This window comes from Gymnodraco acuticeps, unplaced genomic scaffold, assembly GCF_902827175.1.
Source record: "Gymnodraco acuticeps unplaced genomic scaffold, fGymAcu1.1, whole genome shotgun sequence".
Taxonomy (NCBI): domain Eukaryota; kingdom Metazoa; phylum Chordata; class Actinopteri; order Perciformes; family Bathydraconidae; genus Gymnodraco; species Gymnodraco acuticeps.
The window spans coordinates 417,516-489,604 of NW_022990702.1; the positions used below are offsets into that span (position 1 = coordinate 417,516).

General features: G+C 44.0%; 1 protein-coding gene across 1 annotated transcript; it reads left to right on the forward strand.

The window, feature by feature from the left end:
• The first annotated feature begins 10,117 nt into the window (after positions 1-10,117).
• LOC117556272 lies at positions 10,118-59,725 on the forward strand. The gene is made up of 4 exons (XM_034231575.1): positions 10,118-12,622; positions 12,657-12,987; positions 59,210-59,339; positions 59,676-59,725. The coding sequence occupies exons 1-4, from the start codon at positions 10,497-10,499 to the stop codon at positions 59,723-59,725; spliced, it is 2,637 nt and encodes an 878-aa protein (XP_034087466.1). The 5' UTR covers positions 10,118-10,496.
• The last annotated feature ends 12,364 nt before the right edge of the window (positions 59,726-72,089 follow it).

Genomic DNA, 72,089 nt, shown 5'->3' on the forward strand with positions numbered 1-72,089 from the left:
AGCTTTTCTCTGACAAATAAATGACATTTGTCATACTGATATTGTTTTTTTTTTAATTAGGATGAGCAACAGAAACCACAATGACAAAAGTTAAAGTCTACAGCCAAGCTCGAGGCTCTGTGTGGCATGAATTGGGCAGTGTGGCTCTTTGAGCTACATGCTAACATCAATAACATCAGTTGCTATGTGTCGTACTGTGCTTCAATTTGCAAGGGCTAGCTGAGGCTAATGGGAATATCATGAGCTTTTCTGACATTGAAAGTCTGTGTCTACCTGTAGCTGTTGGCACGCACACACACACACACACACACACACACACACACACACACACACACACACACACACACACACACACACACACACACACACACACACACACACACACACACACACACACACACACACACACACACACACACACACACACACACACACACACACACACACACACACACACACACACACACACACACACACACACACACACACTGCTATCATGGTGGTCACAGGATCAACAAAGTACATTGTAATTAGGAATAATCATCTGTGAGGCATGACTATCTGAACAAAATTGTGTGCCAATCCATCAAGTATATGTTGATATCTAAAATAAATTGACCAACAATAGTGCTTAAAAAAAGCCAAAGTCATTATGGATTCATCATCAGGGCACAATGGAAATCTGTGCAAAATGCCATGGCAGCTCATCCAGTAGTTGTTGAGATATTTCAGTCTGTGGACTGGTCAGCAAAATTCCTAGAGCCACACCACTATAAATAAAACACCACAACTATGAAGTCATCTTTGGGAATTGCATATGGAAAGAAAAAGAGGTATCAAAGAGAAACATTACAATATATAGACGTCAGCACATCATTCATCACCTCATTCCGAAATTAAATGTCTATTATCTTTGCCCTAAACAGTTTTACAACAAATATGTGCTCAGAAATATTTAGTGAGTAAGACACCTAATTGTTTCCTCGCTGTCTCCCAAGACATTGTCTGGAAATTTGATTTAGTTTAGTTTAATTGTAATAGCTTTGACTACAGGGACAACGCTGTGAGTCAGGGGTCTGGATGTAAAGATGGCTTCAAACCAAACTTTTTATCCTCATCTTTCTTCTCACTTCTCACACTGCTCCTCGCATGACCGAAGCACCCCAGGAATCCAGAAAAGCCTCGAGAGGACGTGTGTGTGTGTGCTCGTGTGTGTGTGTGTGTGTGTGTTCTTGTGTGTAAGCAGGGAATTAAAGACTCCTTATGTAAGTTGCGTGCACCTCATATATCAGACAGCACCTCTGTTCCCTGGAGCAAAAATGAACAGGAGACAGCTTTCCTACCTGGCTTGAACACTCCGCTCACAGAGACACGGAAACACACACACATGTGATTACAGCTGGGGCGGCGGGTACTGTAGGATAGGGAAGGCTAAGCCTTCCCAAATATTTTTGCCACTGCATCCTGGTAAAATAACAATAATGTATAATGTTTGTGTCTTTGACTAGCGCTGCTATGCAGCCACCTGTGCCCTGTACTACGAAGCCAGTTCAACATACCCTGGATATGTTTGAGTTATCTTAACTAACCCTAACAAACGAGATCTCGCAAAGCGGTCCTACGACGCTGGTTATCGACTCAGTAAATCAACCCAGGGTTTCTCTCACCAGCTGAGAGCGCGTTCAAGTGAAAGGGGCGGGGTTAGCAACATTTGACCAATCACAAACAGGGACAAGTGTACTGACAGCGCAGCGTCATACTTCATTAATGAAAAGTAAACTAATATTAGACAAATATGAACTTTACACATCCATGACTTAAACATATTATCCAGGATACAAGCCACATAGTTGCACCTGCAAGGTGAATATATAACAACTGGTTAAAAAATAAATAAACTACCGAGTGTTTGAAAGCGTACAACAGTTTTATGATATCACTGCCCCATCTAAGACACGAGTGGATCTGACTTTAATTACATTTTAGTTGAGTGTTTCGTCAACCTTAATGTGTTGCTTAAAATAATACTTCTGCATAACAGTATGTGACAATGTAAGTGTTGCACGGCCAGATACGGCTCGAGAAGCTGACTCAGATAAGGAAATATGATATAGCCTATTATGATATGATCGATGATCTGATTGATGGTGTGATATGAATGATAAGTGGCGTGCGACACGTCGGCGTCTTCTGTGCATATGGCAGTTTAAACAATATTTCCTTTATCCTGTAATATGACTTGATAGATTTAAACTCAGCACACTGAGCTCTGATTGGTCAGCATGCGGTGCTTTCACTGAGTTGATCTCTTTTCAGGCCGGGTAGCATCAGGTACAACAAGTTATTTAGCCTTCCCAAACCTGAGCCTCACGCGCCGCTTATGATTACACGGGTTAAAGGGCAGAACCTGAGAAGGAAACGCTCGCTCTTGACAGCTGCGACTGCATGTGAGGAAATGCGTTTGCCAGGGGTTGACAATAAATGTATTTGCTCCTCACTGGGTCAGAGGACAAGTGATCTAGCTGCTAATATAAAGAGAAATACATGACCACACACACCACACACACACACACACACACACACACCACACACACACAAACACACACACACACACACACACACACACACACACACACACACACACACACACACACACACACACACACAGAAGGGTGATAGGAGATGGAGACAGCAAGGTGACAGCCTGGTAGATGTGGTGGATATTGAGTGCTGAATAGACTCTAAGGTGGGGTGGTAGACAAAGAATAGGATTATTTGATATAGACGAGGGTGGGCGGTAATCACTCTTTCCAGGGACCTCTCTGAAGATGTCATGTCATCAGCATTTCCCTGGCAGCTTGCTCCAAAGTGAGAGAGGGAGGGAAGAAGGGAGTAAAGAGAGGGGGAGAGGGGGGGAGAGGGGGGAGAGGGGGAGAGGCTGAGGGCGCGCTTCTTCCGAAGGTGGCAGGCAGCCAACAACAACAGCCGACTCCAGTAGGTCGGCACAGGAAGGGGGTGGTGTGTGTGTGTGGGGGGGGGGGGGTTGTGAGTGTGTGTTTGTGTGAATGGGGCAGGGGGGGGGGGGTGTGCTGTTAAAGCCCTTATGTGTGCACCCTGTGCTCCTCAAGCGTTCCCGTTTGTTGTTCTCGAGCCAGAGGGCCTTCGGCTGGATGTCCCAGGGGAGTCGTTACACTACATTCCTTTCCCATTATTCCAGGCGTCTCTTTACGAGCAGCACCATCACTGGATTCGGCTGGCCTTTTCCTCTCACCCCTGATGTCCTGTGTTTTCATCCTCACCATTAGTTGTTGGTTATAAGCTGTCGCTGCAAATGCGGAAGACGGTGATGTGTCAAAAAGAGCAGAAGGAAGGAGGAGGAGGTTCAGAAAATTGAGGCTTCCTCTGCTAAAAAGCTTGTGTGTGTGTGTGTGTGTGTGTTTTGTAATTTCACTTATTTCCCATTTCATCTACATCCTGCAAAATTCAAACTTTTTTTAAACTTTTGGGTTAAACAAGGTCAAGTGAAACAGTTTTCCAAAATTGTGTCTCCAAAGTTGCTGACTGCATTTCAAGCAGGACATCATACTGTAACCTAGAGATTGATGACAGAGTGAGAGATAGTTTGCTAACATCTGCTGCAGAGAACAGGTGTCCCAGGATCTCCAGTGCCAAGCCGATCACTGATGACCCAGCAGGGAAACACAAGAGGAAGGGTCTCTTATCACTCGTCCTCACTTCTCCACACATCCTCTCCTTCTTTCTGTCTCTCTCTTCTGGTTCTCTCCTTGTCCCCCCCTCCCTGCCCTCATATATGTTCTCTTCTTCTTCCGTTGGGTCTCTGTGACCTGAGAGGGGAGGAATGTTCATCAGAAGTATGTCAAGACTCTTCAAGGTCTCTGATGGGAGGGGCCCGGAGCCTCAGGCCTGGGAGGGGCCTCGTGACTGACTGACAAGTACAGGTGAAAGCAGATTAGGTCGACTTTATGAGGACACACACAGGCTCCAACCAGACTATGCCTCTCTGGGAACGAGTTAAGAGGTCAACTACAGCTGTGATGGGGTTAGCTACAAGGGAAAGTGGAAGCACTCTGACCCACACATGTCCAATGACTATATTAATCTGTGATAGAGCTTACAGTCTCTCTAGTTTGCATTTATCTTTAACAACATGTTCACAGACACAAGAAGTGGAAATAAATCTTACCGAAGATGATTTCACTGAAGAAAGGATTCAAAAAAGGAGTTTAAATTAATGATTTTCTCAAAGTGTTTGCCTTGAAGTTGAGGCCACAGCTTTACTACCTTATAGAGAATTGCATTTCATTTTGTGGAATGCCAATTTAAGCAGGATGGTAGGGTCCAGAAAACGAAATGAACTGTGGCCCAGTCTACACTGTATGAGCTGGACATGCTAGTTTTTCCTTTTTTGGAAACACATTCCTTTGTTGCACCTTTGACCTTGGATAGAGGGAAGAGATCCTGCAGAAATAAATGAATAAATAAACAACAAGGAGAAAATTCAGGCTTTTCTCCAGAGGGTGTGTGTGTGTGTGTGTGTGTGTGTGTGTGTGTGTGTGTGTGTGTGTGTGTGTGTGTGTGTGTGTGTGTGTGTGTGTGTGTGTGTGTGTGTGTGTGTGTGTGTGTGTGTGTGTGTGTGTGTGTGTGTGTGTGTTGGGGTGAGTCATGCATCATTGCTTCTGATAGAACTGGATACTTTCATATGTTTCGACAATGATTTGAAGGTGCATGTTGTTACAATTGTTACTTTAACGAGAAGTCCTCCTTAATACCTCACACAACCTTGGCGCTAGGTTATTTTGTATTTCTTTTTTCAGTGAGTGATGAATGATGTATGATTTGTTTCTCAGCCTCTGTGATGACTCTTCATCAAGGAACTGAACTGCTGACACTTTGGCTCGGTTTACTTCCTGTGTCACCTTTCCTGGAATGACCTCATTCACCCAACTTCCTGCCTGCCAGGATGCAGAGCAGTGGTTGGCAGCTAAGCATGGATGTTATTTCTAGCCTCATAAGGTAACAGCTGCTTTTCAACGTCAATAAACACAATAGCCATTAAAATGTTATCACACAAAGAGTGTGTAGGCCTTTTTCACAGCAGACCTTTTGACATGATCGATGTAAGAAAAAACAAGTTATGAATAGAGGCTGACCAAGAAGATCAATTAGCACACTAATCATAAGACTTACACATAAGCAATTACTACAGCAATGTTTACATCAAATACTTAAAAGGAATAAGAAATATTTCTACAAGTATGTTGAAATCTTCATCAACAGAGCAACAGGAGTACAATAGAAGGAAAAGGAGGAAAGGGGGAAGAGTAGTGAAGAGGAGAGGAAAGGAAGGCACTGAGTGACTACAAAGTCAACAGACATATCAATCTTGCCGGTTTGATTGAGTCTAATCAGTCCTCGGGGATTGGGCTAATCAGGCAAAAATGAGAGAAAACATCTGTGTTAGGTGTACATGAACTTTTTTGAAGCAGAAGATGTGACAGAAAGAGCAGATCAAGCTGTATTAACAGGAGAGTGGAAGGGCTGTTAAGCTGTTAATGAAGCAGAGGTTAGAGGCTGCTGGAGACACAGAGATGTGTTAGTGTACTTGTTATTGTTAATAAATCTGAGGCGTTAAATCAATTTGATCTGAGAAAATAGTTTTTAGATAAACACCAAGAACGTATCTTAACGCTAGCTTTGCTGAGTAGTCTCTGAGAACTAAATATGGGCCTTAACTTGCTTAGTTGTGTTTTAGCACTGAACCTAACCATCATAGCTGTTGGCATACATGCAGGCTGTTACATCTTCGCTCTGTCTTGGTTTCCTTGTTTTGTAAATTATTTTTACATTTTGACAATGTGCTTCTGCACAATATCACTTCTGTTGATGTATATTAAGGATTTTTACAATCATCTTCTGTGCTATACACAGCCAATACTTTTTTTTTCCTTTGCTAAAACTCTGGAATGGCACTCACCCTGCTTGAAAAAAGTACTTTTTCTTAGTACACTATACCTATATTCTCTCTCACACCTACTGACATGTTCAGATCCCTGGAGATCACTGTGCTGAAGTTTGGAGTCCTCTGGTGCAACGGTCAAATAATTCCTCCCAGATGGCCTTGAAAGCCCAGACACATAAAGGATGACATACTTTATGCTTGCACTGCACATGCACATATGGTGATCTTTGACTACAGAGAGTCCATTGTAGTATATTACCTATGGAGGAATAAGGTGTATTTATGACGGGCAGTATCTGTCACAAGCCTTAAGTATCAGAAAACATGATACGCAGGCTAAACCTTTGAGCATTTTATGTGAATGTGCTGTTTGTGCATACACAAAAAAATGCTGGATTTTTGTTTTTTAAATGCTTAGGTGCTATGATCACAAGTTTGTTCAGGGAGTGTGACAAAGGTAAAGTTAATACAGAAATCAACGCTTCCAGCAATGCATCATGTGCAGCATATAATTCAAGATTCAAAATGTCCCAGAGGGGAAATTTGCTTTAAAGACAATAATCAATTACAAAAGCATACAATGCATCATTCATCTCATAAAACACATCATATGCAACACAGCACAAGATCCATATCTCCTGCAGTGTCACCATAAATCATGGAAAGAGAAGACGGAATGACATGACATCCGGAGTTATAGTTTGTTTAAAAAAACTAAAACAGATGGGAGAAAGAGCTATCTGTATCTATTAGCGCTACCTTTGAGGGGGGTCTAAACCTCCGCCCAATGGAAGCATCTGAACTCAACATGTAAAGAATGTTACATGACCCTCACTTGAAACAGGTGCTAAGAGTTATTAAAGGTAGCACCAGAAATAATACGACACAGCTCCACAACTTATTTCCAGCCTATTTTATAAGACTTAAAAGACTGCTGTGTGCCTTAGATGAAAAATAATAAGAATGTGATGCGGTGGGTTATATTTTAGAGCTGTAAAATAGAAGAGACAAGAGTAAGTACATTGCTTAATCTGCTGAGGACACTCCACTGTCCTCCAATTGTCTATGGAAATTGAAACAGACAGCCTGCAGGACATTGGGTGGGACGCCTTACTATTACACACACCTAGACCCACACACACTCACACACAGTGTAGAGTCTTTGCCCTCTTCCTGCCCCTGTCATCACCTTGTTTTAAAACTCCTTGAGGGTCTACACTACTCAACAAGAGGATTTTATTCAGATCACCCTCCCACTTTCTCCCCTCGCTAACCCCACCTCAACACACACACACACACACACACACACACACACCACACACACACACACACCACACACACACACACACACACACACACACACACACACACACACACACACACACACACACACACACACACCCACACACACACACACACACACACACACCCACACACACACACACACACACACACACATATCCCAGTCCCCCCTCAATCCCATCTCCCTTTCCACTCTCCCCAGCCTGAGGGTCTGTCAGAGCAGAGCAATTTCCATACAGAGTATGAAGAGCAATACGGTGGTCATCTCAATCACATGAGACCTACATAACGGCAGCAGGGAATGTGCACAGATCATTTTTACACACATGCACATTAAAGCATCTGCCAGGGACTGAACACAGTTTCAGAGATTAAGTCAAAATCTCCATATTCATGTGTTACGGCGTAAAGCACAAGTGTTGCATCGTGGGTCTTGAAGTGAGTATAGAAATGTAATATTTGTTGCTAGTTTTTAATTAACATGAACAGAAAAATGAACATTGTATGACCTGCCTCTAGGTACTAGGCAATGATTCTGATACCAAATATATGAACATAAGTGCATAGAGACAAAGTGTACATGACAAGTATAATGTACACCATATGAGCAGTCACAGTGTGATTTTACGGGGGCCTACATCACAGCTGATGGCCATATTATGAAGTGTGGAGGCTGTAAGAGGTCAAAGTAGCCAGTATTTCACAAAAGGTTTGAATCTGTAGATTGATGTAGACGTTTTGCGGAAAATACACATTTTATTTATTTGTTTCAACCTTATCACCTTCTGAACCTCAGACTTGCATTGCTCTTAGAGAACCACTGCACGGAGAAAGTAAGACAAATAAAAGAAGGAGAGGGGAAAATAAATATGATTATTTTTAGCTACAGCTTTCTCTAGTTTTCTTTCCCCTAATAGCATTTGCTTGCTTGCTCTCCTTCATTCTTTCTTCTGCCTGACTGTGATATGCCCACATGAGCCCCTTGCAGTCTGTCTGGTGCATATGGGGATCTCCCAAATTATGCAGTACTAAGATTGAACACCACGTGTCAGTGTTGAAACTTTTAGCCGGACATCATCAATGCTTTTTCCTATGTTTTGTGTATGTCTTTGACAGGTTCTTAGAATATGCACTATGGATATGTTAATTAGAATAACTAGTCTAAAACATATACTGTATATTTACTCCCCCTCCCCCACTTCACATTTTTTCTGTAGAAACAAGTCAGCATCACTCAGGAATATCTTTTTGTGTGATGTTTCTTGGTTGCCATGCTGAAGAGAATCTTGGGGGTGCAAGAAGTAAAAGTGAAGCTTGGCAGTGTCATTTAAAATAAACCTTTTTAAGTTCTAGGTTGGAAGGCTGAAGAGGAAATGTAATTTGTCTTCAGGGGACATATATGATGAAGAGGGTATCAGGGTGAAATGCAGAGGTATTAAGGTAGAGGTAGTCCCTGACTCTCTGACATCATTGAGTCACTCAGTAGAGGAGGCCAGGGGCCACACACAGTGGAGCGGACAGACATAAATGTTTATGCGTGTGATGACGTAAATATTTAAGGGTTGATTACTCAACTCGCTGTCTTGTCTTGGTCAAATATATTGGAGTTCGGCAATAGGAGGGAAGTAGGGTATGGGTTGTTAATATTGTATATGTGTGTATATGTGCATGGCATGAGGAGGATATCCATTGTGTTGCCAGCCTTTCTTTACATGCCTCTCTTTCTCACCTTCCTTAAAGACCCAATTCTGAACATCATAACACACAAAAACAGACCAACATGCTGCCAGATCGATTGATACATAGATACATAGATAATTGTTTCTGCTGACGTGCTGCGCTTGTCCTAAATATTAAATAAGCTGCCAAAAATGCCATTTAGTTTTCTAAGGCCAGAGAAATTCATAGGTTTCTCTCAAAAGTGGATTTCTCTTTTCAAATTGTGAAGCCCCTGGAATACTGTCTCTCCCAACCCAACGATAAAGAAGCTCCTTCAGCTCTTATTGGCCTTCTCCCTTTTCTCACAGACACTCCGTTAAGGAAAGCCTGCTCTGATGTACAGCTGGGCCCTATTATCAGACCACTTTTTAAGAGACTGACCCAAGTATTTGGTTGGATATTCAGTGCTTTTAAATGTTCTTGTATCCATTCTCTGAAGTTACTTAAAAAAAAAGAGCTTTTGATGTTTGGGAATGATATTTTGTACTCATGCCAGGAAACTGACTAAGGTTGAACTTTGACCTGTCATCAATAACATACATCAAAATACATCTGCCCGCACAAGTTATGACATGAGTTTTCAGTGTGGGTAAGTATTTACGTAATTGAATATTTTGTGTTTTTTTTCATATTTGATGAAATTACTTAACTGTTAACTCAAAACAGAGCTCTGTAGGCTTTGTAAATGTGTTGCCTGAGGGATGAATATTGGTAATATCAATATCTGTGTCTCATGTGGCTTGACACTGTGTTGCAGTGTTGCTTCTTATTTTCCTAACATGCAGAGTAAGCCCAATTAATATGCTGAAAATGACAAAACTAAAATAACCAGAAATATGTAAAACCTTTTTTTTAAAGTGTGAGAAAACTCATTAACAGTCGTCCTAAAGTGTCTAGTATTAATTGATACAGGCTAATGAGTCACAAATGTTTGCCTGCAGTTGGTAACATGCATGCTGGGAGTCTGTTTATACAATTCACGCCCCTGTTATACAGTGGAAATCCTGCACTTAGAAGAATGGGCAGCTACTGCGGGAGTGTGTGCTCATAATCTCTGTAAAATTATTACTGGGGGCTGGCAGGGGGTGGAGGTTGTCTTTGGGGTGTCGAAGCGGGTCCCATGAATCGGGGATGGCGCTCTGTACAGTGTGAGCGAGTCCGCAGCCAAAGTTTGCTGCGCGCAGGCAGAAAGTTCGCTGGAGAGGCGACCCGTGATCCCAAGTCATATAGCCTACCCTACGGATTTAAAGTGCAAACATGCGGATTACAGACTTCAATTAGCCTGGACTGTTTTTACTTTTTCGGTGGTGTCCATGAAAGACAAACAGTTTGCTGCTTTCGCTGCATGCTGTCGTTTCAATGGACTATCGTGTATCTTATCACCCAGTGAGTAACTTTGATTATGGTTTCCTAAGCTGCAGATAAGTGTTAATCATACGCATAACTTGACTGTTGACGTCTTGTCATGTAGCGTAGTCTTGGATGTTTAAAAACGATGAACTCCTCCTGTGACATCGAACTGGCAGCCTTATCTCGGAAACACCGACTCATGGCTGCAGCTATGCCCGAGGAGGACAGCCTATTGCCCGGCAACACTTCCATGACTGACCGGAATGGATTAGGGGGACTGGTTCACTGTTTTATATGTGGAAGCGGAGTTACGTCAGGGAAGGAATTGAGGCTACAAGTGACATATCAAAAGGAGAGGCTTCCGTTTTTCCCTTTCCTACAAAATCAGGAGCCAGCCCCGGGTGCGTGTGAACTGAGCCCGGATGGACATACGCTGGTTTGCGCGGTGTGCCACTTTTTTCTGTCCGAGCAGTGGAACTCTTTCGAGCGGAGCAGGACGCCCATTGAGAAGCGCATGTACTGGCTGAAACGACCCTATCAGTGCGACTCTCGCCGGGTCCCACAGGAGTGGAACCTTTCCTATGATCTGGAGAGGAGAATCAGTGGGGGCGCAGACTCTGATTTCTCTTCTTTTTCTGACAACGAGAACATGTCAGACCAGGAGATGGATTTAGTCGACAGAGCCAGTATGAGCAAAGACAAGTGCCTGAGAGCATCTGGCAAATCGCCAAGAGACAGTAACAAGAAGAACAATGTCATCAGTGTTAAAAACAGTCCAGATTCACAGCGGGCAATGCGCTACCCGGTGGGTGTTTATGGGGCGCAGGGATCGCCACAAGCGGAGAGTGTTCTGCCGGCGAGGCGCGGTGCTAAAATTATAAATAATGTCTGTCAATCATCAGAATCCCTGGCTAAATCCCAGGAGATATTCCCTCAGCGATGCTATGACAGTCCCTTCCCTGACACACCTGTGCAAGACAACGGGGTCATTATGCGCAACAGGCGATGGCTTGAGGAGGGGAATGTCAGACATGCAGAGCCGTGTCAGAATCAGCGTGTTGTCGACAGCAGCTGTGCCTCGTCCAGACATACATCCCTGCTGTACCGAGGAAGGACAGAGGATCACCCCGACACTGCTCTGTCATCAGTTGGCACCACTGCTGTCACCACTAAATGTAACATGGCTGTTCCCAGGAAGAATACCTCTGACAGCTCTGATGAAGATGAGATTAACATTACAAGTGATGATGATGTAGACATGTATGAGAGAAAGACAAGCACTACAGCAAAGTTTAGACATGTCAGAAACCTTTCAGTTAGAAAGTCGCACCCCACTGTGGACACCTGTGCAGAGGAGTGTGTGTGCTTTGTCTGTGGCACTGGGCTCAGACATGATGGCCGTTTCAAAGTCAGTGTTCAGAAACAGGAGAGGGCACAGGGCGAGCCCTTCTTCCCCTTCCTGTGGCTTCACTCCCCTCCCCGGGGTGCAGTACCCATCAGTCCAGCGGGTACAACCTTGGTGTGTGGCAGCTGTCACACTTCTCTCATGCAGCAGTGGCAGAGCTTCCAGCTGGCGGATGTGCCTGTCCTTCAACGTTTGTATGTAGTCCCCCTCAACCACGACACCAGTTCTCTCCAGCCTTCCCAACTAACTTCCTCAGAGTCCATAGAGTGTAATAATGAACCCATGGCTTCCCACGAGGCCTGTTTCCTCTGTGGTCAGGACTGTGCAGGAGATATGAGGGTGGCATATGCACAGGCTGGTGTTGGCAAATCCCGGGGTGCAATGTATTTTCCTTTCATCAACATGTTGCCTTGCCCACCTAATGCCCAGGGGGTGAGGAATGGCCGTGTGCACTGTTGCCCACAGTGCCATTTTATCCTGGAAGAGATCTGGGGGGCATATCGACTCAGCCTCAGTGAAGACCTCATCACGTCTGTCAGCTCCTTCCTAGTCAGGTACCACGCTGCCATGGCAATTGAGGGCTCTGGTCCGGCCCATTCCCAGACAGCTGTGGCTTCTCGCCCCTGCAGCTCCATGTCAGTGTGTTACCTGTGTGGAGGCGAGCTCTGCGCAGGTGGAGAGTACCAGCTCCATGTCAACCCGCCTGGGCGTTGTGGGGAGAGGGAGCCTTTCTTCCCCTTCCTCACAGTCCATCCTCCTGCACCACGGGCCAAGCCAGTTGACGCCACAGGCCTGGTGTCAGCTTGTAATCTCTGCTATCATGACCTACACTCCCAGTGGGCCCAACATGAGAGTAAGGGCCAGGGGTCCCTCCACCCCTTCTACCTCTAGTTTATCCAGTGCCAACCAGCAACCTCCGAGCTCTCCATGGGCACGCCAGTACAGCTGTGAGGCTTTTGTGTGTTTCTTCTGCAGGAAGGAGCAGCACAGGAAGGGTAGGCTGTGCGCTGTCACTGTGGCCAGGCTACCTGTCTTCCTGTACGCACCTCGCAGCACACGCACGCTCCTGGTGGATGATGGGAGGAGGTTGGTGATTGGCGCATGTGTGGAATGTAAGGCCATGGTGCAGGTGGGACAGAGCATGCAGCAGGACAGGGATAGGCTTGGACATGGATCTTCAGACGGGGAGAAGAGAGAACCAGAATCAGCCTTGCTACAGACTAGACATAAGGTAAGCACATGCTAAAAGTTTATGTTTTCCAATTGTCCTCAAATGTGTCTAAATGCAATGACAAGCTTGGTTAAAGTCTCCCATCACCTTTTAATCCCCTCTGCATTCCCACAGTGCAGCGCAGACTGTGTTTGCCCTGATATGACCTCTGAGTCACATGGCAAGGGATGAGTTTAACACTTTGCATAGTGGAATATCTGTGATAAAGAATTGAAAATCACTGTGATGCAGATGGTGCTTTTGACTGTTTTACATAAACATTTCAGCTGAATGCATTAATATCTTGAAGCTGCTTATCGTGCCATGGAGTAGCCTTTTTTTGCAGAAGAATAGGTGTGTGTGTGTGTGTGTGTGTGTGTGTGTGTGTGTGTGTGTGTGTGTGTGTGTGTGTGTGTGTGTGGTGTGTGTGTGTGGTGGTGTGTGTGTGTGTGTGTGTGTGTGTGTGTGTGTGTGTGTGTGTGTGTGTGTGTGTGTGTGTGTGTGTTGTGTGTGTGTGTGTAGTGTGTGTGGTGTGTGTGTGCTGTGTGTGTGTGTGCTGTATGTGTGCTGTGTGTGTGTGTGTGCTGTGTGGTGGTGTGTGTGTGGTGTGTGTGTGTGTGTGTGTAGTGTGTGTGTGTGTGTGGTGTGTGTGTGTGTGTGTGTGTGTGTGTGGTGTGTGTGTGTGTGTGTGTGTGTGTGTGTGTGTGTGTGTGTGTGTGTGTGTGTGTGTGTGTGTGTGTGTGTGTGTGTGTGTGTGTGTGTGTGTGTGTGTTGTGTGTGTGTGTGTGTGTGTGTGTGTGTTCTTGTTTGTGGCTTGAAAATGAAACGCTTAGTTGGGGTGGATGACACAACTTGGCTGAACAATGATGATGAGACAAACACTTTTATCAAAACGTACTTCTATAAACACCAGAGGAAAACTATGGGGATCTGACTGCCAAGGTCAGCCGTGTGTTTGCTGTGTCCATGTGTGTGTGAGTGTGTTTATTTTGGTAAGCATGACTGAGTATGTCCCACCCCGTGCTGAACAGTTTGTTTTGGTTTGAGCATGTTGAAGATCTTAAAGAATATTTTCAATGAAGTTTGTTTAAAGCAAATCTAGAGTTCCCATACAATACTTATTGTGATGACAATAATCATAACACTTGGTCATAAAATAATGGTCTGCTAATTCGTTATATTAGCATGTATACACTTAATTTCCTTCAAATACATCAGCTTTATCAAGTATTCACTATACGTTTTTATGTTTGTAATATTAATCTCAATATAATATTTTGATCTTTATCAATATAATGTTTAGAACACATGCCTATTTATCTATTGCCTTATTCATGATTCCATTGGTTTCCAAGTAAGATTTGGGAGGGAAATACCCATGATACTAAGATTAATAAGACTCCAATAAGAAACTTTCATTGCTTTCCCTTTTCATGTCAAAACATATGCTGTGGCAGTGATGTGTGTTTCAAGACTTCGTACTTTACATCCATTTGAATGGTTCTCATTCATATTCTTGAGAAAATACAACATGTCATCATTAGCACAAGTTATTCTGATGAGTAAAGATACTTGCATAGGTGGTCCGGATGGGTCAGCTCAGTGAACAGTACATTTACACACTTCCTCTGAAGAGAGATCATTCTGTCATCATTAACTTTCTTGCTTTTTTCTGTCTCCAAATGTTGGTTTCTTCTCACTCGTCTTTCAACAACACACATACAATCCCTGTCGTGCTCAACCCTTCTTTTCCTATAGTAAAAAAAAGAAGTGTTTTGGGTTATATCTGGGACAAGTGCTGGGCAAACGAGGATGATGATGTGTTGATGAAGAGATGAGGAGCATAGACAGACAATTGTCTCTGTGAACAGCTCTCTCATGCAAACAGACACTAACTGTCCAGCCATGCAGGACATCTAAAAACATCTGTGAATGCCATTCACCCTCAGTAGCAACCTCAGTCGCTGCACACTCACACCAGCTGTCTTGAGTTGTCTACCTAACGTCTTTTCTGTCTTTTGAAAGAACCATTTGAGTGGCGGATACTCTTATGGTCTCCAGACTTCAGTATTTGTTATAAAATAAGTATGTGAGGGGATACTCGTGATAAAGAGTATAATTTTGGGACCAGTTCTTTCTGCCTGTCAAGATTTACGCATTGAAGAGTGGGTGGGTGAGAGGGGAGTCTGGGCAGGCTAGGTTTCGAGTGATCATTTTGGACTGGTATGGTTGCAGGTGGCACAGCCAGTTTTGGCCTGGGTGAGACAGTGACCTCATGGCTGAGAGTGCCAGTGTGTGTTTCTGTGGGGAAGGGGAGGTGTGAAAGTGCTGCTCGGGAACAGGTGCTTTGTCCTCTAATGTCACGCTGTATACTTGAGAGGTTCTGTCATCACTGGGGTTTAGGCTGTCAAGAGGGAGGGTCCATCTGGTTCCCCAGCACTCTGTGTGCCTGGTGGAAGGGACAGTACAAAGATAAACATACACTAATTGTTCTTTCCTTTTATATTCCTTTGTATTCTATTGTTGTTTGATTGTAGTTTATCATGTTACACAAAGCTGCACATCAAGGATAGTTTTCCTTTAGAAACAATTGGTGCCGTTCCAGGTATCTTGGAAGCTTTCAATTTCCGGACAAATGAATAAACTCCGGTCAAATATCATACGTTCTTTTGAGCCTCAAAGCATTTGATACGAAGGCTTAAGAAAGATGCCGGCTGGAGCTATATCCGTGACTTCAGACTGGATCTTAGAGATTATCAGGACATTCTTTTAAAGTTGTCTTTTCCAATCCAATCCATTTTATTTCTATAGCACATTTAAAAACAAGAGAGTTGAACAAAGTGCTGTACATCAATAACTGTATAAAAACATATAATAGTCTTTTAAATGTTTTTACAACTAAAATGTATTTTTAAGTACACCTTTTCTGCAATAACTCAGTCAGAGCATAGGTTGTGTGCACACGGTTAGAGAGTTTCCAGGTCAAGAGAAAGAGCAGTGTGTTTACACTATAGGTTAGTCTGTTTGTTGATAAATAAATGCTACAACTTTTTGAGGACCCAATCTTTTGCTCAGCATCCCCCTTCCCCCAGGCAAGAGATTTTAATGCCATTTAAAATTGAAAAATACCCCAGTTCAAATACGTTTTTCTGTTTTAATATTCCAAATTCAATTCAGTCAATACCAAGACCAAAACACAGTGACAAATTAAATGTTTGAAGACTAGTATGAGATTTCCCCCCACGCACGCACGCACGCACGCACGCACGCACGCACGCACGCACGCACGCACGCACGCACGCACGCACGCACGCACGCACGCACACACACACAGAAGTGATGGGTGGTTATCGTGGTCTCTGTTCTGCTGCCTGGCTGTGTTTAATTAGTATGTTGAACATGACCTTTGACAGGCGTTTAAGTATAGATCACCAGCCGCCGTCTGGGGAGGGGCTGCTGGTCAGAAGATCTTTCACTTGCACTCTCCGTAAAACAGATGTCAGTGGCTTTGTTGTTGCTCAAACTGTTGTATTCATGTAGTTGTGTATTTAAATGAAATGGGATCAGGATAGCCTATGGGAGATATTGCATTTGTTCTTCTGAAGTGCTTTTTAAGCAACACAATGAAGGCTATATTTAAAATAAATCTCTTTGTGCCTCATTTCTGACACACTCTGCACATAAAGATGAGTGTGTTGTTTCTCAAACTGATGCAGAGCCGTGAAAGTAGTTTAACGCTGACTCATGTTGTACCATGTGTCAAAACAGTGAAGTGTGCTCCCAAAGTAACCATCTTTCAATAGGAACTCGCTTTTTATTTTACTATCCCTCTGCTGCAGCTCAATACTTTTTCTGTGAAAGTATTTTGTAATAAAAAAACTGTAAGACACTGCTCAAGTCAGACTGCTGAAGTCTTATATTCAGTTAAACTAAAGAACAATATGGGAAGGCGAAACAGCCGATAACACTTGTTAATATGCTAATAAGCATGTGTGGGTAATGTTGAAAAATGTGAACTTGTTCTTTAAGGAGGTAAAATAAATGTGATAGTTTGAAATTGTTATGGATATACTGGTTTTCACTCAATTTTAAAGTCATTTTACTGTCAGAATATTCTGCATATGAAGATAACATAATCAGCTGTGCAAGTAAAGTAAGGTTAGTTGAATTCGAATTCTTAAACCCCTTTATCAATAAATATTAATAGTAGAAAATTATCTTTCAATGTAATTGTAGAAGCAGTTAATTGTGTATGCTTTCTAGTAACAGATCAATCTTAACTGCGTATTGTGGTCTTGAACAAAAATATGGTGAAATTATGATATGGTTAATTTCTTAGGCCCCATGTAAACTGATCCAGGGCTGCATAACTGTGTTGTTGCAATTATTGGAATTGATTGCATTCCTTTGATATAGATGTGTATAATTAAGGCGTATAGCTAAATCAACAGCCTCCATAGTCATTAACAGTGTCTTCTGCTTGTACAAGAATATAAGGGACTGAAAGAGCAAATCAATTAACCATTAGTCAAGCCTTGCAAAGATAAATACTTCATAATGATACGCAGATTCGGAACACAAACATATTAAGCCTCTACTTCTCCTAAACACCCGTATGTGTGTGTGTGTGTGTGTATATCCTCACAGGGTGTTTATTTTTGTATGGTGGTCTGACTGTTTTGAGTGGATGATTATTGTTGACCTGTTAGACGAGCGGAGGCAGGTTTCTGTGACTGAGTTCAATCATTCAGTCGCTTAGTGTGTGTGTGTGTGCGTGTGTGTGTGTGTGTGTGTGTGGCCTAGCATTACTATACTTGTGGGGACCTAAATCTGTTTACACAGTCACGTGTGGGAACTCGCCTCCCTTATGGGGACATTGGAGGTCCCCATAAGGGGAATCATTAATTTTAGGGTGAAGACTTGGTTAGGGTTAGGCATGTGTTGGTTATGGTTAAGGTTAGGATAAGTCTCCAGGAAATGCATGTAAGTCAATGTAATGTCCCCTGAAGTGATGTATACATGGTGTGTGTGTGTGTGTGTGTGTGTGGGGCTTGTGTTTTTGTCTGTTGATATGCTGCTAGTTTTGTGCATGTGTGTTTGGTTTTAAAGATCGAGTGTGTTCTTACTGCACGGCTCATATCCTGTAAAGGAGGTATTTGCTGTCACAGGAAAAACATGCCGGCATCTTGACAGTGTCGCCAAGGAATAGAAGATTTATAGTGTAGTGAAAGAAGGAGTGAGGGCAACATTACACATCAAATCTGGATGTGAAGTTGAAAAGGGAGAGAAAGATTATCCTAAGTGAATTATTGGAGAAAAATAAGGAGAAAAGAAGAGTGGGAGGCTGAGAGAAGGTGAGGGGGTTAATGGGATTTAAATTGCAGCCAGAGGAAAACAGAAGAAAAAGGAGTCTCGTTTTTTTACATCAATTCATCATAGAAGATATATAACAGCATGCTGGCCACACAGCCTGGTTAAAAATGGGTTTCTATTAAAACTGTGTTAATTTGAAGCATGCAATGTGGTAAAGTCTTAACATATGGTGTGTGCTATTGTTATGCCCGTCTATGTGTATGAATGTTTGGTTAGTGAAAACTGTTTGTATTGCACGTATTCTTTAAAGTTCCTGCAGCTGGGTCTCTTCCAGCGGTGCAGTCTGATTGACAGCCGTGGGTTTCACAGGGAATCCTTTTGGTATTTAAGGAGCTTACTTTCAAAGCTGCTGGAGGCGGCTTTTGATTAAGCGCTCACAGCTTTAATCACCCTCTTCCCGCTAACATCCCTCAGCACTACATTCTTGCCCATATCTGAATAAGGAGATCCTGTATGGAGCAGATGAGTGAGATGTTCTATTCTTTTATTCTTTGTTTTCCCACTTTATGTCTAGGCCCTGCAAATGCTCTTCATAGACCACCCACAGCACTAATTGTTGTTGTTACAGTATCATATTTGGTCATTCAAACTAATTGGTCACATGGACAACTCTCCTTCATGGAAGTATTATGAACTGGATCTTACTCCATGATGGTGTCCAGCACATAAGTCAAAACAGTGATTTCACTTTCTGGATTGCCTCTTATTAGTTATCTACTCACTTGGTCTTGCATATCCTATAAGCTTTACATTGGGAGGTTGTCAGTAAAATAAAGAATAGCTCTTCTGTGTTCTGGGTATTTTTTTAAAATGTAAAACATTTATGAATTAAAAATGATGCTAAAAACATTAATGACTATTCTTATTTGCAGTTGGAGGCGACGTGACAACAGTTTTAAATACATTTTAAAAAACGTTTTATAATAGTGGTCTATGAGAGAAATCCATTTTTTTTAAATTCTGCAGTACCACCGTTGGCCACTGGGACAGACAGACAGACGGTCAGTAGTTGCAGGGTCAAATACAAGTCTGTTAACATCAATGTAATGTCGATAAGTGTACAATATGAGGTTGCAGTTTATATGTGTGTACATGTAATTGTACAATCTTACACAATATGCTGTCATGTTATAAGTGACAGCAAGAAATATTCAATCTGATTATATCAGCATCCACCAGATATAATAGTTTATCAATACTCTGTCCTCCCTCCTCGTAACACTTGGTTTGGTCCATTCCTTGTTCCCTCGTTTTTAATGCTACTAGAGAAACAACAACAACCAGCCACAGAAAAAGATAGAGTAAATACTCTTTTGTTTTCTCTCTGTAAATTGTAAGTTTGCTGTGAGTGGTGAGTAATCCAGCCCTTAAGCAATTTATGAGCTATTTGTGTACATTTGTCAAGTACAGGTTGTTGGTGCTGAATGTGTAAACACCAGCCAATTTACTTGGCTAGCTTAGCTAGTTCGCTAGCTTTTAACTGGCTTTCTCCTTTTAACCTAACAACCTTAGCAAAGACACACCGTCAGTTTTTTTCAACATTTAATCTTTACTGTAATATTTTTAAGTTATCTGCATTTAAATATAAATAATGTAATTTATGGTTGTTACAATTATTTGACGGGCAGCTTTCTTGCTTTTGACACAAGGCTGCATTTTGATGTAGTTTGATTTGATGCAGGAAATGCAGAAAGAAAGAGGAAAGTGAAAAGGCAAAGACTGAAAACCAACCCTGGCATGCAGGTGAGTTTGTTATGCAAGTTACAAATAAACTAGCAAACCTAAGGGGATGATCTTTAAAGAATATGCAGCTAATTTGTCGTCCCAGCAAATATATCTGTACTTCACCCCAACATTTTTTTTCTTCTGAGATTTGTTTTCATTGGTTGGCAGTCCAACTTGATAAATATATGACAAATAGGATCATAACAGACACTATAGTCTTAAAAGCAGGAGATTACCAAATAGGAAAGGAGAGTAATTGAATCAAGCATTGCCAGAAGTTTCCTCGCATCCTGTGTTGGTACAAATAGGAATGTCATTGAGTGCAAAGAGTGAATGACGCGGAGGCAGCTCTCTGTAGTTTTTAAGTGAATAAGATCGTAGCACCACTGCTTAAAGGTTGTTTTTAGATGCATGATGGTTGAAAAGGTAGGTGTGGTTTTGGGGCTTGTCTGGGTGCAGACTTCCATCTAGTTAGTAGCTGACAGATGAAGGCATACTGACCTTCTCACCCTGCAGAACCAAGCGGAGAGGTGAGTATTTTCTCAGCACTCAGGGATAGGGTCAGCAAAGGTCATGTGTTATATTGGTGGTATCAGCTCTAAACTGAGAAGAGATACAATCTGCCTAAATATGGCTAATTGTCTGTTATCACAACAGATCAGCTGATTGCAGGAATAGATTGTTACAGGTGCCTTTAGCTGGTTATATTACAGACTAAATTCTGTTGTATACGTTTACAAATCAGAAACAGTTGTTCCTTTTTAATGTCAGTGAAACAAAACTCTTTGATCATTAATTGTGCCTGGCAATCTTGCCTTCATTAAAACAAATGTCCAAATACACTTGAGTGGACAGGGTGAAAGAGGAACAGAGAGGGCAGTGTCCCTCTAAACCCTGCATCCATGAACCCTGCTGTGAACATTTGGCACCAAAATGTGTGTATGCAAAAGGTCAGATTGGGGACACATAGTAAACTATATGTGAACTCGATGGCTGTGCTGTGATTGGACGTGGGAGTGTTACGTTTCCAGCCACATAATTGAATTTGTATTTCACTGGGAATATGATTTAACAATACAGAGCGTGAAACTGATTTGACGTGCATATTACACTTCACAGATTTAAAAATACAACACATCACATAATACACACCAAAATGCAGAAATACACAAACATACTGTATTTAACATACTGTAATTCAACTATTTGAGAAAACAAAAGGGAGTAAGGCTCTCAAGCGAGGAGATTTTGCCTTTTTATTGTATTCAACAGTGAAGCCACCTGATAGGCTTTTTTAATCATTATTTTCAGAGCCTGATTGAATAAGGATTTGATCATTTTAATTGTCAATGCTTGAACACATACTGTGTACTTCTGTCTTCTCTATCATACATTTTACATTATTTTCTGCTTCTCTCCTTTCATTCTTAGCTTTAGTGAAGAATGGGCTGTGTGCCGCACGCTTATGGTGGTTTACTCTTCTACCCATTTCCCTTTGTTCCTCTTGTCCCTGCACTTAACATTTCTGGACTACCTAAGACAATTATAGTATGGAACAAGACCTATAGTAAATAACTACATTGAAGAGCTCTCATGGGCATAGTCATTTCACCAACATATTTTTAAAGAGATGTTTTGAAACTTGGACTTGCGTTTCCTGCCAGCTATTAGCATGCTTCAAAGATGCACCTCAGAACAAGTGCCATTAGCTGTAGGTACTGCTACTGTAAAGGTAATTGTGTAACATTTCAAGTGTTATTTGGGAGTTTTTGTAATATTTGTGTGCAATGGGATATTTAAGGAAGTCCTCTTTATGTCGACATTAGAGGGAGTTAATGCTAAGGGTTTGAGCAGTCCTTTTGGGATTCAGCATTCTTACTTTGTGATCAGGACACTGTCCTAGCTTCCTACATGGTCAAAGGACCATTCTGTCATTCTTACGCTGCTAACAATTTCTCGTTTTGTTTTGTACAAATGTGTGTGTAACTCTGCTGGGTGAAACCTTTTTATTTGAAAGCCTTTCAACTTTTTCTTTTATCAAGAAGAGAGCCAATGTACTTTTTTGTGTGAATACCATATTATTTTAGGCAGGTGCACATTCTCAAATCATGATGTTTGGCAATTTCTATACTGTACGTCTGTTTTTTAGTAATTGGTTCTTACCAGACCGGAGGCTGGCATGGCACGGCAAGAGGCCAATTCGATATAGAAGTGATGCTGTAAAGGCCGCTGTGCTTTACTGCCCTGGAGTCTGGCTTTTACCGTAGTAAACCTGGTTTGACTGTGGTAATTATAGAGGACGGAGTGTAATGCGACCATAGCTCAGCTCTCTCTGCCAGCTGCCCTCCGGCCAAACGCGCTCTCACCCACAGTCACGTATAAATGCATACATTCATAGACATGCACTTGCATCCACACATACAGTATGTAGTCGTTGACAAAATGTACATACAGAACAGCTGCATGCTTGTGTTTGTGCACGTGTGTCTGCCAGGTGGTTGGGACCACTGGCAGGTGTTTGCTCTCGCTGGAAAATGCAGCTGGATTGTGCCACAGCTGTGCGTGTGTGAAAGTGTGCATGTCTGTGTGTGTGGTTCTGCATCTGGACACGGCGGGAGTGTGTGATAACACAGTAGCTAATGGCAGACCTATTTCCTTGCCAGACATTTAACATATAACTTATGCTCTTAGCAGACTGGATATAATTCATTGCTATTAAGTGCTGCTCATTAGTCCTGCTCTTTCAGACCTCCCAAGTGCATACTTTGTTTGCTCTCGCATCCTCATGTCTTACTTTTCCCCCTCTTTTCTGCTAATACTACCAATGGGGAGAAAATAAGGAAGATTTGCTCCCACCCTGCTGACAGGCCAACTAAACATGTCTGCTGGAGCCAAAATAGCCCCCCTGTAGTGGACTAAATATACCTCACAACCTCTTGCCCTACTCTCAACCACTGGCTCTGACCAACCAGACGCCAGACAGCTTCACCCTCTTTCTGTCAGCCAACCAGAGGAGAGATAATGATAAGCATTGCTGGTGATCTTCAGGGTGCTTATTTGGCTGAGGAAGAACTTCCCTCCTTGGATTACTCCCTTCTCCCGTCAGTATCCCCAAGTCCTGGGCCGTGACTCCCCCACCACCCCACCCCCACAAATGCCGGTCCAGCCACCTGGTCTCTCACATACTCAGCTTGTCCTGCCAGCTCCGGGACAGCTGGAAGAAATGGACAGAGGCGGAGTTTTGGGACTGATCCTCCCATGAGGCTGGAGACTGATACCTCTGGAAGAATGCAGTTCACAGACTATACAGTAGCTCTAAATCATTTGGTTGTTATGTAGTGTCTGCACTCTATGCTAAAAGTAGATCTTCAGTTTTTGGTAGCCTTCAATGAGCGTTAAAGGAACTTATTTCCTTAGATATTGCCTGTTTGAAAGCTGTCTGAAGGTTGTCGTTTAGTGGGTGGTATGTGTAAATGGCATACTAAAGGTACACATTTGATAAAGTTTAGTTTGGGTTGTTAATGTGATCCAGTTAGTAATCCAAAGCACATTTCAAACAGAGAAAGATTACTCTGAGAATCCTCAACATTAGCCATCCATGAGTGGACACACCACATAAACATGAACACAGATGCATGGGCACACATACCATAGTGAGGACCTACAGGGACTTTGTAAATAGTTTCCATGGGTAAGACTCCCCCCCCCCCCCCCCCCCCCCCCCCCCCCACTGACATGACCATGCTATGAGTCAGACATAAACCGATACAGTTTCCCCATCTGTGTTACAGATAGATACCACAGATACTTCCCCAAGGCCTGTCATTATTTATTTGTTACTTTTTCCCCGCTTTCTCTTTCAAGTACGCCATTTGCACTTTTGGAATGTTATTATTTTATATTTCATGAGGCTGTTTACAGATGCTGATTATGTCCGTGACTTATTGAAAGCATGTCCTAATCCAATGCTATCGGGCTAGCAGTGCGCTAACATACGACCTGCCAACTTGGTCAGTGGTATTTGCCACACGGTCAGGAGCGGTGTGCAATGTGGACCAATGGGCTAGTCATGGTTAATGTGAAGAGCACAGCCTCAAGGCCACAGGGAGGAGTGGTAAGCCACCAGAGTAGATTTAACCGAATTTGCGAGTGATCCCCTACCTCCTTGGGGTACAGCTGCACCGTTACTGACTGTACATGACATTAGCATGGTGTTTATTGGCAATGGTAGTTTAATGTTAGATCCTTGACCAAAGAAATAACAGAGAGAAGAATGTGTTGTTAAAATGTGTTTCCTCCTTAAAGAGAGCCCCCGTTATAAAAATAAAGTGTTATGAAAGCCAACGGAGGGGTTGTAGATGTTTTTATGTTCTTCTCTTCTACGGGGGGCTATCAAAATATCACATGGCCCGAGTTAGGTGTCAGAGGTCTCTTCCCATTTTTCTCTTTTGTCCATCTCTCACCTTTTCCCCCTTGTCCCCCCATCACTTCAGCCTTCCTCTCTCTATCTCGTCACCCCCCTTCTTTCACACCTCTTCCCTCTTTTTCTCCCCCCATCCTCTTCATCTTTCCCTGTGGTATTAGCGGGGCCACATGTTGCTGGCCTCTCCTGGCGGTGTGAGCCCCATGGCAGGCCCTGGCTCCAGGCTGACGCGCAGCTCGGTGTGTGTGTGTCTGTGCGTGTGGATGAGAGAGACTTCAATGTGTGCCTGCATGCCTAAGAGAGAGCGTGTGTGTGTGTGCGTGTGTGTGTGAATGTGTGTGAGGCCACTAACACAGTAACCTGATAGTGGTGCGGCTGAGTCGTACGGAGCGGAGCAGTGCTGTGATTTATCCCGCGGGCCCAGCAGATGGCTGCAACAGGAGTTTGTTTAAGTTTGCTTCAGAGCCGGGCAAGCAGCCAGGAGCATAGAGAGGGCCTGCCAGAAAAATGTTCACTGACTCTGGATGCCTAACCACAGTGCTCCCCCTCTCCTCTCCCTTCCGCCTCCCCCTAACCCCTCACAGCCCTCTCAGTCCAACACACACACACACGGAGACACACACACATGCTCTTGCAGACTTTCTGTCGCTACTCTCCTTTTACCCCTCTCTAATTTCTTTCTTTCCTCCCATCTGCTTCACACACATGCTTACATACATATGCACGCTCGCTCACATGTGCGTACACACACACACACACACACACACACACACACACGTTGGTTTGTGCATGCTTCTCCGTTCTGTTGGCAACATCCCTGGTGCAGACATGATCTCACACCTCAGGAGGGGGCATTAAAGACTGTGGAGGTGTCCATTCTGGTGGGGGTCTTCTGAACAAAACCATATGAACAACAGTTTGCCTCTCACACTGGAAAAGAGAAGTATCTCTGCTGGATAAACACATGCAGAGGACCACATGCACAACCTTGCAAAACGTTGTGCACATAAAGCAGATGGTTTCTGGGTGTAATGTCCGTGCATTGGCTCTTTCTGTCTTGCTTTGATTCAATGTCTTGCTCTCTGCTTGCGAAGGTGACGACAAGTCTCATCACATCGCCTCAGGTCACCTAGGTGATAACTCCTGACCTCCCTCTCCACACATCTGCTCTCTCTTCGTACCTTATCTCTCTCTGGTCCTTTCCCTTTCTTTCCCTCGTCTACATATTCCTCTTCTTGACACAGTTCAGCGAGAAGAAGTCATGATCACTAAAATCTCTCTAAATCAGATGACGTAGCACACATCAAAGCAGACCGCAAGACACAGTGAAGTACATTTGAGAATGAGGGAAGAGTTATTTGAATAGCTGAATTATCTCAGAATCAGCAGTTTGACATATTGAATTTTCAGACTGCACACTCTTTATATTACGTCTTTATTAGGGTCCCCATTAGCACTAGCATGAGCATTGGCTATTCTTCCTGGGGTCCTCGCACACACAAAACATACATACAACAAAATTAAAACAAAACAGCTCATCATTTCATGCAATTTACAGTGCTGTATGAAGTGAAAACTAAAATGGTCATCCGATTATCGCCACCCATTGTGTACGTTCAGTTGGTATGCTTTGCCAACGACAAAATCAAATGCAATTGAATTCCCGCCCTCTAGTAAGTAGTTAATGCTAAATCATGTGTTTACATAATCATTTTATTTGTTGTGTTTCTAAGAATAAAATCACTTTATTCCCACATGCATTATGATGCAGGGCATGGTGTTTAAGTTTGCACATACATAGAATGTATGTAGATTATTGTGTTATAATTATGATGAGCTGATGATTTTTAAAAGATATGAATGAAAGATCAGCTATGAGGCCATGTGTTTTTAGGAATATCAGTCAGTATCCAGATGTCTATCTTTTTTCTTCCTTCTGAAATATTACTCCATGACAAACTTCAGCCAGGAACAAAAGGGTTTGTGTGTGTGTATGGATCGTGTGTGTGTGTTGTAAAGTGAAAACATTCAGTGTGTTTTATCTTTTTATGACTGTGTGCATGTGTCACAGCATGACCAATTCTTAGTCTTTCTCAACATTATTCTGAGCCTCAACACATGTTCCTTGTTCTCGTCTTTTCTCCTCTTGATTCATAAAAGCTTTATTGTTTTGGCTCTTCCGTTCTCCTAACTCTTCTCTCTGGACTTGTTTATTTAGCTGATTTATATCCTGGAGTTCTCCAATGTTTACATCTACTCACTTTCTCTCACTATCGTGTTTATTTGATTACATCACTGATGTTTCTCCGTTTCATGTTCTGTCTCCTAACCTCTGTCCAGTGTCACCAGAGACTGTTTTAGTTTGGTGACAGTGATTCGGCTGAGAACTTGGTTATACTGATAGTATCAAACGAGAGAGCATGGAGAAGGTCACTTATGTGGACTGAAGCGATGCAGGAATGAAGTCCGTATATATAGAGTGAGAGGAGATCCTTGTGTGTGTGTGTGTGTGTGTATATGTGTGTATGACTTATTGTGGAGGATGTCATGGCCATTGTACTTTGGCACAGATGCTTATTTCCTCTGAATGAACATAAGTCATTCCTACTGCCTGTTGTGCCTTCCGGTTGGAGACACATGTTATCCGTGTTGTGTAAGAGTTTGAAGAGGATAAGAGAGGTGTGTTTGAGTTCCTGGAGGAATCGGCTGCTTAGAGAACTTTCTTGAATTTGAGTTTTTTTTAATTGAATGCCACATTTGTGCTGAATTTGATATTAACAAAGGCTAGCTGTGTTTATTAATTGAAAGTGTTATCACAATCAACACGTATTATTCCTTTGATGTGTAGGGAGACCTTTCTGTGTGACATCCCCTCTCTGTTACGGCATGCTCGTCTTTTTGAAAACCACTTAAATTGCAGACAGCTACACATCAAACAGGAAGGACGGAAAGAGGAGATGGGTAAGGAAGAGAGAATTCTTTATTAGGCTTCATATCCGCTTGAAGCTCTGCTCCTAGATACCCTCAGAGGAGAGGAAGTGAGCAGGTCACAGGTCAGGTAGCTTAGCAGCCTGCTAATGAATATTTATCTGTCAAGGTTACACTCAGTTGACATAAATTGGCTTGTGCTCGACTTATTACCTTACCTAAATGTGCTTATGTCCACTCATTACCTTATGCTAGTCTATATAATGGACCTTCATACATGAAAACTGGGGCTGCGGCCAGGACATAAGAAAAGCTGAAGGTACTAGTCTCCCCGAAATACTCTCCACTTCTCACAGACTTTTGACAAGAAATTAAATCAGATCTTTAAAGATATCTGAAATAAAGTAATCATTTGGATTTTTTTGTAACAAATGTAAGTCACTTTTTTGTAATGTTGCCTACAAATTACCTTATTTTAAAATGTTCTGAAAATGGTGTTTCTAGAACTAGTCAAATTCAAAAGTCTAAAAATAAGCAACACATAGTTTATAGTATTTAATTATAGTAAATTATGAAATCCCCCTAGGTAACTCTAATAAAGTAGACATGACCTCATCATTTAACATGAAGGCAATTTCTTTATGACATCCAAGTTTTTTTTTAAAGCTCAGCGGAAGAGATTGTAAAATAAAAAAGTAATTTTTTTTAATTAAGAGGTGTCTTTCGGTGAAACCAATACACATGTTGGTTTAAAGAAAATCAATTCTCCATTAAAATCCATGAAATATAACCATGGGAACTTCCAACTCTTATTATAATACCAGTCTGAAATTGTATCCTTTAATAAGCCCATTACTTTTTGCCTGTCGTACATTTCATGACCTGTGAGATTCATCAGCAGTCAGTTTTTTTTATCATACATGTTTTTGTAACTAAAATAACCTAATGTCCTCTTTGATCTCCGATCCAATATGGCTCAAACCCAGTCCACTGCAGATCAATGAATACAATGTGACATGTGAGTCTGTGTGGATTAGTGGACCCTTTAAGGAATGCCATCCATAATGTCTTACTAACCTTGTCCTCACTGTTCTGTGCCTATGATAACACTGTGTGTTTGGTCCAGGCCAGATGGGGTTTTAGTGAGCTGATAGTTGTCCACCTGTTGGTTTGCCTCAGGAGAGCGGGAAGCCCAGCAAAGCTACAAACCAGAGCCTCAGACAGACTGACGCTGGCCGAGCAGTGATCAGATGCTGTTTGACTTCCACTAAATAAGGAACATGTGTGCTCGGTGCTGGACTGATAGCAGGCTCTGGAGGGGCTCCAACACTGCGCAGCTCCACAGGTGTCACAGTTGTTCAGGGCTGTGTGTAAAAGCCAGTGATTGTGTGAGATAGTGTTAGCTTTTATGTTTGCGTGCTCACACATGTGCGAGCATTTCGACCAGTGAAGCATCTTGAGTGTGAGTATCTGTCCATCTAGATCAAAGCTGTCTCTCCCTGTTGTTTTGTAGCTCTTGACTGAGTCGGTGTGTGTGGAGGCTTGAGCTGCTTTTATTGAGTGTTGCTGAGTCGGTCGGTGGCCTGAGCTTACATGCACGGCTGTGGTCCTGTTGGATCTCTGTGATAGGCTGTTAAAGCTGACTGACAGCCCTGCTTTACAAGCTGCTATACATCAACCCGTAGACCTGCTGCAACCGTGGGAACACAGACACATTTGTGTTTGAGTATGTGTGTGTGTGTGTGTGCGTGTGTGTGGCAGAGTCAGTGAGTAGTGGGGGTCAGCGTGGAGCAGAAACAGGGCCCGCTGCTGAACGATAAGGCCTGCTGACCCTGTAACCTCAGGCTCGCTGTGATGAGGTCATCTCAAATTACAGCTAGCCAAATGTTCCCTGTCTGCTAGCGTTAAGACAGGAAGGTCTAACCTCTGGAGCAGAAAGCTTTTCCAACCCGCTGATGGATGCAGCCGCTCAATCTGTCCAAATGTATGTCCAATAAATGGATTAATAGACTCTTACTGACACACAATTATTGGCTGGCAACCAGAGGCTAAGTCATGATATCATTCTATCGCAGTATATCATGTATTACAACACAGATTGTTTGTTTCCAGTTGGACAATATACCCAGAACTGGCCAAATACTTTTTTGTTTTGATTCTGTTTTGTCAAACACTGTTTTTATTTACTGGATTGTGTGCTTTCTGTTCTATATAGTTTAAAGAAAGCGAATCAGGGTACACCGGCATTGAATACAAATACATGAATAAGTTATTTATTATTTGGTTACTTTTGGATCTCTGACTCTCAACAACATTTTTGATCGATTAAACAAGTTTGAATGCCAGACAATGTTTGGACTAGCTTGACAATGACTTTTAGCAATTGGCTCTGTTAACAAAACTAAAAGTGCAACTCTGTCTGGATCCCTCTATCTTTACCTTAGTTTCTCCCTCCTTCATTCTCATCCTTCGCCTCCTTTGTCTCCATTTCAGTGTAGATCAAGCCAATCTTTTCTGGCGCTGATGCCATTTCTTTATTTCCCTTTGAGGAGTCAGATTTATTGGTACACCATCTAATTTTAGTTGTTCAATTCATGTGTATCAACATTAGCAAAAAGGCTTTTTCCATGTTCAATTGTAAAAGGTAGTGTGAGTGTCGTGAACTGCACAGCAGGCAAACTAGGTGCAAAGCGTGTGGTTTAACTTGTGTGTGTGTGCGTGTGCATGTTAGTGCACAACTCAAGCACAGATGGTCTCAAAGGCTCCAGTTTTGAGCCAGTGGTTCTCCCTCTCCGCTTGCAGAAAAAGGGAAGTGTCTAATAAAAGGCGGGTGTATGAGACGAAGTGAGTAATACACACACGCAGAGAAAGAGAGAGAAAGAGTCTGCCTCCCTCCATCTCTCTGAGCCTGTGAGAGAGCATGCGAGTGAGTGAGCGAGGCAGGAAGCAGGGAGGGAGGCTTTGCCAAGCTGGAGCTGAATTCCTGCCAAGAGTCTACTTGTTTGCTCGTCTGGCTGGAGCCAGAGGCTGACCTTATTAGCTGGGAGGGCAGCCGTCTTATTAAAACACATCTGGCGCTCAGGGAGCCCAAATAGTCCTCATATTGTCTTCCTGCTTGCTCCTGACCTTGCGTTACCTAGCAGGAATGCTGACAAGGGCTTCACGCATCTGTTGAGAGTTTCACCAGGGTCTTTTCTCCCCCTCTTTCCCTCCCTCCTCCCCTCTTTTCCACCTTTGCTGGCGCCTGCACGGTAGCTCTGTGGGACCTGTTTTTCTCCCCCCCCCCGTCTTTCCTTTTCCCTCCCACTCTTTTCCACAAGCCAACCCTCAACACCGCCACCACTCTTTTCAACGTAGCGTCCCGGTACCCCCCATGGAGAGACGGTTATTTTCCTGCTCCCCATGCCAGGTTGCTGTGTTGATACAATTATTCCTATGTATATATTTTATGAGGGGCTGTAACCTGGTCCTGTTTAAATAGTTATTTACTGGTTATTTTAAATGTGGATGGTGCCGCGTCCTGGGGCTTGTCTTTATTGTCTATTTGGAAAGGGGGGGCTTCTTTATGATATGTTCAGTGGAGCTTTAAGTGGAGACACAAAGACTCAAGCTTATACTGTACAGGAACAGATTTCCAGCAGTCTTCACAATGGCTGTACTTCAATAGCTTGGTGTGTGTGTGCTGTGTTGACTTTCTACACAATGCAAAGAAAGCATTGTCGGCCCACTCCCACAAGATATAGCCACAAGAAAGCATTTGTGTTGCTGTATAAGATGTTCTTTGAGAGCCCAGCCTCGCTGATCCTTGCAGTAAAGGTGAGCCGCTGCTCACTGGTCTGGAAACAGCACTATCATTACCAGACTTAACACCTGTAAGTACGTGTAAGCTGCGGCAGATGGAAGTGAAGTCTTCCACTTTACACACTGACGTTAAAGTGACTGACTCTCTTGCACACCTGTCATTCGTAACGCCACCCGTCAGTATGAATTCACTTTGACTTGTTTCATTTTCAAAGTTGCTGATAGAGTATTTTTACTTTTCAACATGCTCTCTTTGTGTCTGCTGCGCCGGTAATGGTTCCTGCTAGTGTTGGCCCTTTGACCCCTCAGCATCCTCTGGTTTGAGTGCGGATGTGTACTTCAACTTTTACCCTAGATGCCCTCATGACCCTGGCCCCTTGAGCGTACATCAGGCCCCCTAAAATCACACCAGGTATTCAGGTCCTTGTACAACTAAGTCCCTGAGCCTCTCCTCTCCTCAGAGGGGAGAGGGTGAAACAGATGGGTGTGAAAAATTAGAGAGACAAGGAGATGAGAGTAGGGTGTTGATTTCTTTTTGTGGTGATGGCTGCTTGTGAAATGTTGCCCTAAACGAGTAAACATGAGCAATATCAGCTTCCATGAGCAAACAATGTGTGTGTACAGTCTCTTAATGGCACCCTTCACAGGAAACGCTGTGCTGAACATCTGTTAGGTGATGGAGTCTGGACTCACTCATCCCACTCATAACATCACTCATTCCCTTCCTCTCTCTGTTCTCTCTCCATCCCCTGGACATCTTGCTTTTCTTTTTCATCTGTCTGGCCTTTGTGTGCACAAACTTTATACAGATTGTGTGTGGTTCTGCTCAGTCTCCACACCCAGCAGCTCTGTGTATGTCTTTACTTTCTTCAGACAGACTCTCTGTTTCCCAGTGTTACACCAAAGCTATTGATGTGTCATTTGCAAACGCACGTCGTTCATTCCCTCTGGCGATTCCCATCTCACAGTCGCTCTTTATCGTCTCTGCCTTTCTTCTCGCTCCACCTAGTGCCACTATGACTGCATTTTGATGCTGTGTGTCTTTGTCTGATCCCTGCTGGGGATCTGTGTTAATGCACACACACTCACACTCACACTCACACTCACACTCACACTCACACTCACACTCACTTTACTTTGCCTGCTCTCCATCTTGAATTCACTCATGATCTCCAAAAGCTCTGTCATCAACCGGATGCTCTGCTCTGCTGCCAACACGTTTTGTGTTACAAATACCATTGCTGAGTGAGACTCGCTCTGGTCTAGAGTTCACATGCACACGCACACGCACGCACTCACACCCACACACAAACCATCTTAGTTAAGTTAACGTGACCCTTGACAACTATAAAGGACACGCCGGACAGAACAGCACTATATTGTGTCACCATCAACATCAAGTGTAGCTGCTAAAGCAATTAGAACTCTTAACCAAGTCTGACCACCAACTCTTTCATCCCCCTATATACACACACACACACACACACACACACACACACACACACACACACACACACACACACACACACACACACAGCCAAAGGCCTCTGGTTGAAGCTTTATTTAATTTGCTCCCAGGCTGTTGGTGAACTTTATTGGCTCCAAATCTTTTTACAGTCACATTAGCTGCTGTGTTTGTTCAGTGCAGGCGTATAGCCACACATATTGTATATGCACCATGCATAGCCAACCCCTGGACATGAGAGAGTCTGCACGCGAGAGAAAGAGTTGACCGGACAGACCCTGCATCCTCTGGGGAGATTCCAGACATTCCTCTACTTCCCTGCCCACTACAAAGAGAGCCATTCCCCCAGGCTCATCACAGCTCTGCCTCGTTATACACACACACACACACATGCACACGCGCGCGCACACACACATACAGTAAGCTTGTTTCAGTGGGCACTGTTGCAGCCTAAAGATCCAATTACAAAAGTCGAAATGGCTAATCCAAACAAGCAAAGTAAGATGGATCGATGCCCTCGTGATTGTGCACTGCAGTATCTTGCTGTCGGAAGCATGTGTGCTTGTGTGTCTGTAATGGGGGGGTTGTAAAGTGGGGGTCTTCCTCCCTCTATTGATGGAATAAATAACAGAGCTTCCTCCCTCTGCTCTCTGACTCATCCTGTTGTCCCCTAGGTAGAGAGAGGAAAAGCCATGCCACTTCCATACATCTCTCTCTTTTATTTGGCTTCTTTTACCTGTCTCTTTTATTTGTTCAATTCCAAATATGTGGTGCCAAACAGCAGACGAAACCAAAACCAACAAGTAGCCAACATACAGTCAAAAAAAGTTAATAATTTATTTTTATACATTTTTTTTATTTACACACACAAAAAGTGTGTAAATAAAAAAATGAAAAAAAATGAATTATTAATTATTTTTTTTACTGTATTCATATTCATGCTGCCCGGGGTGTTTTTGGGTTCACTGCAATCTGAATATATCTGTATGGTACTGTGCTTTACAGGACATTTATGTGTGTGTGTGTGTGTGTGTGTGTGTGTGTGTGTGTGTGTGTGTGTGTGTGTGGCCGCCAGGTCCTCAGCATGGGAACAGCTGTTCAGAGCAGTGCTGGCCACACACACATGGGTCTGATTAGCACTTGGTGACTCCCTCCCTTCCTCCCCCCTGCCCTCCCTGCTCACCTCCCTCCCTTTTCAGTGGGGGCCGCGGCATGCTGGCGACACCAATAATTTGAATGCCTAGTCTGAGTCTGCCAGGAGCACAGGCATGCGAGTGCACACACACACACACACACACACACACACACACACACACACACACACACACACACATACACACACATACACACACACAGCCACAGAGTCTTGCCAAGAGAGGGAGCACAAAGCTCTCATGCTTTGATCTGCGCTTTTCCTTTTTCCTCCCCCTCCCCTCTCTCTGTTTACCCCTGACCTTCTCCTCTCCCCCCCTCCTCCTCTTCCTCCTTCTCTATATCCTTGCCGCTCCAGCACAGATGTTCTACCTCTACAAGTTCAGAGTTGACGTGTGGGGGTCTTCACATCCCATACTAGTGTACACTAATCCCCTTGTAAATGTTATATATGGCCTGTTTTTTCAACCTCTCCTTCCTTGTCTGTCTTTTGGCCGATCCTTCTATCAGCCAGTCTGTGTCTTAGTCTTAATGAAACAACTGAATGACTTCAATGATCTTAGTGGAATTGGGCTGTAGCAATAGACAACACTGTACAACTATTTATCTAGCGAAATATCCATCTGTCTATTTTCTGTCTCTTTTTTGACCTGAGCAAACATTTCTCTCCGTCCTCTTGATAGTGCAGTCCAGTAGGAAACATCTTTCTGAGGCAGATTCCACATGGAACTGATACCAGAAGAGTTGGTGTAATAACTCACAGAGGGAGGTGGGTGTGTACGAGTAAGAGAGGGGGGGGGACGTTCAGGGGGTGAACGATGGGTAGGGGAAATGCTGTGATAAAGGTTTAGGACTAGGTGCGAGAGGTGAGGAGGTGAGAGAAGATGGTAGAAGATCAGGAAAGTGAAGAAACAGACACACAGCGGGTGGACAGGAAGATCACATGCGAGGAGTGCAAATAGGAGAGAGAAGACCATGACTCATCAATGTGGCTCCACTTAGTGAATAGTCCCAGTGTTTGTGAGGGAAGACAAAGTGTGTGTTCTGTGTGTATCCATTGAACAGAAGAAAGACCTCAACATTACACTTTAATAGAGAGAGCTGAGTGGCAAATGCAGTAGCTCGGTAGCAATAATTAACATTATACACAGTATAATAAGTTCAGCCTCTATTCATACCCAATTATGCCAATTTCTGCAGCAGTATTTACATAACCACAAACAAGTACAACGTATACTGTATATTCACAATATGTATAACCTCTAAAAAGATAGATTTGAATAGATATTAAATTGGTTTTAATGTAAAATGACTGTAGGGCCCTAACACAGGGTATTGAAATTAAGGTTAAGCGCTGAATGTGACATGTGTCTATGTAGCCAATGCTTTTGTACATTTTACAGTTTAGACTCTCCTCTGTCAGTCTCGCCATCTGTGTCTCTTCCCCTGTCTCTGTGTTGTATGTAGAGCTTGAGTAACAGGAAATTCCCTCTGACAGACATATATCCATTTAGAGAATAGATTGGGACCGTGTGTCAGACTCCTGAGAGCAAAACCACAATGTGTTCCAATGTCTGCTGTCTGGACAGATTCTTCGTTTGGGTTAGGTAAGATTTCTTGTCTGTCTTTATGATTGTTCTGGACTTATCTAGTCATCTTCATTTCTGCAAGAATGAGCAGAATTTGTTTCAATCTTTTTTGTATGACATGTTATATCATTAGTGGTTATGATAGGATGTGATGGCTTTTTGGCAGTGAAAGGGCTATGTAGTGCAGAAAGTGTAATAGTATGATCAGCCACCAGATGGTGCCAGTGCTCCACTCAGGACAGGTGTTGCTACTGGACAAAATCCGATGTGGAAATCTCTAATTTTGATAATTAAAAGAAAGTAGACTAAAGTAACTACACAGGACAGGAGTGGAAGGTATGTTTACTATTTAAAGCAGGGATTATCTGGGCTTGTAAGTGCATGTGTGTGTGTGTGTTTACATGTTCATTTGTTTGTGCAAAACTGATCATTCTTGTGCGACAGTTCGAGTCATCCTGCACCTCTGGGTGGCTTGGAAAGTCTGCATAAATGTATGTTGGGGTTTTGAGGAAAAGGGATATGAAGCAGCTGTTTAAATGCTTTGTACAGTAATTGCTGTTGTGTGTGCGTGCATGTGTGTGTGAATGTATGCTTGTGTGTGGTGTATGGTGTCATCACTTGGGCTGTGTTGTGGTAGACTCTCGGCTCCACACACCAGGCAAGTCTGTAATTACTCAAGCCAACGCTCATACACACTGTTAACTTGTAGAGTCTGTGGTCCCCCCACCCCACTCTCTCTCTCCCTTTCTCCCCCGTAAAGTCTTCCTCTGTGATTCCCAGTGTGGTCCCAGCTCTGGTTTGGCCATGAGATCTGTCTCCTGTGTTTTGGAATGTGTCGGTGCTTCTAGCCAATTCACTCTCATGAGGTATCATAATGAATTCTCTGACCAACGTGACCCAGCCAAGCAGCCAATTACACATGACTCTGTTTGGATACGTTTTAAACAGGGAGCTAACACATACCAGACAGGTTTTCAAATTGTCCTGTCAGCAGTGTGTGTGTGTGTGTGTGTGCATACAGTGTGCATACAGTGTGCATGTGTAAACCAGCTGTTGGTCTGGTCCAGCCACACAGATAGCTGCCAGAAGCTTCTTTGACCTCTGATATTAACACAGATACGACACAGCCCCCCCCAGCCTCTCTTCCCACCAACACTCAATCTGAGATGTACTTTTTTAACATTTTTTTTTAATCATGCCAGTATGTGTGTGTTTGTGTCTGTTTGTGTGTGTTCCTATGTAGTAACTGCCAACAGTCGGAGGAGGACAAGAGGCTAAGCCACATCTCTAACCAGTTTGAGAGCCTCCCTATCTCTGCTAAACACAGACTGGGTTGCTGGGCACACACACACACACACACACACACACACACACACACACACACACACACACACACACACACACACACACACACAGGCGCACACACACACACAAACTGACTGAAAGTGAATAATAAACACACATGCTTATGCACACCGTTCATGTACTCCTGTCTTTCACACACACACACACACACACACACACACACACACACACACACACACACACACACACACACACACAGATTCCCTCTCCCAGTGTGGCTAAACTAGATTAGTGTGTGTAAAGGCTCATAATCCCTGCTGCCTCCCCAGCAGGCAGAGAGGAGCCTGTCCTCCAAATTAGGTTGGCCTCTCTGGGTGATGAGTGGCTGCCAGCAAGAGTCTGCTTTATTTGTGTGTGTGTATTTTAGCATTTGTGCATGAGCTGTGAAGCACACGTCTCCAGCTGCTCTGTCACTTTTCAGCACGTAGACATTCACCCAAAGAAAGGACACAGGAAGATGGCACGAGGAAGCCTGTGGCACGGTGTTTGGTATACTTAGTGTCATTATTTACGGCATGTTTATCTTGGTAGATATCACATGGCAAAAGTTGGCTGTATAAAAGATAAACAGAAGTAGTCTAAACTTAACTTATCAGGAACTGCTTATCAAAGCGTGTCAGCATATACTATCCCCTGGCTTAGTACTGTATGTCTTTAGATGACTGTCAAGCAAGAACAAACCTACTCGTTTACTCGTTAATACCTACTCAATGCAAACCCCAAACAACATTTTTAAGAAGTGAAAATAACCTTTTAACACATTCTTGTAAAACAACATTGTTTTCAAATGTGTTTCTGCATTTAAGGGCCCTTCTCACTTTCTTTTTTGGAAGAGCATGCTATCTTGGCTTACATTGTTGTATTTCCCTCTGTAGCATATTGCTGTATGAGTGTTTGGCTGGACTCTGCGTACTGTATGACACACATAGTTCACCTTCTATGAAAATGTAACTGGCAGTATTTTCAACAGTGCCTTACTTTCTTGTGGTCAATCTCGACACAATAATGTGTATGCGTGTGTGTTTGTGAGAGTGTATTCTTTGTGTCTGCTATAAGCCCATGTTGGGATGTTTGAGCCCTTTAGACAGGAAGTCATTTGAACTCCTGACCTGGGATTGATATATTACATTTTTTACATTACATTGCATTTAGCTGACGCTTTTATCCAAAGCGACTTACAATAAGTACATTCGACCAGGAAGACACAACCTTGAAGAAAACAGAATCATATAAGTACATCAGGTTTCATAGAGCCAAACATTTCAAGTGCTACTCAACTGGCTTTAGGTAAGCCAGTCCTTTATTAGTATAAAAGTGCTTCGTTAATAGTTCTAACGCTCGAAGTGGAGTCGAAAGAGATGAGTTTTCAGTCTGCGCCGGAAGATGTGCAAGCTATCTGCCGTCCTGATGTCAATGGGGAGCTCATTCCACCATCTTGGAGCCAGGACAGCAAACCCACGTGTTTTCGCCGATGGGAACTTGGGTCCCCCTCGCAGCGAGGGCGCAACGAGTCGTTTGGCTGATGCAGAGCGTAGTGCACGCGCTGGGGTGTACGGTTTAACCATGTCCTGGATGTACGAAGGGCCAGATCCATTCGCAGCATGGTAAGCAAGTACCAGTGTCTTGAAGTGGATTCTAGCAGTTACCGGAAGCCAGTGAAGGGAGCGGAGGAGCGGATGTATAATGTCACACTATAGTTGACGTGCACAATGGGATAGAACACTGTGCAACCGTACATTGTATACATAATGAACTTTTAGTCTATTTCCTGGTTCATCTCTCAGTGCCCCCCCAGCATCACGTTTGATCAGTGTCAGCAACACACATTCCTCCGGACTTGGTAAATGAAGCAAAGCTCATTCTAAAGCTCATCCATTAATGATAAGGTATGAATTATCCTGATTATTTTAATTTTGTAACTACCCTTGCGCACATACAGTATGGCTTATCCAGTCCCAGTCTTTATGATGTTGTGCATGTTGTCCTTCTGTTACCCTCTGTGGTGCTTATCATCATGATTCAGCAGGCTGAATGTTATACTAAGGCATTATGAGCTGTGGGGCAGCACTCTTTGGGGTCTTCAGTGTGCTAATAGTGAAGGGCCCATAGGGAAGCACAGTAATTGGTCTTTATTTATGCTGAGTGAAGGCTATGATTAACTAATATCACCCCTGAGTGTATCCACACGCACGCATTAATACCAGGCGGCACACGCATGCGCAGTCACGCACATACAGATCCTTTATATAGCGTGTGGGGTAGTGAGATTGAGTGGAGAATTGAGTATAGGGCTAATCCCTGGTGGCAGACTGAAATCCCTGTAAAGCTACTGACAGGCAGTTAGACAAATGCATATTGTAGTTCACTCACAGTATCAGTGTCTTTTTAGAGGAGGTTTGATGTTACCAATAAAGTGTTTCATTGAATTTGTATCAGACCACAAGTGAAGGGACAACAGTTTGTCCGATATGCATTTGTTCTTCCATGCTGTGTTTACCAGTATGTTGCTTACTTAGCCACTGCAGAATGCCATTCAACTGCCAGATCGCATGACAGGTAAAAAAAGCAAGAGTGTGTGTGTGTGTGTGTGTGTGAATGCGTGCACATGTGTTTGTGTCTTTCTCTGCCAGTGCTAATGAGCTGAGGGCAATAAGGCCAAGTTTTGTCTTTCGAGGAGACAGACGGCGAGCGGGGAAAGTGGAGCGTGTTGGGCTTCAGCCGACTAGACTTACACACATGAAGGCAGCAGCAGCTTCATTCAGGCTCTGTGTGTGTGTGTGTGTGTGTGTGTGTGTGTGTGTGTGTGTGTGTGTGTGTGTGGTGTGTGTGTGTGTGTGGTGTGTGTTGTGTGTGTGTGTGTGTGTGTGTGTGTGTGTGTGTGTGTGTGTGTGTGTGTGTGTGTGTGTGTGTGTGTGTGTGTGTGTGTGTGTGTGTGTGTGTGTGTGTGTGTGTGTGTGTGTGTGTGTGTGTGTGTGTGTGTGTGTGTGTGTGTGTGTGTGTGTGTGTGTGTGTGTGTGTGTGTGTGTGTGTGTGTGCTGTGTGTGTGTGTGTGTGTGTGTGTGTGTGTGTGTGTGTGTCCCCCCTCCCCATAGCCTCAGTGTTCTCATGTGTTTACTCCTAGTGTAGAAACTGAACACCGGGCTGTAATCAGAGCTGCAGTGAGAGGACCACAACACCAGTGCAGATCACCTTTACCTCTCGTGTGTGTGATTATGGTTCCACCCCTGGTAGCTTCACAGACAGCAGAGGTACACGTGGATGCGGGCGAAGCTATCTGTATCTTTTTGTGTGTGTGTGTGTTCTCACTATACAAAAAGCTTTGTTTATTTTTGCTCAAAGTGACTGTGTTGCTCCGAAAGGCTTGGTCACTGACATATCAAATACCAAGCCTGCCACTCACTATTTCATCCATTGGAATGTGTGTATTACAGAAACATAACCAACAAGTGGTCTATCATTTGAGCATATTCAAATGTGTGCATTCAAACGTGGGAATGAGTAAATGAAAATAGTAGCACTTTTAGGAGAGATTGAGCCGTGAGAAATGGAAAGAGAGAAATATAATCAACAAAATATTGTTCATTTACAGAAGGACTTTGAGTCTGCTGCAGCTTCCGGGTGTTCTCACATGCTCACATTAATAATGCAAACCCCATCATTCAATAATTTACTTATATTTTGTAAGAATTCTAAACCATCCAGTTTCTATCATATTCTTGAATGGAAAGTGCTGTTTAAATAAGATTGCTATGTGGTCCTCTAATTTATTTTTGAATGTGCATTGGTATTACTTCAAATGTTTACATGTGAACAAACTCAAAAAAAAAAAAAAAATGTTGGCTCCAAAGTTCAGAGAGCATCCCAGAACCCTTCTCCTGACTGAAGAGCATCCTCCCCCCAATATGCTGCTGTTCTCAGTGTGTGAGGTACACATCCGTTTCCTCTGCTCCCAACAGATTCCCATTATTGAATTAGGATAACCTGGCCCTCCTCTCCCCTCCCCCCTTCTCTTCTCATTCTCTTGGTTTTATATTATTGCATTACCTCCGCCTCCCTAACCCTCCCTCCCTGCTTTATGTGGCCCAGTAATGAGACAGTGATAGATTACCCTAAACCCTACTCTCTCTATCTCCCCCCATTTCCCCCCACTCACTCTGAGATAGCGACTTGCAGTGAGCTTCAATGTGTTAGTGCACCGTGTGGATGTGTGTTATGTATGAAGCGTGTAAGCTCAGGTGACGGGGCTGTGATGTGGTTCATGTGGTACAGATTCTGTTTCTAATCCCATGTTAGGCATTTAGTGCCAATTTGTAAGAGAGCTGGCAGGTAGAGTGAAACCAGAATTAAACACCAGTAGGCCTGGCATTAGGGTAACCCAGGATATGATACTATCACAACATTTAGTGTGGGATCATGATGCTAACGCCTTATCGTCTTGGGTAAAAGGGCCATGGTGTGCATCAGATTGTATTGGAAAGACCTAATGGGGACAATTTGCTATTTGCCCAACGCTACAGTATCACAGCATATCAAAACACATAACAGCATATATAAAGTACATTATGAACGTGCTTTACAGCCAAATTGTAAAGCACCTTGGATAAAAGCTCTATATAAATGAGGTCATTTACTATTAAAACCTCCAACTTGTTCATAAGTACAGTACTTGAATAGATGTGCGTACTTTCCACCTTCGTCTATAATACATCTCATTAACAACTGCTCAGCAACTGAAGAGGAAAATATACTCCTAAAGTGGCAATGTAATAACAGAAAACTGGGCTCCACCTTTAACTGCTCATTCACTATACATACAAAGTAATGTTCACTTTTCCTGAAAGTTTCCTTATGTCTTATTTTTCTACCCACATTTTAGTTTCACCTATCCAATTTGTCATGTTGTCCTCTCAATGTTGGAGTGTTTATGCACAGTGTGTGTGCCTACCATATGTGTAGGATAGTGTGTTGATGTGTTGGACTTTGTATATGAGAAGAGCTTCAGTAATCCTATTGACAGAGATGCAGCTTTGCTTCAGCTCAACAGCAGCTGTCTAGTTTGGAGCGGAGGGGTCCAGTTAGCTGCAGGGGGGTGGGGTCGTCTTCGTGCTGCTTCCACTCTTGTTGACCCTCGTCGCTGTCATTAAAGCCTTTTACGCATTTGTCTACCCCTCTGAGTATCTCATTTAATTCATATCTGTTTTTAAATGCTCGCATTGCAGTAAGTCATCCAATTTATTGGTTTTAAGTGTTTAATATGTGGTTAACTCACAAACACTCTCACACCCGACCCCCGGTTCTGGTCTTGCAGTGGTCTGCTCCGCCCCTGCCTCAGTGCTGTCTCCATGTCTCAGAGCACACATTCATTGCCTAATCTTCCTCTATGTTTAATTTACAGCCTTGGCTGCTGCTGCCATATGCTCCCTTTGTTTCCTAATAACATACACACACACACACACACACACACACACACACACACACACACACACACACACACACACACACACACACACACACACACACACACACACACACACTCTGTGTAGCATTGCCTACATTTTCAGCATTAGGCAAAAAAAGCCAGATAAACAAACAGGCCAAAGAAAGCCACCCCTCTTTAGCAACACTACTCAACCTCTCCACAAGTTTGTGTTGACACAGAGGTGTGTGTGTGGCCTAGCATTACTATACTTGTGGTGACCTAAATCTGTTTACACAGTCACGTGTGGGGAACTCGCCTCCCTTATGGGGACAAATTGGAGGTCCCCATGAGGGGAATCATTAATTTTAGGGTGGTTAAGGTTAGGATAAGTCTCCAGGAAATGCATGTAAGTCAATGTAATGTCCCCTGAAGTGATGTGTGTGTGTGGGTGTGTGGGTGTGTGTGTGTGGGTGTGTGTGTGTGTGTGTGTGTGTTGTCTGGCTGTTCAGGCAGCCTTGCTCTGACCAAAAAGACTAACCTGCTTGAGGTGAGAGACCTTTACACCATCTGGTATGCTTAACTTTTTCCCATTATTGCTCCATCTTTTTCTCTTTTTCTGAAGGCGCACTTTGGGTGCTATTGTTTTCTTCTTTCTCTTTTCTCAATATGTTGCACTGCACCAGCCAAACACTCTGGTGTTTGTTGTATATCTGCTGCACACAGGGTGATGCAAAGCAGTGCTTGCAGAGTGTGTGCTCAGCCAGGGGCAGCTAATGTAGTGTCACTGTGACATACAAATGGGGGGCCGGGAGCAGCGGTGCTGTAGATGATGAGCACTCCCAGGCCTTTTTATTCAGTGCTGCTGTGTGAAGAGCTCCTATCCTTATTCATTTCCATGGCTCTGCAGTCCTGCTATTGACTTAAAGTGCAGCGATGCAACCACCTACTCCTGTGCATTTGGGAAATATAATGAGCTACGGCAACAGGAATTTAAATACAGTGGAGTGGCGAGGGCAACAGATGAGAGAGGGTAACACAAGTGGAGCGAGAGAGTGTGTTTCCTGTTTGCTTTGCTCAGGATGAGAGTGAATCGCTGCGTTGTTCTCCGCTCAATTTATCCCAGCCACTGCCGTTTTCTTCCTCTATGGCCCTCTCTCTTTCACAAGCTTCCTTCCCTTGCTCTCCTGGCCAGAAACACATGCTTTGAAATGACGTATTCACACAGCGAGACACTTTCAGCGAGGGTATGTATGTGAGAGAGACACACAGAAAGAGAGTTTGTGGTCTGCAGGGCTTTCTCTCTGGCTCCAGAGGCCCTGGCCAAGTCAGCGGTGTGGTTTGGCTCACTTCTCGCACCACTGCACACACACTCTTGCACACATACAGACACACACACAGTCTGTCTTTCTTTGTGCCTTATGCCTCTCTCTCCTCCACTGACCTGTCCACATAAGTGCTCTTTTTGCTTTACATACAGTAGGCTATCCCTCTTGCCTTCCTGCCACCCAGGAAGTAGTTCACATCTTGATTTAATGTGCGCACCGTGTCCCAGGATACATCCCAAGTGGTTCTGCAGTGAGCATTGCACCTCTACAGTACCGAACTCTCCTTCTCTCTCTTAATGTATTCCCCAATGCTTCTCTTTCTCACTTAACACACACACATTCACCCGGACACAGCACAGAAACAAAAGGCAGGAAGAGTTCTTTCCAGTGCTTAACGAGACAAAGAGTCATTGATTTAGCAGGGAGTACAAGGAGTTAGGAGCGATCGATCTTGTTAAGCCTGTGGACATGCTCTGGACTGGAAGAAAGGGAAAAAGGAATGGAGTGAGGGCAAGGAGAACGCGATAAGAGAGAGAAACACAGAGAGAGGGAAGGTTGAGGTGTGTGATCAAGAGATGTAGCTTCTTAATATGGTCATTGGGCAGCTATTAATGTGTCCTTAAAACACATCTCACACCTCAACAGATCCAGATGGGGATCACTATACCAGGTGGGCTAAAATAGAGAAAGAGGAGTGAAGGGGGGGGTGATAGAGTACAGAGAGAGAGAAAGGAATGATGGGTAGGGGCGAGAGGGATTGAGATGGAGGCAGCGCAGTGATGCATGAAGCCTTGTGGAGGTTATGTATGTGTGGCTGTGTGTGGTGGGGCATTTTATGGTGAGGCTGAGGTCTGCCTCTTGGGGCTTGCATGTGAGCCAGCTGTGTGCATGTAAGTGGGTAAGAGTGTGTCTCTTTGTGTGTGCAATGTATGCATTTGTGTGCTGACTCTACTGCTAACCACGCTACCCTTTTAAGGAAAGATCTAGCAACAACTGTTACCCTTAGTAGATAGCTTAAACTCCAGTTTGAGGATCAATGTGCCCAGCTAAATGTGTTCATGCTATCTGAGCTATGTGTCTTCAGCATGCATTCAGTCTGAATACAGCACAGCTTTTAAATGGCGCTTCGTTGGTGGGGGCGTAACACATTACATAGTACAATACTGAATGTCCACTTAACAGATCTGGGAATTTGAAGACTTATCACAGTACTCAAGGACAGGCTTTTATTACTGTATCTTGATAACATAGGCAGCTATTTTACCTTGAGTTGCAATATTCTCAAGGTAAACAGTAGAGATACAGTGTGCTTTTCATGGGAATGTGCGCCGCAGAGGTATAATGTTGCATTGTGTTGCAAGTGCAGACCCCAGGTACAACCTTTGTACACCTTTGTAGATGATGACCCTGTGTTTCTTTGCTCAAGGCCTCTGCTTTGGCATCCTCTGTGCATTGGACTGATCCCACTCAAATAAATGAGCAGGCTGTGTTTTGGTCTAACCGCCTTTCAGTCTACAGGACTTTGAATTTTGGATTGAAGCTTTGAATTCCAGAGCTGCATTTTAAATTGTGAGTGAGAGGAGAACGCCTGATACCTGATACAGAAATGGCTATTTGTTTTGGGATTTTTCAACAATCTTTCTAATATACTTATTACATTTCAAAACAATGTCCGACCTAAGTTTCAAAAGCCTAACGTAAAATGAACCAATTTGAGAAGTTTAAAGTAACTTACCTTGAGTGGAAGTGCTAGAAATCAGATCATCTTTGGAAAATAGGGAAGGAATTTTCCTTATTAAATAAAAAATAGTGAATCAAAACTTGAGTAGATATCTTTTTTACATTTATTTTTTTCATACTCTACCCCCCCCCTCCCCCTCTCTCGCTCTGTTTCTCAGGCTCTCTGTTGTCATTTCCCAGTGCTGCTTGTCATCAAGTGACAGCGAGAGCACGAGCCATTGTTGAGCTGAGCCTTTAAAGGAAGCTGCTTTTTTATGGGCAGACATAAAAACACATGAAGCCGGCGCCGTTTAAAAAAACATCACATTTCCCAAGCTAGCCTGCAGAGAACACAGAGAGAAAGGAGCGAGATAAGGGTGGTGGAGGCTGAGGGTGGATGAGGATACAACAGCGTAGCACACAGAGAATCAAATAGAAACAAAGCAGATCACTTTTTTCTCTTTTCTTTCTTCTGTTATATATCCACCTTGCGTTCTTCACATAAGAGCACACAGACATCTACTGCATGCTTTGAATGTTAGGCTTAACCATGACATTCATTTCATAAATGACACTGATACCACACATGCTGCACAAACTCTATTTATGTAACTGAAGATAATGTGTGCAAATCAAGATGAAGTGTCCAATTCGGTTAATGTCCAAATCTAGTGATGTAAGGAGTTTCTGTGAGTCTTCTCCACTGACTTCTTAAACCCTCAGATGAATATCTAAAGACAGACGTAAAGGACATGGGGACATCTGGTACCAGGCCAGATGATTGCAGCAGTGTTAGTGAAATGTGTTTTCCCCTTATTGTGGCTTGGCTCTGCACTCTAGAAGCGGTTTTGACTTGGTGATTGGCTGTAGCACGATGCACCTCCATGGAGCAGAGTCTGGCAGGCAGGGGGCCCACGGAGACAGAGTTCTGCCCAGGCCAGGGGCCCTCCAGCTGGCGTGAGGTCTGGAAAGCTGCCCCTGCTCACCATGAATGACTGGTACTGGTGCTGCAGCCAATGTGGGCTTGTGTTTGTATAATCAGGGGTGCACATAACTTTCCCAGTGAGGTACTCAGATGAGTACCTGGAGTCAGTGTTTGGTACGGGGGGGGGCTAGTGGAGTACTTCGTGACCACAGAGTGTGAACGTTGTGATCAGCTGTTTTAGCACAGTTCTCCAGTGAAGGGGGGGGAGTCTCCCTCCGTAGCCGGTTGGCGTAGTTTTGGCACAATTCCGTTGTACAGACCGACGTTAACAGCAGCCATGTCTGCGCACACGGAGACCGACTCTGTCATCCGGTGATCTAACCGCCTTCTGGAAAAGCTTCACAAGTACGTCGGTACGCAAATGCGCTTTGTGACACAAGTGACGGTACGCATTTCAGATTGTTGCCGCGCATGCGTACCTGCGTACCAGTTATGTGCACCCCTGTGTATAATCATCTGCATCACGTCTATGAGACAAACACATATCCCTGTCGATAAGATGAGATGCAGGATCACATAAGATAAGATAGAACTTTATTGATCCCAATTTGGGAAAGGCATCTCTATCTATCATCTTTATTCTTTGAATCTTTGTACGACGTGTGTACCGTATGGATCTTCAATATGTCTGAGGATCCATGATAAGATATATGCTAAGAGTTTTAGCATGTTTCATATGCCAGAATCAGATACTGAATTACACATGTTCGTCTTGTTGTAGAGTTGTAAATGACTCCAAGTATGCTATACATGTAACATTGCATTCCCCCAACACTGTTGACTTATAAGGGATGTTAAAGAGTAACAAAGCTTCACAATCAGTGCTGCAGAGTCAGAGATATCATTCTTTGTAATCCTTCTTTCTTGTTTAAACCTGGAACAAACTCTTTTTAATTTCCACATTTTTAAACATGTCGTTTTGAGACACACTAAGGGTGTCCATTTTGTCTCTAAATTCTAAATCTTAGAAATTAGAAGGACGGTTCAAATGAATTTCGAAAGATGATTTTGTTATTACATATTAAATGAAGCATTGATATGTTGGCATGTGATTAGAGGGTTGCATTCATCTTGATACCATGTAGCCTATCTGTCAAAGATGAATTTGACCGTTGTAAGAGCAGAACACCAAATGTACAAGATTCAAGTCAGTCTAAAATGCAATATCCATTCTACATTTACATTCGCTCATACTGTCAACCTTCAAATATGCTCATAACAAACACACCATATCAACCAACATTTCATTTAGTTTTGACGATTGACAGACAAGTGATAATGGTTTTTGTTTTATATATGGAAACTGTGAAACTGTGATGATGGGATGTCGTTGGCTGTCTATTGGTGGTTATCATTGCAATTGGCAGCTTGACACGTTGATGAGTGTTTAAGCGTTAAACATGTATGGATGCATATCATTTGCAGACACACCTAAACCTCTCACAGCTGTTAAATTGAACACACACACACACACGCACCCACACACACACACACACACGCACACGCACACACACATTTATGTTGTGATAAATCATCATGGTCTCTGTGTCCCATTCTACCAGCTGCTCACTGCACTGCTTCTACGTCTGTCTTGTTGCTAGGATACATACACACTCAGGGAGTAGCTCACCCCTTGTCATACACAGTCTGTTTGTGCCCATACGCTGCCAAGGTGTCACAAAGTCTACTCGCACACACACAGACAGACACACACATACTACACTTCATGTGGCCCTGTATAAACACAGTAAATCTACTGATGTTGCCTACAGTGGTACACAGTTGTTTTTTTCAACCTTAACAAGTCAAATGTCATTTTAATTAACAGGGATTCATAGCAGTGCCCCAATCAGTGTGTTACCATTTTAATTCATTGGAAATGTTGGCAGTGATTGGCTCTTCCCTCTTGTCTGCTGTCTACTCCCTGGACACATTGCTAGTGCCATTAGAGGGCGCTAGTTGTCCATCTCCCTCCATGCTGAAATGGTGAAGCATCACTTCCTCCTTATCAGTGAGGATACCTCGACAGTGGCTCCCTCCTCTCTGTCTCTCTTTGCCTCTCTGCTTGGCTCTCTCTCTCTTGCCTTTTTATCTCTACCTAAGCCTGCCTTTCCCTTCTCATCCCCCACCTCATCTTTTCCTCCCTGCTGCTCTCTTGGTTCCTTCCCTACCTTTTCTTTTCATCTGCGACCTGCAAATCTCTTTACTTCCTACCTCATCTCCTCCTCACTTCTTTACCTGCCTCTATTCCGGTCCCTTACATCGCTGCCAGTTTGCCTCCTTCTCTTCCATTCCTCCTCTCTCAGTTTTGCCCTCCCATCTCGCCTTCCCGCAGCAACAGCAGATGAGATTTCCCTTCACAGATCCTCCCTTTCTTGCCTCCCTTCATGTCTTCCTCCCTCCCTCCCTTTCTCGCTCCATGCATTCATCCCCCTTGCCCCTCAGGGCTTTGTTCTGCCTTAATCAGGAGCTTAAATGTTGCATTCTCACCCAGACAATGCCTGCCATTCAGTCTGGGCCTGTGCAAATAGGTGTGCCCTGTAAGTGCGCCAGCGGGTATGCTATGCCAGCCTCGCTGCAGTAGTCGTGATCAGCCAGAGCCCCCAGCTACAGGAGGCACTGCTCCACACGCACACACTCACAAACATGCACACAAACTAGCAGCAGCAGGAAGTGGAAGAGCAGAAACTTACTGAAGGCTGCCTTTGAAGTGCTGCCATACAAAGGCATGGATGGCCAAAGCCACACTCACAAAACAGGCGAATGCACATGGGCACAAATGGAGTGCAGGGAAAGGGATTCTTTTCATAATCAGCCATTTGCATCGTGTCCTTTCCTTTCCGGTTTCCTCTGCTTCTGGCTTGCGGTCTTGATTTGTGTGTATGTCTTTTGTGGGGAACAGCCCTGTGTTGTGTTTGGTGGTGAAATAGCAGAATAGTGACTTGAGGGTTATGTGTGTGGGGACCAGCAGCCTGTTTCTTGGCCACCTGGCATGTTCTTTCTAGGAGGCAGTGTAGGCCTCCACCCAGCTGGATGATGCTCGCTGTCAGACTGGTGTGTCAAATCCAGGCAAGCCAGCTTCCTCCCAACAGCGACCATCTGTCTGCATCCACTATGGCACTCTACCTGCAGATGGCAAGAGAGAAATAGGGAGATGTTGACAATTATAATGTATGTTGGAAAGAGAGAAGCCTGCATATACACAGAGGCTGTCCAGCCAGAGCTCAGTTTTGCTCCTAGCCTTCAACTGTATGTTCATTTCAACGTACAAAGAGAGAGCCAGAGGGAGGGAGAAGATAAAATAGAAAGGGGGTGGACAGACGTACACACATGCAGTTGTCAGACAGCAAGTGACACACAGAAAGAGAAAAAATGTGAGCCCACACTCGCCCATGCTATCTATCCTCCTCAGATGGCCATTTGGGCTTGTTAATCTATCGCCTGGTAACAGAGACAGCCTATCAACAACAGCCACGCCCCTCTGCACATGCTCATAGAGAGGGGCTCATTTGGACCTTTTGAAGGGAAAACGTGCACACCGCACTGAAATGCACGCACATGCATACACATAAAAAAAGTCCCCACAAATCTTGGCTTGTCATTGCTCGCCATTGTTTGGCTGCGGTTGCTTTCTCCTGGTGTGACTGCCAGCAGATGGCTAGCACTGAGCTGTCAGAGTCAGCCTGGGGCCCACACACACACACACACACACACACACACACACACACACACACACACACACACACACACACACACACACACACTCATACAAAGAGTGTCTTATTGCACACTGACCATATGCACAGTGTTCACTGAAAGGCTAGTATTGGTTCTATCACTCCTCAAGGTCTGCTTATACTTCAATTTCAAAAACAGTGTGTCACACGTCACACTCTTTTATCTCGTGGTGTTTTTCCACACACAGGCCCCGGGAGTTGCTCAGCTACAGGTGCCCCTCGTGACCCCTCTCACTGTAATGACTGTGTAATCTCATAAAAGGGCCGCCTTTCTGCATTAGCATGTGTAAAGGCCATTGTGTGCGTTTGTGTGTGTGTGTGTGTGTGCCTGTGCATAAGTGACTGTTTGAATCTTGCGTATGCTGCCATCCTTTGCATCTTTGAGTGTCTAAGTGTTTGTGTGTGTGTGAGTGTGTTTCGTAGTGATTCGATGTGTGTAGATTGTAGAAGCAGGTGTCGGACCTAATGGAGTGTGTCGGCACAGTGTAAAAGCAGCTGCTGCGGCCCGGGGTCGCACGGGGTCACCCAGAGGTGAAAGGTCAGGGTCGGGGTGAGGAGTCGGCTGTAGCTACATGACATTCCTCCACTCACTAATCATAGCTCTGATGAATGGCTGCAAAGTGGCAGCCGGTAGACAGGGGGGTGTGTGTGTGTGTGTGTGTGTGTGTGTGTGTGTGTGTGTGTGTGTGTGTGTGTGTGTGTGTGTGTGTGTGTTGTGGTGTGTGTGTGTGGTGTGTGTGTGTGTGTGTGTGTGTGTGTGTGTGTGTGTGTGTGTGTGTGTGTGTGTGTGTGTGTGTGTGTGTGTGTGTGGTGTGTGTGTGGTGTGTGTGTGTGTGTGTGTGTGTGTGTGTGTGTGTGTGTGTGTGTGTGTGTGTGTGTGTGTGTGTGTGTGTGTGTGGTGTGTGTGTGTGTGTGTGTGTGTGTGTGTGTGTGTGTGTGTGTGTGTGTGTGTGTGTGTGTGTGTGTGTGTGTGTGTGTGTGTGTGTGTGTGTGTGTGTGTGTGTGTGTGTGTGTGTGTGTGTGTGTGTTGTGTGTGGTTGTGTTTGTGTGTGTGTCAGAGGAATCTACAGGGAGGACAGACGGACGTGAAGAGAGAGGAAAGAATGAAAAGGGGCGGGTGGGTTCTATACATTGCAACTTATCACACACACACACACACACACACACACACACACACACACACACACACAGTTTGTTGTGTCTGCAGAAAGCTAGGACTAATGACAGGCTTTGTGTTGTGTGTGCTCACTCAGCTGCCCCCTGGACACACTTTACCCACCCAGCAGAAAACATCCCCTTTGTGCTCCCTCTCTCCTTCCTTCTCTCTGTATCTCTCTATCTTGTTCTCGCTGTCTCCCCACTTTCCTCTCCCTCTGGAGGATAGCGTTGTTTTGCTGCGCTCTGCTGTATATATTACCTCCTGTACTGTAGTGTATATATTTTCTACAGATATATGAGAGCAGCAGTGTTCTTTAGCTGACACCAGCCTTCTACATGTACCAGTAAAGCAATACAGACAGACATAAAACATGACATTTTGATACAACAATGTTGAAGATGTTTGTGTTTACAATGCACACATGATATGATGTGCTAAATGATTGAAACAAAAATGGTGGTGATCTTTACAACCCTTTGTAGTTCGACTTCGCAAAACTATGAGGAAAGAATATTTAGTATCACCAAAATAATGTAGATTTTTTTCTTTGTTTCAGGATTTCCCCTAAAAAGTGAATCGATTGTTTAAATATTTTTTCCTTAGACTGTTAAATATTTATTAAAACTGACTGTACATCAAATGTACAAAAAGTATCTTGGCTTGTTGAGTTAGCTAAGAAAGGTTGTATTTATTTCCCTTGTTAGAATATACATACTTCTCTTAAGGTATACGTGTTATTTTTTCATCCCGTGTTTTCATGTATTATTAGTAAGGGCCGTTCCTAGTTAAGGAATAAGGTTAAAGACTTTGTTGGAAGTCTCTTATTCTCTTTCATGCATACAAAACGGTTGTTTGCCACAGTAATTAAAGTGTTCCACACCATTCCTACTGTGCCACAACTTGTGCTTGTGTTGGAGAGAAATCTGTTTACTTCTGCACATCAAGGTGTCCATTCATGTCTGCTAAAGTAGGCATTTATGTATATCTGGAAACAAAGAGTGTCAGTAGTGCAGATGCACACTAAATACACACACATGCCACTGTTTTCTTCTCCCATCCTTCCCTTTGATTTGTTAAACCGCAACGAGCAGCCTCTCTGTCTCCGTCAGTCTGTTTATCTGCCCATCCACTTATCCCTCCTCCTGATTTGTATCCTTCCATCTCTCCTCTGCCTCATATCTAAATGCCATCAAAGAGAGCCGAGTGCAGATTTCTGTTCATAATGTCACAGTGCTGCCCAGAGGAGTGCTCTATATTGACCCGTGTCAGTCTGTATAGCAGCTATACTCGCTTTACATGCTATAGCCCTAAGAAACAAGTACACATAACACACATACTGTTATTTTAGGAACATTCTGGAAGCATGCAATGGATCAAATACATAGCATGTGTTAGAGTAGGTTCACAGCTAACCAAATAAAAGGCAAAAGGAATTGATTTATTCATTTTCTTTACCCGCCAAATGTTTTATATGGTCATGGCCTGAAGGGCAATTGTAATTTCAATTGCAAGGTTGGCCAACTGGGTTAATTACAACTACCGCTAATAACAGTTATATTAAACAAGAGTGCAATCTTTTCTTGCAAATCTTCTCTTTATGGCTCCTAACCTAACACATAAACATAAAAGGATTTGGTACTGTAATTCTGCAGATGTATCTTCAAATAATAGAGAAACTTGGAGGTGTGTGTGTCACTGTGTGTGTCACTGTGTGTGTATGTGTGTACATGTAGTTAGTGCTGCACTGAATAGCAGACGGTCAAACGGTCAACTTGCTTTTGCTCTGACAGCCGGGCCAAGCAGGAAGAAACCAATCGATAGCACTTACCCTCTTCCTGTTAGCGTTCCCAACAGACTGGGGAGAAGGACGCAGACTTGACCAGTGTGTGTATGTTTGTGTATACTGTACATGTGAGTATACCTGTCTGCACACACTTATCGCGTATAAAGCATTGTGTCTGAGGCTGAGTAAGATAGAGTGCATTTATGTATTTGAAGCATTAGCCCAAGGACACACTGTAGTGCCATGAAGGAGCATTCCTCTTGATTTATTGACATCCATCTAGCTTTCCCTCACCCTGCAGCAAACTGCAGGTTTAACCTATCCAACTCTCAATTCAAATAACTCTGAAATAGTAGTCTGATAACCTTGAATACAATTCTGAAGAGAAAGTAAAACAATAAAACATCCAGAAGTAAAAAAACACTGCACATATCCATGCAGATGTATTCAGCGGCACTGTGGTAGTTCTTGCTACTGCTCTGTGTACTATGACCTGCCTTATGGGGGGGGTGGAGCACCCTACAGGGATCAATAAAGTATCGCCCCGTTATTAAAGCACTTGTTCCCAGGCATCCTGTTCCCACGGACAAACCAACCCAGGAAGTGGCCAAATGTTTATTGTGACACATCAAACGCTTTGCTTCCCCTCCTCAGAGCTCTGCTTCATCAGGATGCACATGTTTTACAATCATAACATCGCTGGCGTTTGAAGGACAGGATGACAGAGGTCAGAGCAGCAGCCCACTTCTGCTGATCTGCTGTCCTCCAGTATCCTGTGCTGCTGGGGACTTTGCTTAAGCTCGTGGGTGCAGCAGGCAGGTGTGGCTGGACGGGACACCTACTGCTGATTCAGTCTGAATCTTATTAGCAACTCTTGTGTTTGCTGATGCATTCATTTGGACAACAGACTGAAGCTAATTCTGGGTAGCTCCAAGGTCGTGTCCAGCATCAGTTCCAGCTTGTGTTGCAGTTACATGTCTTTGATTTGGCTTTGCATGGCGTAAAGTGAACAGTGCGGGCTGAGCAATATGTTACATGATACATTTGTATACTATTGTACATTTGGTAATGGTGGGACTAGTATTCCAGCTGAGTGTGTGCGAAATTGCCTAATTGTCTTCAGTCAACTTTTCAGTTAATTCCGTCAACAAGTGTCAGACTAGATTAAAAGAGAACTGGCTAAATATGGCTAAAGGAAAGTTGCTCTGTATGCATCTATTCGTGCTCATTGTCTTATTGTGTCTATCCAGCTGCCCTCAGATCAGCATGAGCACGAGGCTTGTTTCTTTCCGGCTTCCTGCCCTTGACTGACCCGAGCCTGACCTGTGTTCGGGCCCTGGGCCTCCTCATGGCTACTGTATAGGCTTGTGTGTGTATGTGTGTGTGTGTGGCCCGTACAGGGTGGTGGGGTGTAATTTGAGCCCACGGCTAGGACAGGACTGCTGCAGAGTAGAGAGAGAGAGAGAGAGAGAGATCTTTTTAACTCGGCCTCCGTGGAAGAGGCATGTCAGTCTGTGTCAGTTCGCTCCACTAACCAGCCTGTAGCAGGAGAAACAGTTCTCTCCCTCCCTCTCTATCACACTTTCTTGCCTTCTCTCCCTCCCTCCCGCTCCCTCCCACACCATCTCTATCTACTTTATTCTCTCATATCTTTCGGTGATAGCTTTTCTGCCTCAGTTGAGAGAAGCAGAACCACTCCACAGCTCAGGGGAAAACAGGAAGACTAAGTAAAAGACCAAGCAGTGAACCATGTCATCTCTAAGAGGCAGGCGATGTATAGTGCAGGTCGTCTCCTGATCACACTCCGGGTGAGTGAGAACGGGCCGCTCCAAATGCTGTAGAGTAAGACCCCCGAAGGCTCTGCTGCAGCGTTTCCCCCGGTGTTTTGAGGAGGGCAGCACACAACTCTTCAAACATAGAAGGGATCAAATCTTCAAATCCCCTGGAAATGTCAACCACGATTGAGGAAATGTCAGTAAAGCTGAGAACACACTCAAACACACGTTGGACAAGCATGCACACACACAAGCGCTCAACACCACTACAAGAGTAGGCAAATGCGATATAGGGCATTCACGTCCTGTGGGGGTAATCGGCTTCATCTCCATTTTCCCAAATCTCTAGGGGGAATCATATGCCTCTGGAGGTATTTGTTCCCAATAATGTTGAAGCTATAATCCGTGGCATTTTCACATGAATAAACATCTGCTTTGCAGCTCTCTGACATGACATGATGTAACACGATAGTGATTCAACTGGTAATGCCAGTGTGGTGAAGGCAGGACAACAACTGGACACGGCACCAGAGGAGACTGAGGAGGAGGGTCTTTCAAAGGCAGTGGCGAACCGTGTCTATCACAACTGGACCTTCTGTAGACACACACACCCCCCGCCGCCGCCCCTCTCCGCGGCATTATAATGTCCGTCTTTTCACTGAATTGTCGTCTTGAAAAGGGTACTCACAACAATCCCGCAACAACTTCATCTTCACCTGTTGCACTTGCCATTTCAACGTTAAAAACACTAACACGGCATGAATTGCTTCGTCGCACTCATCTAGATCCTCTGTCTCGAGACAGTTAACTTGCGGGCCTAGAGTACCCTGGAACCGAGGGAAACTCTGAAAGAATACGCCCATTGGCTACAAATCAATATATGATTGGTTGATCAAACTGTCAGTCCAAACGTACGCTCTCATTCAGTGCAACGGCCAGGGCATTCAATCAAGGATGTAGAATACCTTGGTTGAAGGATATTCTACCCAGAGACCCAGAACAAGATCTGATTGGTTGCTTTCTTTTCTAACACAAAACCACTGAAATGCTTAGTGCATGGTCCGAGAAGGACAAACAAATCAACGTAACACTGTAATATTACAGATCAACAACACAGATACGATTCTCATTTATTCATTTTATTACATTTTATTTATATAATTACATAGATTTTTTGTTTGTTTTATCTGAGTGTTTCAGGGTATTCTCTGAATACCTTGAAGGCCCTGACGGTTCGCCACTGTTCAAAGGTCTGGTTTAGGATTTAAGAGAAACGAATGAATTATAATTCTGCCAAGGTTTTCCGCTAAATAAACAATACAACTCATTTGAGATAATATAATGAATTGAATAGCAAAACTCTTCATATGTAGTAGCCTCAGGTCATCTAGTCTGCAGCCAGTGACATCAGCCTGTGTTCCTATTGATCGTTCCTCACCCCTGCTGACTAACTTATCGACAAACTGAAGTGTATTTCCTGTCCAGACTGTCAGCAGTGTTTATGGATGCCCCTGGCCCCTGGTGACACCCACCCACACCACACACAACCAGCCCCTCTGCTTATCGATGTATCCTTCTGCTTCTCACTCCTTCCTCCGCTTTAATGAATCTTTGAGGTGTTGAACTGCAGATGTTGTGCAGAGCTCGAGTATCGACGGGAACAGCGATGATGAAAGAGTGTGTCCCTGGAGAGGCCTGGATTAGGTCACAATCAGTGTGTGTGTGTGTGATAGAGGGAGAGAGAGAGAAAGGGATAGTAGATGTGTGTGTGCGTGTGTGTGTGTGTGTCGCCCCATCACCCCCTGTGTGTCACTACTAGGAAGTGGTATTAGGTCCACAGTAGGCTGCGTTTGTGTAAAACACTGTCATCACTGCTTGAAGAGGTTGACAGGTGAGATGTAGGTTGAGACAGGCTCATGACAAGAGAGGTTGTCTTGATGGACAAGCCTCTATCTCGACAACACACTCATACACATTCACAAGCTCTCACACTTTTCCCTGTGCACGCCCCGGGCCCCAACAGACTCTGTTTATCTGCAGCTTCATATCAAGATCTGCACTCAGCTGCTAATGTCTTGTGATCCTTTGAGGGCACACAGTACTCCACACTGCTCTGTGATTTCTGCTGGCACGCTTTCTTCATGTCCTGCAACATCATTCATTACCAACCCTTATCCTTACCAATTAGTGGAGATGAGGCTGAACTCTGGAATTAAACTTAATTAGCGCAACCTCTCCAGATCCTCTTTATTTCACCCCGTTGCTCTGAATCTAACATATCATTGGTCTGTTCCAGCTCTTCAAGCTCCAGCATTTTATCATCGGGGCTGATTGATTTGGAAACAAATATCTTATTGCTATAACTTTGACTGACTTTTATTTTGCATTATTATTCGAATTTCTTCAATTATAGGAAAACATATTTTGTTGATTTGATAGCCCTGCAGCAACCCACTTGTCGTTTCGGAAACATACCTGACACGTGTTTTGCTACCCGTGAGATTTGGATATTAGACCAGAGCATCTAACCCTCTCTAGACTTGTTAAGCTCAGAACTATATAATGGTTGTGCCCACAGTAACACTCTGTTATGTAACATGACATACTGTAAGTAATCATGCCCCTCCCTAACTATATGGGCATAGAGGAGTCATTTGGGAGCAATGATGGCAACAGCTAACCGGTACCATAAAACATTGGCATCACAGCTTGTTCTTTAAGGCCAGTATGTTGAGTGTTACTTTCCACCATCTGTTTTGTGGACCAGCGAAGCAACAACATTTCAGTGATTCAATTATAAACGCTGATGTTTCTGCCCTGACGGAGCCATTCAGACACTTAGTTTCCTCGATCTATCTTTCTCTTTCATATTTTCATAAACAGTGTGACCACCTTACGTGTAGTTTTTTAAAAATGCGAGTATGAAAAGAACGACAGTTAATAGGCTGAACGAGAGAATGAGAGGCAGAAAAGGTTAGGAAATCTGTTGTGTATGTTTTCTTGAGCGGTAATCCCCGGGCTCAGAGCTGACTATTTACCTGCAAGTTTATTTGCTTACACCTGATGTGTCAAGATGCAGACTGGAGAGGCACACCCAACACGTCTCATGAGGAGGATAGGAAAAGTAGGGAAACTCAACAAAGAAAGAAGTAAATACACCCAGCGTCTGGTAACACACACACACACACACACACACACACACACACACACACACACACACACACACACACACACACACACACACACACACACACAAGAATCCCAATACCTCAGTGGCATAGCCATTGGGAGAGTGCGTGGGAGAGGTGGATCGTTAGCCTGAACAAAGGGAGAGTTTATTGTTAAGTGAGCTGTGTTTAAATGCTTTTTAACTGCTGGTGTCGCGGAGGCAGCTGCCTGGGCTTGAAGAGCGGGCAGGTGGGCAGGTCTGAAAGAGGCAGTTGAAACAAACTTCCAACCAAAAAATCCCCCTGACCAGCTGGTGGATTGTTGTCCAACAGCCAAAACTATTTTTTGTATGGTATCACTGTGGTACTGTGGTATTGTGGTTCGGCCCACTCAGTCTGTAACTGTAGCAGGAAGCATTGATGCACTTTGATGCTCAAATACCTGCGTGTGTGTGTGTGAGCGTGCATATATGCCCACTTAAAAAAGCAGTAACTTCCCCCCTGGCTCCTCATGAGAAGTCATTAGGAGTGTGTCTGTGCGTTTTATTTTTAGTGTGTGTTTAGGAGGGGTTGTGGAGTCTCGTCAGCCTTCAGGGCCCTCCTTGGCTCTGTCGCTCTGTGCCATGTCTCCAGCTGAGAGTTATGTATATTTCATCAGCCCTGGGTGCCTTTTTGTCTTAAGATGCGCTGCAACTCCTCTGCCTGTCTCCCTATTGCTCGTCAATGGAGGGAGCCATCACAGCCTCTTTTAAACTCTCTCTCTCCTCGCTGACAGCCACCCTCTGCCTCTCCCCCTGCTTTTCATGGTCAGCTTGTCTCTCTCCTGAAGGCTCATCCCTCCTTCCTCTTTCAGCTGTGGAGAGGAGCAGAGTGGAGCACATCCAAACAGACTCGGGCTGTCAGGAAAACTCTTTCTCTCTCTCCATCTTTGATTCTGTCAGCCTGTTTTCTGAATCTATTTTGCAGCTCTGTCACTTCAGGGACGGGACACTTCTTCACCCAGCGCTGTATCCCCTTCAGTTGTTGTCTTTTTATAGCAGAAATCTGAATGCTGTGACAGCAGCTAAAAATGGTTTCACCAATGATGGGCTATATCAGAAGTGCTATAATTGCACCATCAGTGTCTTATAATGTTTGTGTTTTATTATTATGGCAATGTTGCAGTTAAAGCCCCAATAATAGTGGGGCATTTTTGTTCTCATCACGGCACATCTAAGTATAAGTGTGCAACAGATTAGACAATTAGAATCTATATCTAGTAGAATTGAATCTTGTTTAATGAACTTAGGTCATTGTGGTTCCAAAACGTCTCATTTGTTTCATGTATGTTAATTATGTCTTTACATCTTTTAGGCATGTACTGTGATTGAGAGTGCGGCTGGAGTCAGTAAGGAGGTGGACTCGAAGCCTTCGGTGCCTGCAGGTGACCTCACTCCTTCTCACCCAGTGACCGAGACAGAGAACGCTGAGCGCCCACTGTCCAGTGAGTACAGCTCTCCCAAACGCTCATCAATGTTGTTGCTTCAGAGGGTTTTACCACTCTTCTTTGATTCATCTTTATTCCTCTTTCCGCTTCACACCATGTGATTTTTAATAGATGTTTACTGCAATAAATGACTGTGTGGCTATTCTTTTATCACTGACAGGATAAACTGAAACATTTGTTATGTTTCATGTTGCATTTCTTGTTCTTGTTGCTCTGTGTGGCCACAACCTTTTACATGAACCTACACCCACTACTGAGAATAAGCCATGCCCTCTGAACGCACATCTCTACACTTAGGGGACGTCTTATCTCTGCTTCCTTTTCCTGTGTTAGTTGTCCTCCTGAGCTTGCTGTGGCAACACAGGAAGTGGAGAGACCCCTAGAGTGAATGAGATTAGGTCTGAGGCGGATCTTACACCCTAATCGGAACGGTTACAACAACAACATTTGAGTTCCTCTTTTTTAGGAGTGGTCAGTATATCTTCTTAGGGTTCACCATATTCTAACGCTCCAATCGCATTCCCACAATTTCACCAGCACCACCACCACTGTATATTATCTCTATACTGTATATACCCAGCTGTCACTTCCTTACCTAAACATTTCGTGTTCCATCTGTTGTCATTTGTCAACCTTCACATGCTGCCGAGTGAGACCAGTAGGACATAACAAAGATTTCCCTGCATTTTGTTTTGCAAATGTGCGGGGATCTGATCCCTTCGCCTCCTTTGAATGCATTGTTTAACAGCAACTGCTTTTTATTTCAACAATGCAAACCAGCAAACAGGACCCGCCCACAAAACGTACAAACAAAGGTTCTCAAACAAACACTGACATTGGTCTATGTCCCCACACAAATGCTTATCCTTAACACCATGTCACTCTTTTTTATTTGTTGCTTTATTCTCTGACCACTGATCAGTCAGCTGATATTGCTGCCAACCTTAACCCAGAGCAATGGATTATAGGTTACAGGGTCATTTCACTCCCATCTCCTTGATGTATATTATAGAGTTCAACCAAATAGATGAGTAAGCAATTTGTTGGGATGCTGGTAAACACAAGGATGATAGTGATGAAACTAGACTGGGAGATGAGTCGGGAGATGTCATCATGAAGCAGGGGCAGAAGTGTAAAAAAAGTGACATGCAAGTGTGTGAGAATGCCCCGAGGGAGGCCTTCACTACAGTGGGTTTTGGAGCTCAGTGCGTTTATGTGGAAAGTGCTGCTGTCTCCCCTTATCAGTGTAGCTGGACTGCCTTTCCACCGAGTATTTTTTTTCTCAAGTGTTTACACTTAAATCTAATTTTCTCAACTCTCCACCCTCCGTTTTTTTCACTTTCTCTCGCCCTGTTCTCTTTCTCTCTGCTCACCACTTCCTCTAGCTTAGGCCACTCTCTCTGTTTTCTCTAAGGCTATTTCTGTTTTGGCCGAGAGGGCCCCCCTGTCGTTTACGGAAATTCATCACAACCCCCACACACACAGACAGTCACACTAGCTCAACCACAGCACACTGAAAGGCACCTGGTTAAACAGTCATGACATACAGGGCCACCGCACGCTCACAGACACACGTACCCGCAGAACGCTGAACGCTCCTCCCGCTGTGGGTTGAAAACAGGGTTTTCATGAGTTATTTAAGTGCCCTCCATCATGCGTGTACGCTGACATGACACGGCCCATTTCCTCCGCTCAGCCTAGAAACGTGTCACAAGACATGCTTGCGGTGTTCACACAGAAGAGAGTAGAGAGGTGCACAATCTGTCATGATCTTAATACTGTCAGGTTTAAATCATTAAATGGGCCCCTACGCTACAGCTAGAGTAAAGCCAAAGGGAGAGGCTTATGATTTGAGACAGTTGATGTTGCACAGTCATGCTGCCGTCAGGGTTTCAGATGACCGTATGCAAAACTTTAGTGACTTAATGGTCTTAACTCTAATGCAAACATTTGCTTTGACCAGTGCAATTCAGAGGGAGGGAAGCAGTGGGTTTTTCTTGCACTGTGATATTAAACAATATCAGTTTGAGTTAAGGAGATCAAGAATACAATTCTCATTCAAATCAGATCAATACTTTTTTGTTTGTATCCCTACAGTATGTCTCAATTCGAATTTCTCATCATGTGGCCAACAGGAGCCCCTATCAGACAGGAATCAGGCTTGGGGGGAGGGGGGGATGTGACAAATGGGCTGACCACTTCAGGCCCATGGACCCGTTAACACTTCACATCAGCAGTTACTCAAAACAAGCACACACAGTCAATTCATCACTGTCATTGGTGAAGGGACAAGCTGAACCTCCCTACTGTCTGCATAGACATTTAAAAGAGGGAGGGGCACACAGGACCATTGCAAAGGGCAGAATATGTGATGAGGGAATATAGACCATTATGTCCTTCAATGTCAACGAGGCATCAAGTTGTATGAGTGGTTTGGATTTATTGTCTTCTCCTTTACTGTTTCATCACAGCCTCCAATATTGTCATTTTGAGCAAATACATTTACAGATATGCACATGTATGTTTGTGTGTTCATAATATGTGTGTCTTGGAATTACATATTACACACTGATGATGTGATTGTCACGAGGCTGTGAGTGTGTTTTGATTGGAGCGGCACAGCTGGACTTGGCAGTCTTATGCGTTTGGCTGCTGGCCAATTCAATGCAATTACAATTACCCACCGTGGGGGCATGGAGCTCCACTGAAGAGTGGGTGTGGGTGCTGGTTGAGGCACAGAGGGGGGGTAATTCACAGTATTTGGCAACCCGCCTTTGCTGGGGAAGAGAATCAATGTTGGTGTCTGTGAGCGTGTTGCTCTAGCCGCTGTGGTTAACATTGGAAATTAAGAGTCTTGCATGGAGAACACAGCAGTGAGGTTCAATCCATAAACAGCCATGTTACAAGGGAACGCACACTGCACACACACACACACACACACACACACACACACACACACACACACACACACACACACACACACACACACACGCACACACACACACACACACACACACACACACACACACACACACACTAAATGAGGAACAGTCTGTCCATGAGAGGGTGATTACATATGAACAGAGCAGCAGGTGGAGGGATGAGAGTAGCCGTGTGCAGAAAGAATAGAGCGGAGGTTTGACAGCGTGCTGGTAGGTGGGTAACGAAGGTATTGGGAGCATGGCGAAGAAAGAGACGACGACAATGAATGGAGAGACGACAAGAGATGTGTTTGGAGAGAGAGATCAGAAGGTGACAGAGAGGAATTCAACTGCTTGATCCCCCTCACCCCTCACCCTCCGTTCCCTCTCTTTTCTTTTGTCCCCCTCAGTAGGGATAGCAGGAGGGTGGGCTAACTTCGAATGACAGTGACAAGCTTGCCACTGCTCCCATGAAGCACAGCAGATGGAAGTGTATGTGTGTGTGTGTTTTTTTTTTTCTGTGATTAAAATGCATGAACCTACTACACCCACTACTGAGAATAAGCCATGCCCTCTGAACGCACATCTCTACACTTAGGGAACGTCTTATCTCTGCTTCCTTTTCCTGTGTTAGTTGTCCTCCTGAGCTTGCTGTGGCAACACAGGAAGTGGAGAGACCTAGGGATGCATATCGTTGACTTTTTTACGATACCGATACCACTGAACGATACCGATACTCAACCGATACATATCGTGATACTTTGAAAATGTATCATCCCACAATTACTCCCATGAAGGGCTTTACGATATGGTTAACATGTCAAATGAATATTAAATTCAATTTTGGGACTTCTTGGACCTTTTAGTAGTGAACAAACAATGAAAAATAGTAAAATACATAAAAAAATATGAAGGAAATCGATTATGGAATATCTTCAGGTGTGCCGCGTGAATAGCACATCTTGTCAATGCAAACAGACCGTTATAGCACCGTTATAATTAATGTTAAACCTGAGATTCCACTAGAGAACAAATACATAATAGAATAATGGTCATGAGATCTCGGCATTGTACAAACAAACAAATCTCATCTTTAAAATCAACATTTACTGGTGAGAGAAAACAAATCCCATCACAGTTCATTTGTTCTTTTACCTTTCTAGTATTGAACAAACAATGAAAAATACATAAAATATGAAGAAAAACGATTATGCAATCTAATTTATAACACTAGCCATCACGGGCCACGGACTCACTTTAAAATAATCTTTTTTAAAAAAGTATTAAAAAAACTTAGCCACCAGTAACCGGTATTTCTGTAATACCGGATACCGGTATGCATCCCTAGAGAGACCCCTAGAGTGAATGAGATTAGGTCTGAGGCGGATCTTACACCCTAATCGAACAGTTACAACAAAAACATTTGAGTTCCTCTTTTTTAGGAGTGGTCAGCATATCTTCTTGCGATTTTGCCCATGTGGCTGTTTGTTCATTCCTCCATTTGAGTGATTCAGTAACGTAATGATCACAGGATCTTTGAGAAACACGGCTCTGTTCTGCAGTGCGGCGCCAGTCCTGGCGGGCATGGGGGAATTATTCAGGAGACAGTGGGTTTGGCCTTGTGCCTCGGTTATTAGCCACTCACAGGGTGGGCACGGGGTTATGCCCCGACTCAATCACTCACTGTGTTTGCATGTGTGCGCTAAATGTGTTTGTTTGTGCGTGTGTACCGTTTGAGACCGGATTCTCCTCTGGTCACACTGACCTTATTGTGCAATCACTTCTGGTTGATTTGTACCCTTTCCACCACATTCCTCTCTCCCAAAGGCTGAGAAACAGGCCGTCAGCCCCCCCACCCCCGTCTCTCACTTTCTCTCATCTATCCTCCTGATGGGTTTGATTTACTGACTGTGGTTTTCCACCCAGAGCCTGGGAGCCAGAAAGAGTAGACTGAGGGAGAGACCTATGGATTCACAGGCAGCGAAGCACGTCATTACTTGGCCGTAGCTCATCAGCAGATACATCAGCAGGCTGGAGGGCTAATAGATGCGAGCTGTCGCCGTTCAGGAAGTAATAAACCTCTCTCCATTTCATCCCCTTAATTATTTCCTTTTCACGTGTTGCATGAATTACACAAAATGATGACAGCAAAGAGCATCTGAAAGCGTATTATGTTATTCAAGGCTGAATATTTGCCTGCATTATACATATAGTACAACTCAACGTGGACCGAATAATTCCTCTTTTGGTATTGGGAGGAGTTATATTTAGGCCATAGTGAGGCCACTCCATGTGAGGTTAATGTTCAGTTTAGTGGCGCGAGGTCAGGTTACAGACAGTAGCCCTGAAAAAGATGACCACTTAGTGAGAGACCTCCAGACTCTGACCTTTGGCCTCACAAAGGAAACAGGTGTTCAAGCAGGATTAAGCCTGACTGCCTGCACACTTAGAGCTGGCAGCAGGCTGGTTTGTGTTAGGGGTGTGTATCTGTCTCTTTCAATTTACAGCAGATGGATACAAATATTAAAACCGTACAATGTAATACAGCATCAACACAAACCAAAGAGGGGCGATCAATACCTTTTGGGTGAATGGGTTTTATGCAGTGGAACATTTTTGGATGAAAACAGCGTTGTAAGTATACCAACTTGTGTGTGTTTGTGTGTCTTCTATATTTGGTTTATTCCTTTTCTTTTCTTTTTCTTATGCTCTATGTTTTTCCTTCTGTCTTCTCCCTCCCCACAACTTCCTTTTGGTTTATATCTCCTATTCTCTCCATCCCTCTCCGCAACCCCATGACTTTAATCATCCCTTCCTCCCACCCTTGCCTCCCTGTCTCCACCATCTCTCCCTCCTTCCTTCCTGCTCTTCGATCCCTCTCTCCTTCCCTCCTCTCTAACTGTCCTCCACTGTCAGGAGACTTGGCTGAGGCTAAGTGCTTTTTGCTGTCTCGCTGCAGGAGGGACTGTAATAAAGCTTGTCAGTGGGAGGCATGGGTCGCACTGTCACATGTTCTTTGTCTCCCCTCTGTTAACTCCCCCCCCCCCCCATTCCTGCCAACCCCCACGCCACTCTACTCCGAGATCCTTTGGCTTTTATTTTGCTCTCTCATTTGTCTGCCCTTTCTTCCCCATTTCGTCTTGCTCTTACCCGAAACTGTGCTCCTTGACTTGTCTCTCATGTCTTGCTCTCTCTCTTTGGTTTCCTTGCCAACGGCACTTTCAGGAACATGATGAAGAAGAGCAGCAACAGGAGACATCCCTCTAACCAACTGCACACACACACAGACACGCGCACACACGCACAAAATCCATGTAAATGACTCCAGGTGAGGTTGTATTGTTTGCCCAGCTGCTGCTGCTAACTAGCCTCCCCTTTTTCATAGTAAACCAGCAGGCTGCATGGAAATCAGCTTCCTCTACACAAAACAGTTCTCTCTATTCCTGCTTGACTTTTTATATTTGCGCACACTGTTTGTGCTTGTATGTTTGTGTAGATGTGTACGCTTGTTACTGCACATTACACTCAAAGGGCATCTAAAGGTTAGAGCTGGCACACTATTTGCATGCATGTGTTTTCAGACTCATTTAAACCCATTTATGATTACAGTTTGTGTGTGTCTATACAGCAATTTAAATGGCTCATACACAGTATCTTGTTCTAGCCACAGGATGGCAATACTGAGCCTGTTCTTTAAAGGAATCCTTCTTTACCTCCAACAAGCCACTGTTCACACACACACACACACACACACACACACACACACACACACACACACACACACACACACACACACACACACACACACACACACACACACACACACACACACACACACACACACACACACGGCCCTCTTTAGTCTGAGTTAGCCCAGGCTTGTGTAAGGTGAATAATTTAGTCGTGGCCATGTTAATGGCTGACAGAGAACATGGCCTCTCTACTCTGCTGTTGGCCCTTTACTAGTACATTCTGTGTGTTTCTCAATCGCGAGGATGCTGGCTTGGTAGTCACATACTTCCAAGTCACTTCCTTCAGAAACGAAGCAAGTATGCTTCCAAGCCACGGCTTCGGAAAACGAAGAAGAATGGAACAGGCAAACAAGTGTGCCACTCTCTCTAACGGTTTCAACATAAACTACCGAAAATAAATACCTCACAATGTCTATCTAATTATGAACTTGCTTTACTTTACAAATGTAACAAAGTAACATATTTACATGTTCTATGCCACTACATACTTACATTTAAATGTGTGCTGTGTCGGTTCAGCCATTCTCCACAAGGGTTTTTGAAATTGTTCCATGCGCAAAGCATTGTTGGGATTTTAAGGATGCGAAGTCTACCCATGTGCAGCCTCGAAATGTCCCCCAAACCAAGGACGCGGCCTCGGTGGAATTCCAAGTATGCTGGAGATTGGAACAGTCCTTCGGCAGCACTCGATAACGTAGCATCAGTGGCGGCCGGCCCATAGGGGCGCTAGGGGCGCCGCCCCACCTCTTCCCACATTAAAAAAAATATATATATATATTTAAAACCAACATCAGCTGTTAGCTGTTAGCCCTCAGAGCTCAGAGCTCCTCATATCTGTTCAGAAACTAGACAAAAGTTAAACAAGTACAAACCACAGACTGTCTGTGTCATGGCGAATACAGTCGCTGGTTTATTTATGTCTGTATAGGCCGTTGTTGTGAGTGTGGACGGACGGAGCATATACTGCGTTAGCCTATCTCCATTCAGAAAACACGCATTTTAAAATGTTTTTTCGCCTGCCGTCTGTCTGCAGACTTGTCAAAGCATTAATTCATGGTTTTTACTAACCGTTATCAGTATGTTGTTACTTCGGCATCATTTTGAAACGTGTATTACAATTAAATCACGGTAAAATATGTTCATTTTGTTGTAGTTGCCAGCGATTCTCTCTCTAGTTTAGCATACTCAGCCCGGTTGTTGGCCCGGAAAGAACCTCGATTTTGGAGAGCCAGAAAAACTGTGAAAAAGTACCCGCTAGCCGGAACTACGCCTAGTGGAAACGCAACCAAAAACGGGCACGGCACGCTTAAACCGCGTTCCGCGCTGTAGTGGAATTGCGCCATAAATGTCACTTTTAGGGTTTGAAGGCCTGTTACGAAAACATTTAAGAAAACTCAATAATTGTCTCCAATATAATTGTACAGTTACCATTTGAGGGTCTCATATACAATTAGCATTATTTAACCACAATTTACTGCTGTTGTAAATGTTATTAACATCAAAGAGCAATTTCAGCCCGTTAGTCCTTATTAACAATTTCCTTCAACAACCTCGCTGCAAAAATATTACAACTACAAAAAGATAGCTGCAGTAATTTATATTGACTTATCCTGTCCAATATGTTCCAAGTTATTTCCAATCCCCTGCCACTAGATAGCATACACCATTTCCAATTACCTGGCAGAAACATCTCTTAAAACTAAGTATTTTAGCACTCCTAAAACCTTATTATTACTTCCTACCAACCATCACACAAAGCACAAATAGATGCCAAGGGCATGAAGAAATATTTATAAACACTCTTATATTGAAATCTCTGGATGTATTTACAAGGGAAATTATTGACTTGGTTTTTCATATTTATAATATTATTAATGGGTCACTTTTGAAAGTACATTTTTGGTTAAAATCTATGAGCAATGTTTTTAATTCTGTGACATTTGTATCTCTATGGCTCATCTTCATTTGATTATATTTCACTGTTGTCGTATATTTTCACTTTCTCTGTGATCCCCCTTCTGTTTTTCACCTTATCTACTAATTTCCCACCCTTCTGTCCTCATTCTTGACATAAACTGTTGTGTGTGTGTGTGTGTTTTCTATATCTCTAGGCCAAGTCAAGCGCTATTAATGTTTTGATGGCCCTACTGGGCTTCAGCTCTCCGTGGATGCGACATGGTTGAAAAAGAATATGACCCTAACACTAATGCAATCATATACAGTAAACAAATTATAGCTCCCTCTCCCTCCGCCTCTCTCCCTTCATTTCTCTCGCTCTCAATTCAACCATGACGCTGTTACATGTGGTGTACGTGGTTTTCAGCTTGTACAGCCTCCGTGTGTTTTTCTAGGCCCTGCCTCGCTCCATCTTTCTCTCTGATACGATCAGCATGACTGTGTTTGGGGCAGTAGGAGCCGTGGAGCCTGGCTGTAGCAGTTCTGAGGTCTGGCCAGGCTCAGCCAGGCTCAGGGGGGGATTGGAAGTGACGTGTCCAGGGTGAGACACCCCATAGTTGGGACTCCCCACCAGCCTCTCTGGCTCCAGCCTGGCTGATGGAGTCCAGCTGGGCGTGGAGAGGAGGTGCTCCATCTATCTCCTGGCTCGCTCCCTTCTCTGGAGCATCTGTGTGTCAAATCAAAAGGCTCCTCATTTCTGCATTTCTTTTTTATTGACCTCACCACCAGTTAACCCCAATAATTATACGCTACATTTCATGCATTTGTTTCTTTCATTTCCCTTTTTTCTTTCTTGTTTCTTTCTTTCCATGGCTTTTCACACATGTACTTGTTCTCCTCTATCTCTATCTCTATCTCACTACTACACACACACATGCAGAACCCTGGAAGGGGGGTCATGATTGAGGCGTGCTGTTAATTAGCCGGCAGTGGATGTTGTAGCAAAGCAATGGTAGGGTGTAATTAATTAGGTGGCATGTGCACAGTGGGAGAAAAAGAGGGAGAGTAGAGATGGATTAAGAGAGAAATACCCGCTATCAGTCCTCCTTTTATCCTCTGAGCTCCGATGAGTTCCCCCTAATGAGAAAAAATGAGATGCTCCCAACCAGGGAAGAAAGCATTTTGTCCTTTTAGATGTTCTCTCTGCCTTTCCTCTGCTTGTCGTTCTGTCACTGCCTTGTTCTCTTTTCATCTGCATATCACATCCGTGCTATTGCTAGTGGGGTGCCAAGGAGTTGGAGTCACCAGCCATAGATCTCCTACAGTAGAGTGAACACAGCCTCTGGGACACGCCTAGACACACTCATGCCGTGATGACAGAGAGACACAGCAGAGAGATGATATAGTGGAACAGTGACTGCATTTCTGTGCATTTGTGGGAGATTATGGGTGTTTACAGATCCCTGTCGTAATGGCTGCTGATATGTTATGTGTGCTAGTAGGGCTGGTTTTGTTTATGAGAAAAAAGGAGGGAAAAATAGAGAGGGCGAGTGAAAAATGATATATGGAGAGATCTCAAAAAGGTATAGAACATGTGGGAGGGAGGCAAGAGGTGCACAAACACTCGAAGCTCCATTGATCCACTCCCCAGTTCAGTACTGACTCCTTGACCTCATTCAGAAGCACCTCTCTCTGTGTGTGTGTGTGTGTGTGTGTGTGTGTGTGTGTGTGTGTGTGTGTGTGTGTGTGTGTGTGTGTGTGGTGTGTGTGTGTGTGTGTGTGTGTGTGTGTGTGTGTGTGTGTGTGTGTGTGTGTGTGTGTGTGTGTGTGTGTGTGTGTGTGTGTGTGTGTGTGTGTGTGTGTGTGTGTGTGTGTGTGTGTGTGTGTGTGTGTGTGTGTGTGTGTGTGTGTGTGTGTGTGTGTGTGTGTGTGTGTGTGTGTGTATTCAGCTGTATATGTGTGTGTGTGTGTGTCAAAGGCCTATCCATTGTACGATGTATCTGTTTACAATAAGCACAGACAATCTAAACCTGTGTCAACCTGCACCCTTTCACAGCATCATGAATATTTAGATGCACACCCCCCCCCTGCGCACCACAATCATCCTGCTGCTGATTTGATTCCTCTCAGAGACACCCAAATGCATGCAGCACAGCCCCCCCCCCCACCACACACACACACACACACACACACACACACACACACACACACACACACACACACACACACACACACACACACACACACACACACACACACACACACACTTCTTAGTGTAAACTGATATTTTAATGGCCGCCTGGCCTGTCCTGTTCTGTGTGACTGAAACGGTCCTAGGTGACAGGGTTATGGACAGTTTGACAATGTCAGCAGAGACGGACAGCTATTTACAGCCCGGCGTTAAACACGTCGGACGCTGGCAGTTAACATAAATCCCCGGCTAGGATCGGCCTGCGGATGATACACACTTTCGACCGCGCTCTGACGTAAATCGTCAAAAACACACATACAGTATACAGCAGGTGATCACTCGGTCAACCACTCAGTTCTTTTTAACCTTCTTAATACTTCCCACATACCTCGCACGCAAACGTCACCCACGCGCTGTAGATCTGTATCTAAGTTATTTACGGCGCCCTGCCATCACGTTAACAGCCAGCACTCGCTTTTCCTCCCTCTGTCTCTCTCTCTCAAAGCCTTTCTCTCGGTCTCACGTCCCGCTTCAACTATCATTAAGCTTTACGAGGTGTCCTAAAAGAAGCCCAAGGCGTGCGCCCCTCCCCCCCCCCCCCCCTTTAAGTCGTGGATATTGATATCCGCCATAAGTCAGAAGTGCCTCTCTCTGTTACCGAGGAGAAATTGATGACAGGAGGGGAGGGGAGTGGAGTGGAGCTGGCAGAGAGTAATATGAGTTTGCCTGTGTTTGTGTGAGGCCTCTACAAGTGTGCGCTGCATACAAACAGACACATTAAGAGAAAGAGAGGAGTTGGTTTTGCGAGGCGGCAGGTTAATCGAAGGAGGCCTGCTAATGGAGAAAAAAGGGAGACTAAGAGACAGAGATCTGGCCAGATAGGGGGGAGGGAGGGAGGGAGACCTTTTCTTTATGAGCTCTCCCTCTGTGTTTGATACTGTTGCTATAAACAGGAGGTCAGCTGAAGAGTGGCTGTTTATAAGGTCCATCTCTCAGAGTGAGCATATCAAAAAGCCCATGAAACCCTGATCAGTCTGCTGTGGTTTGTGTGTCTTCTCTGTGTGTATTTGTGTGGTTGTGTTAACCATCGGAACCATAAGCGACCATCTGTCTCACAATCTAAGAGAGCGTACGTCTTGTTGCATTGTGTTTCATGCTGTTTGAGTTAGCTTGTTTGAATGCAACTCCGTCTATGTGTGTCTGTGTCTATGTTGCAGCAGAAGGTTCAGTGTATTTGTTGGTGGCACTCAACAGAAACACTGTTCTCTCAATCACGAAAACACACATTGTTCACCTTAGAGCTTATTCTTACAATGCTCCGTGTTTTTGTGCAAATGCATTAGCATACAGGGGGTGTCTCCACTAGAGCAGATTAGACTAATCTCACATGAAGAGAAACTACATCACCTTCCCAATGTGGTTGGTCCAAGGTTGAGTCATGCTAGCTTGCTCGGCACACAACATTTAGTTTCTTCAGATGTGGCTAAATGCTGTGATTAGTACACTTGTTTACTGTGTTGGTTTTCCTTTTCGTATACTTGCGTGTGTGTTTGTGTGTTCCTACTTCTGGTTTTTCTATTCCACTGGGGATAAAGAAAAGGTTTGTTTGATTAATTAATTCTGTTAGACATGAATGTAAATGATCAAAGGAGCACATTTGCATTTAGTGTTTAATTATTCATGAGCTGCGATTGCTCATGAATTAGGACACCTGTGAGGGCTCTCTCTCTCTCTCTCAAGCTCAGACACTTACTCATGCACAAATGCACACACACCAGCACATCCCGGGATGTGACCTCGTGTGTTTAAGCAGACCTGCTCGTCAGCCCTGTCTGTGTGTGCTGCTGCGCGCTGGGATGCAGGTCACTGCAGGTTCATGGAGGTATTATTAGGTTATGTTGCCGCTCTGGCTGGGGTTCAAACGCTCTGATTAGGTTACCGTGCAGCGCTAAAGCTCAGACTGTCACCCTGACTGTATGATTCATCT

Bases quoted from the DNA above. Each gene is read 5' to 3' on its own strand.
- LOC117556272 (XM_034231575.1), top strand. From the start codon at position 10,497: ATGAACTCCTCCTGTGACATCGAACTGGCAGCCTTATCTCGGAAACAC. The intron at 12,623-12,656 runs GTCCCTCCACCC...TAGTTTATCCAG, and splicing joins CATGAGAGTAAGGGCCAGGG to TGCCAACCAGCAACCTCCGA. The intron at 12,988-59,209 runs GTAAGCACATGC...TACATCTTTTAG, and splicing joins TGCTACAGACTAGACATAAG to GCATGTACTGTGATTGAGAG.